Source organism: Haliotis cracherodii, unplaced genomic scaffold, assembly GCF_022045235.1.
Source record: "Haliotis cracherodii isolate W230 unplaced genomic scaffold, xgHalCrac1.p SCAF_18, whole genome shotgun sequence".
In the NCBI taxonomy this organism is placed as follows: domain Eukaryota; kingdom Metazoa; phylum Mollusca; class Gastropoda; order Lepetellida; family Haliotidae; genus Haliotis; species Haliotis cracherodii.
In genome coordinates this window covers 4281008-4353096 of record NW_027266273.1, presented here as the reverse complement: position 1 = coordinate 4353096, position 72089 = coordinate 4281008, and the positions used below count along the sequence as shown (strand labels likewise).

At 40.2% G+C, this 72089-nt stretch overlaps 2 protein-coding genes across 3 annotated transcripts; one reads left to right on the top strand and one right to left on the bottom strand.

The window, feature by feature from the left end:
* The first annotated feature begins 142 nt into the window (after positions 1–142).
* Positions 143–6155, top strand: LOC139466122 (uncharacterized). Its single transcript, XM_071248145.1, has 5 exons — positions 143–315; positions 1240–1452; positions 3598–3768; positions 4056–4218; positions 5954–6155. The coding sequence occupies exons 1-5, from the start codon at positions 218–220 to the stop codon at positions 6062–6064; spliced, it is 756 nt and encodes a 251-aa protein (XP_071104246.1). The 5' UTR covers positions 143–217; the 3' UTR covers positions 6065–6155.
* Positions 6156–15287: 9132 nt separating this feature from the next.
* On the bottom strand, positions 15288–53623 carry LOC139465686 (Krueppel-like factor 6). 2 transcript variants are annotated; one of them, XM_071247467.1, is made up of 3 exons: positions 53389–53623; positions 18431–19130; positions 15288–17926 (listed from the first exon to the last, which is right to left on the bottom strand). In XM_071247467.1, the coding sequence occupies exons 1-3, from the start codon at positions 53488–53490 to the stop codon at positions 17739–17741; spliced, it is 990 nt and encodes a 329-aa protein (XP_071103568.1). In that variant the 5' UTR covers positions 53491–53623; the 3' UTR covers positions 15288–17738. The 2 variants fall into 2 exon arrangements, with proteins under 2 accessions (XP_071103568.1, XP_071103569.1); XM_071247468.1 differs by lacking the exon at positions 53389–53623 and adding an exon at positions 19657–19744.
* Positions 53624–72089: the final 18466 nt, after the last annotated feature.

The following is a 72089-nucleotide window of genomic DNA, read 5'->3' as shown; positions in this document are numbered from 1 at the left end:
TCAGGCATTGAATGCCTGACGTTTTCACCATTGTGTTGTTTGGAGTAAACACAATGTGATAGCACCTACATATATATATATTCTTTTTGTGGATCTGGAATTTGTTGTACAGCTGGCGTGACAATGATGTTTGAGTAAATGAGTCGTTAAGGTTTTTTTCCAAATCTACTGGAGTGCTGTGGAGTTTTATGTGATATAGATGTGAGGTATTGTGACAATGTCTGTCACACACATTCAGGCGACCTTGCCTCCGACTGTTATGGAACCTGTGTTGGCCACAGAACCTGCCTATAGAGGACATGTGCTGAAATCACTGTAGGTTTTATCATCATAAATGTCACTATGCTGCATTTGTTGGACAAACTATGATTAATACTTTAAGACAACACCCTGACTTCTTGTGTAGATTTTAACGTATGGTTAAATGTGATAATTAGAATCTGTATATGTTAATAACATGATAATGACAGCTTCCTTTGGGGCATACTTATTTGATTTTATGTTTCACAGATTTATTCCAGCACACAAGGTCGGTTGAAATAAGAAAAAACATAAATACCTATGTCAGTCATTTATTTTATATATGGAAGTCATTCTGCCATGGAGTAAAAATTGCAGCTGGCTTCTTGAATCACTTATAGTAATGTAGACATGGAATTAATATATAACATTTTATTGTGTAAGATGGTCTATATTTCTAGCAGGAGACATAATAAAATGAGGATAGCAGTGGTATATATTTCTAAGTGCTGTTGGTACATGTGTGACAATCTGTAGGTATTGACTCACACTCGTTTGTGATCAGCTTTTATTATACAGATTGATCCACGCCTACTGTTGTTGTTTTTTCCAAGACCAAGACAGAAATGGTGCTATAGTATATATTATATAAAACTAACTTAAAGAAAATACCAGCCTGCCTTCTTGCTCAAAGTAGATACTGTATTCCCATGATTAAATGCCGGGCCACGAATAGATGACAGGGTGTCGATGGAACGCTGGTTTGTTTTAATGCACTGAATTTTCCCCAATATCTTTGTGATTAAGTTCTAGGGTAAAGAGTGAAAGATATGCCTGGGCATTTAATCGAGGAAATACGATACTAAAAATGGTTTGGTATTAACTACCCATGCTGAGTAACACATACATACATGCTTGCTCCCTCCCTCACTCACTCACTCACTCACTCACTCTCTCTCACTCTCTCACTCACTCACTCACTCACTCACTCTTTTCCAGACATAGCAAGCCAAGAAGTTTGGTAGATGGTCAGACCCCTGCAGTTGCGTCCAGCGTGGACATCGAAGAGATCAACTCCAAACCTTCTGTTCCATACCGTCTTCCTCGGATTTCCCCCGGTGTGACGCCTCGTCTGTGTTGCAGTGAGGAGGAGAGCGAAGATGAGGTGTCGGAGAAGATGTGGGGGAGGTTTGGTTATGAGGAAATAATCAGGTAAAGTTCTTTTGGGCCACAATCAATTAATATATTTTCATACCCTTTGCCTCACAACAAATCACGCTGCTTCACGTTATGATATTGTTACAATAGAAGCAGATGAAAGAAATAGCTTCATTTATTCCCTTCTTTGTTTACTGGATGAAATACACCCTATGTATTCTCCTACAAATAGCCAAGTTGGGTAGCCTAGTGGTTAAAGCGTTCGCTCGTCACGCCGAAGACTCGGGTTCGATTCCCGACATGGGTACAATGTGTGAAGCCCATTTCTGGTGTCCCCCGCCGTGATATTGCTGGAATATTGCTAAAAGCGGCGTAAAACCATACTCACTCACTCACTCCTACAAATAGTTGGGTCACAGGTGGCCCAGTCCTCTAAGGCACCGCAGTCTGATATGCAGAGTTGCCTCCTTGGACACGCCAGAAAGCTATGGTTCTCATTTGCGATAATCAGTTCTTGGAAACTGTTTTGAATCATGTAAAGTATATAACCCCTCTTCTTCACCTCATCTGGGCACGAGGGGACAAGTTGTTTAAGGCAAGGTGCGTCCATTAGGCGTGCCTGAAACCGATAACAGGTTCAAATCCTGGTCCACCATGATTGTTTCAAGATTTATCAGTACCATATGTGGGTTTCACCAAAGTGGTACTGAGACCTGCATCACTGCAGGCTTTCCTCCCACATTAAGCTGACACACTGTGATATAACTGGATTACTGTACAAATTGGCGTAAAACCTAACTCCGTCACTCACTTACTCCTACCAAATATACATCCTTTGTGTTAATTGCATCCATCAAGAGTTAAGGTATACAGCTTTCAATAGTTTGTTTGTGAAAGATGTATATAAAGAAAATAATGCCTTGCACCTCACAATTTGAATTTAGAACTTAATGAATGACTAATAATTAATTTTATTACTTGCCCGTGAAGAGATCACCCGTTTAATAAACATACAGCTGTATTACACATTGTGTAATACCAAAACGCGTGCTTATGTACTCTCGGAACATGTTTCACGAACAAATTTTGAAAACTCTCAACATCCCTTGGCTTATTCAACGACATTGCGTGTGGAGATGATAGATCACTGAGAGGAGCTTATGCACACTCGATGACCCCAGCAACCTTGTTGCTAGGCTGACGTCACATGGCATTGTTTCGCCGAAGGATCTTGCAACAAAATTCCACAAATTACGTCATCGGGTATTGTGACGTGATTGTAAACTTTGAGGTGCAAGGCCCCGTTCCACAAGGCGATCGTAAAGTAGCGCAACGACACTCGTTGGTCTAAGTTAAAGTATGTGAGTTGCGATAGTCTTAACACTACGATAATTTTGTGGAACGGACGCCTGAATTCTAAAGGTGGACTGTTGTCTGGTATTAAATTCATACGTTTCAACTTTTGACGTGTTTGAAGTATTACTGTGTTAATCTCAATTGGATTATGCCTGGACCGTGTAGGTGTCAGCCTATTCACACTCAACAGTATAATTCTAAAAACGTTATAAATGGCCAGTAATAAATAAAATACTAAACTCGCTCCCGTGTAAAACCAAATTTATGAAACTCGTGAATAGTTGTAGTATCTGACTCGCTTTCGCTCGTCAGATACCAGAACTATTCACTCGTTTCATAAAATTGGTATTACACGGGAACTCGTTTAGTATTCTATATTTATTAGTCATTCATTGTTTTGTTTTATTATTTTAAAGATTATCTTAACACTAACTATGATTTTTTAAAAATAATGATGTTTTGAAAGTTGATTCTTGAATTCACCAGGGCAGCATTGATCCCCAGCTCACCCCAGGCTTGAGTGACGATTGTGTGGCTAATGTGTAGTCTAGCTAATAAAAACATCATTCTCTTAATCAGCAGTTTACTGGCGACCCTGACACAGATGTCATACATGGACTGTCTTTAAACATTTACTCTTTCGGCATTACATGTAGTCAGGCTCGCTGACTTGGCTGATGCATGTCATCATATCCCATTGATGTCAATCACTGGATTTTCTGGTCCAGACTTGATTATTTACAGACCGACATCATTTTGCTGAAATATTGCTGAGTGTGACATTGAACAACAAACAAATAAACAAGATGCTTATGTCATGTAACATGATTATATTGTTGCTAGAATCCCCGCCTTGACGCCTAATATCAACAGGGTGACAATTGTGAATAACCCACGGATGTCTAATTCCCTAAACACTTCTTTCGGCACTGCCGTTCCCCGATTCCGAACTGCTGCCATTACACCAACTAAGTCTCTCTCGAAGATTAAAGACGAGATAGAGGCATATAAAAGGTAAGGTTGAAACCTAGAATCAGTTCTCTTGACAAAGTTATCACCTGCGAGATAAACTATTAAGTGCCTCAAAATTCAATTTAAATCAAAACGTCTAATAATGAGGCGTCATGTCTAAAATAAAAATTGCTGAAATTGAGTGTCTGTAACTAGAATGAGACTTTGGCAAACAAATAACTGTCAATCTTTGGTTATGAGAGCTGCACACAACTAAGCTGAAAACTTTGTTTACATAGCAAGTCTACTGTTTGACATGCTTGTTTATGACAAATTTCATTCTTTTCCAGCCTATTGGAGAAGGCCAACATGGGAGACAACTCTGACACTGCTGCCTACCCCGACCCTGCCCCCTCCCCAGTCAGCCGCAGTGCCTCCCCCACCAAATCGGTCAAGAGCATTCACTGGACCCTGGGCAGCAGTGCCAACAAACAACTCATGTTCGATAAGAGGGTGAGAAGGAAATGTACTTCACTTTGTGGGGTAGACTAGTGGGTGAAGCCCTCGCTTGTCAAGTTGAAGGTCTGATTCCCACCATGGGTACACTGTTTGACACCCATTTCCACTCCCTTTCGTTACCACATTGTGCTGGTCAGAGCTTTGTATCCCAGACCATTTTGGGCAGTTGGGGTAGTCTAGGTGTTAAAGTGTTTGCACATCATGCTAAAGGCCCGGGTTTGATTCCCAGCATGGGTACAATGTGTGAAGCCAATTTCTGGTGGCCCCTGCAGTAATGTTGCTGGAATATTGCTAAAAGCGATGTACAACCATACTCACTCACTCACTCACTCACTCCCCATACAATTCACTGTGCTGGGTTGGGTACAAAGTAGCCGTGGCATTATCCACTTGTTGTTGAATCAAATCTCAGATTTCCACAGATGTATGTTCTTGTTCTATCATGTATAGTATCTGTCAGTATCATGGTAAAGTCTGCCACCAAGTGGTAAATATAGAGCTGAACCCAACCAAGTTGCTTAAGATCATGACTTGCAATATTTTCTTAGAATTCACATGATCTGTAATTCTGAGGGATGATTATTCAGTTTTTGTGTATGTGAGAGCAGGAAGAATGGTGGATGAAAATATAGTCCCAAAATGAAGTTATGTATAAGCTTACATACAAATAATGCTTTCAAGGAACCCCCGAGTATTAAGAAACCCTCAAGTCTCTTAATTTCTAGAGCTGGAAAGGGGATGAGTAAGGGCTGCTGGAGCTGAGAGGGGATGAGTATAGGCTGCTGGATCTGAGAGGGGATGAGTATAGTCTGCTAAAGCAGAGAGGGGATGAGTTTAGGCTGCTGGAGCTGAGAGGGGATGAGTATAGGCTGCTAAAGCCAAGAGGGGATGAGTTTAGGCTGCTGGAGCTGAGAGGGGATGAGTACAGGCTGCTGGAGCTGATAGGGGATGAGTATAGTCTGCTAAAGCAGAGAGGGGATGAGTTTAGGCTGCTGGAGCTGAGAGGGGATGAGTATAGGCTGCTAAAGCCAAGAGGGGATGAGTTTAGGCTGCTGGAGCTGAGACGGGATGAGTACAGGCTGCTGGAGCTGATAGGGGATTAGTTTAGGCTGCCAAAGCAGAGAGGGGATGAGTTTAGGCTGCTGGAGCTGAGAGGGGATGAGTATAGGCTGCTGGAGCTGAGAGGGGATGAGTATAGGCTACTGGAGCTGAGAGGGGATGAGTACAGGCTGCTGGAGCTGATAGGGGATGAGTACAGGCTGCTGGAGCTGAGAGGGGATGAGTATAGGCTGCTGGAGCTGAGAGGGGATGAGTATAGACTACTGGAGCTGAGAGGGGATGGGTATAGGCTACTGGAGCTGAGAGGGGATGAGTATAGGCTACTGGAGCTGAGAGAGATTGGGTGTAGGCTGCTAGAACTGTGGAGGGATGGGTGTAGGCTGCTAGAGCTGATGAGGGGATGAATATAGTCAACTAGAGCAGAGTGGATGAGTTTTGGCTGCTAGAGCTGAGGTGGGGATGATTAGGGAGGGGGTAATTAAATATATGTCTCCGGGGTCTGTCAGACAGGAAGAATGGATGATGTTATATGTAGCTATATACAACTGGATGCTGATCTGACGTGCAAAGTGTGACAGACAAACACAGCTGCGGGAAGTGTTATACTGTGTGAGAGCAACATGCATACCATTGTGGTGGGGATCTAATGAGGACACTTTTCTTTCTACAGGGTAGAGGAAGAGCACAGGGACCCTTCTCCCGTGAGTTCACAGTCACATGTTTTGCTCCACAGAACTGGCTGAGGTTAAAGCTGGGACGATCGAAGACCATGTATCACTAGCAATGGAGGAATTAAAATTACAAACAAAACATCGCCTTCAAAATGCTGGTGTTATACAGTGACATTTAGAGGTATGCTTGGCTCTGCCAGTGTGGTCTGAGAATCATGACTGACTTCTGTTGTGTAACGGTCTATTAACTTAAGTTTTATTGTGAAGTTTAAGGTTATATAGCCTTTGTTTACTGTCATGATAAAATACATTCAGGGAACTACACAAGTATTACATTGGTGTTGTCGTCAATTATTCAAGTCTTAATAATTTGTTGTCATGGATAGGGACTCCAGCAGGCCCTGGTGATCCAGTGTCCTGTGCTGCAAGTTGCTGTGATGAGTTGCTTCCCTTAGGCATGCCAGAAACCTATGATTATAGGTTCAAATCCTGGTTCACCCTGATTATTTTTCTAGGTTTGCAAGCACCATACCTGTGCTCATGGGATTTGCCAAAGTGGTAAGCATCTTGGACCTGCTTCACTTTGGGCTTTCCTCTGACGTCTTGCTGATATACTGTGATATGACGAATAATGTTCAAATCAGTATTATCCAACTCTCTCACTCACAACAGCTAGACCTGCACTCCGTTCTTTTGGGATGTTTGTTTCAAACAAGTGCTGTCGTGTATTTGGTTTTAGCTTTTATTTCAAAAACTGTGAGGAAAATGAAAATTGTTACCTAAATGGTATCCAGAAGTCTTCAAACAGTAAATTCATTGTTTATTATCAATTGTTTTTGTTGTCTTGGATGCACTTGTAATACTAGAACTGAAAACAGGTTGATGAATGTTTCCCTCATCAGAATTGTGTGTTTGATCCATGCATGATCGAGGGATAATACTTTGTGGGTGAACTAACGGGATCGGGTGGTCTGACTCGCTGACTTGGTTAATGCATGTCATCGATCCCAATTGTGTGGATCGATGCTCATGACATCCACCACTGGATTGTCTGTCCCAGACTCGTTTATATACAGACTGCCGTCATATAGCTGGAATATTGGTGAATGTGGCGCTAAACAACAAACAAACAAACAAAACTTTGTGGGTGAATCTTTTTCATGTTTATGTATTATATATATCTATTCATGTTGTTAGTAAAACAAATTCATATTTGTTCAGATGTACAAACACTTGTAAAGAACTTGCTGGAGCCCTCTGTCATGGTGCACTACATTTTGTGTTCTTTATGATGTTCAGTTTATTGAGATTTCATGCTGAATGTTTAACATTTCAAAGTAATAAATGAAAAGTGCTTCCCAAAACAATCCAGATATTGGACATATTGAAAACAGGCAACTAGCCACAACATAATTTTACCCATGATAGAACACCCTTTTGGGTGTAAAAGCTGTAATCAACAGCATACATAAAATATCCATAAAAGTATCATAGCATCCCTTTTTTATGCATTTGGAACTCCCCAATTATATTTATTTTAAAGATGTACAGAAATCAGATATGTTTGTCTTGTTGTTTTTATCTCTTGTAGAGAGACTTTAGAAGCCTTTGCTAATTAGAAAGCTCACCTATTGCTGCCATCTGTGGCAAATCTTTATGCAGAGAGGTGTTATATCTGAGTAAAAGATCTGATCTTAAAGAGATTGGTGTATACCATGTATGCCATGACACCACAGCCTAACACCCTTCCCATCAGTGAGCAGCATCAGACTCTGACTTACTGGTGAAAGTTTCAGGGTTTTACTTCTGATCCTTAGGCCACATTTTTTATTTCATCCAAACCAGTAAGCTTACATCAGTCGATGTAAGTAAAGCTTTATGTAGCTCAAAATGTTTTTTAATTTTTCCATCAAGTTGTTTGGATGGGTCACTTATGAGGGAAAAGCATACGTTTTTATTCTGTTGGGATGTTACCAGTAATATGTGTGAATCTGTTTCTGTCAGAGGTCTTGTTCCCTGTATGAGGTGTTAAGAGATTATACATTCCAGATGAACATTTACAATGAAAGAAAGGTCGGGTGTATAATAAAAGTATCTGTAGCTATCAGCTATCATAAAGCATATTTGTTCTTTTTTTCATATGTGGAATCACTCATTGAATTATAAATTTTACAATTCCTATGAAAAAAAAGTGTCAAATTTGAAGCATTCATAAAATATATCATAATCATTTATTGTGTAGAGGCCATTATTCAATTACAGATGCAAAATGTATAGCACCTATCTTTATTTGTGTCTTACTCTGGTATTGCCTGATGTGACTGTCGTTTATATAGCATTTATAAACAGGTACATTTAGAAAATAAAACATAAAATTGTTTTCAAAGGGAAACAACTCTTGCAGGCATAATTACATCAACGGGGCAGTAAACCTGTGCAATTGTCATAGAAGTACGTCTGTAAGAGGACAAATTACTTGATCAGTATAGTAATTGGAAAACGTGATAAGCCAAAATAACTCGGTTCCAAGTTGTATACATGCATGATTGATATACACAGTATAACTTTATTAAACAGTACACTCTCTGGGCTTGGGTAAAATAGAGCTGACACAAGGGCAGTGTTATATGATCTTCGGGGTTCGTGTGGTCAAGTCGTCTAAGGTGCTGAAATTCTCTGTGCAGAGCTGTGTCATTTGGGCAACCCAGAAATCTATAATTGTGGGTTCGAATCCTGGTTTTTGCTTCCAGGATTGTCTGCACCATCCCTGTGCTTGTGGGTTTCACCAAAGTAGTATATGTCTGAGGTCTGCAACACTTAGGGCTGTCCCCCTACATTACTCCATGATATGACTAGAATACTGTTCAAAGAGGCATTAAACCCAACTCGCTCACTTATACGACTTGTCTCCTATTGAATGTCTGTTAACAGATTCTTTAAACAAAACCACAATTATCAGTTAAATCTGTAACTTGCAATGAATGTCTATCTGGAAATTCTAATGCACACAACTGATACCTTGAGAAATGAGTTTATTTCTAACACTCTTCATTTCTTCATTCTTCAACCCTATGTGGAAACGTGCTTGATAAAGAGTTTCCAGCTTCTTAAAACAATGCACCCAAACACATCCCAGCATCACCATGGTCATGCACCCAAGCACTTGGTAATGCACTTAATATTGTGCAGGTGCAGTCTTGATGCATTCTGTTCCGAATGTAAACACCTTTTGGGTGCAGAATTTCTTGTCTGCTTAAGCAAGTGTCATTTGCCGTCACTCAAAATCTTGAGATTCTGATAAAGAAAGAAATCTAAAGCTTCATTTCCACCTATTTCTCCAAGAAGACGACCAGCGAAGCTTCTGCCACTGTCCCTGTCGCTGTTCCTACTGATCCTCTTTGCCTGTGCCTGTGGCTGCAGACGTGTCTCCGACATTTTTTTAACGGACAATGCTGCTACTAAGACTGGGACTTCTTCTACACCAACAATGCTGGTGTCCTCAGATATTTGCACCTCTTAGGCTTGAATGGCTGGGATCCTCACTCTTGCTCTCATGGTGGTTGCCCAGGATTGGTTGCTCACTCTCGGGATCAGAGTTCCCACATTAAAAAGCACCTTTATGACCACAAGTGGACGGCTTTTGAGGCTTAATGTAATGCTCATGACATTTCCACTCCCACTGCTGCCTCACCACAACAGATCGCCAATTTTTTTCATCACCCCTGATCTTTGCGGAAGCTCAAGGAAACTCCCCTGGCCACATATCCTGCTTCGATCAACTCTGTCATTGCCACTACCACGGGATTGAAGGTTTCTACCATTGCTGAACTCTCACCTTCGGTCCTACAAGTTCAAGGAACAGTCATCCCAGGTTTGGCCGCCAGTTTTGGATCTTAACATCATTCTTTGCCATTTGACTTTGGCTCATTACGAACCGCTTGATGACAAAGTGATAGAGTTGATCACTTCAAGACTGTATTTTTACTAGCCCTTGCAACTGCTGCATATATTAGCAATATCCATATTCTGAATGTCAGCCATGTCTAGGTCGAACGGTCTGAGAATGGGAAGGTTTTTATGGTCCCCATCTTTGGTCCATACAACCTAGAAAATCTCTTCTTACCGGTATATCTAGTGAGATTGCTCCATCTTTACTTAGCGGCTGAAAGTCCATGTCAGCGCTAGTGCTTGGTTGCCTCCACCTGCTGCATCCAATCCAGAATAACATCAGGCTGTCACCTCAACCATGGCCTTACACAGCAGTTGCACCCTTGCCGCCATCATGGAAGGGTGCCTCTTGAAGACGGACACGGTCTTTGCCTCCCACCATCCCCATGACATGTCACTGACATCCAGGGCTTACACAGGTTCAGTCCACTAGTCCTGGTGCAGCAGCTGTCCATGGCTCGTCAACGCAGACGACTGACGTGTGTACCCATTCCTGCTCTTGTAATACATTCATGTATATTACTTATAAAATCTTGAAACCTTTAACACCCGTGTTATTGCTTTTTTATTGTTGGGGATTCCAAGACCTAGTTCCTGATTGGAGGGTGGATTTGCTCGTCGACTTTGGTCTTCCACAATGAAGTCATCCCAAGATGAGATAGTTGCACATGGGTGCCCCGAACATTTATTCCACATTCACCTCTCTGGGTGTGTGATGCAGTTGTTGAATGCGAGACCATGGTGATGCTGGGATGTGTTTGGGTGAATGCTTTTAGAAGCTGGAAACTTTGTTCAAGCACATTTCCACATAGGATTGAAGAAGAAAGAAGAAATGCATAGTGGGACATAGGTTAAGTATATAAATATACAATTAATTGGAAAATTCCAATATTTGTATTTTTACATACCAAGTGTGTGTATTCAGATGAATATTGCAGGTATTCATGGATACAGTTATGCAGTTACAAGTTGGGAACTAAAACTTGGTACTCTTATGAGACGTTATATGTAAACTTAGGATTGGATTTGATTGTTTTCTTGAAATAAATAATATATTATAATGAATATCTACAATAAATGTGTTTCACATGGCTAAGATGTATCTGTTAAGAAGTGCATTGGTGTTCAGCATTGTTCTTTGGTGTAAAACATCTCCACAGATATTTCTCTATTACAGTGTGCAGACAGTAAATAGAATAATAGTGCTATTGACTTGAATAGACAAATGTTTCAGAAAGGTGAAATTCATAGCAGAATTACACTAGATATGCACACAGGATTTTAGGGTCATACATCCATAAATGCCAAAATATATTGTAATCAATTCTTAAAAGTAGGGGGCACGGGTGGCCCAGTTATCCCTTGGGCAAGCCAGAAACCTATGATTGTGGGTTCGAATCCCAGTTTGCCCCGATTATGTTTCTAGGTTTGTCAGCACCATTCTCATGCTCATGGGTTTCACCCAAGTGGTAAACGTCTGAGACCTGCATCACTTGGGTCTTTCCTCCCACATTAAGCTGACACGCCGTGATATAACTGGAATACTGTTAAAAGCTGCATTAAACCCAACTCACTCACTCACTCACTTAAAAGTAACATCAACAATAATAACTTCAAACTGCTTTTTTAATCTTTAACACAGAAAACTGTCAGGCAGTGCAGTAATGCAACACCAGCCCCGCCCACTGTATAATCAGACCCACCCACTATATTCAGCCAATTAGGAAATGGTCTGGTTCCCTGGCGCTACACTGCTGGCACTACACTGTCAGTGCAGCATACCCAGGGAACCAGGCTGATTAGGAAACGGTAGTCCGTTAATGGGCGTGGTCAATTTTGTTCGTAGTTTATGGAATCATATACCCAATATAATTGCTTGTTTTGTCAATCATATGGCATGGAATCACTTTCAATTTATTTGTAAGTAATTGATAAGTAACTTGCAATATTTGTTTTTTAGACTGTACTTTTGTAACTTGTGTTTATGCTATTTACATATTTGTGGCTTTTATCATGTTTGTTTACATGAGTATTTGTAAAGTATTTTAAGATTTTGACCTCAGAATTAATTTCTGTACTGAAGCAAAAACATAAGGGATCATGAAATATTTTTATATACCATGCACATTTAAAAAAATTCAGTCTTCACTAAAAAAAAATGTTCGAAAAAATATTCGAAAAAATATTCATGATCCCTACCAATTTTGTTCAGTATACAATGACTGAAGTACAACAGACATTTTACTTCTTTATGATGTCTGTTACAAATATTGTCATGCAGAGTGGATGAATATACACTTTTATTTTTCTTAACATTTTTTAAGACATTTGAACATTATTAAACATTTAAACATATTTAAAGTTTTAAACATTATTAAACGTAAAAATGATTTAAACAACTATCTGAATAAAATGGCCCAATCTGTTCTTAAATGTGCTTTCTTTTTGCTCATCCAGTAATTCATTGAAGTAAGCAATATTTGTCTTGTGTATAAATTTGTTTTTGTGTTGTTTATTTACAGAGTGGTAGCATTTGCTGTGAATAAATAAATTATTCTGTACTTCTGCTTTTATTTGTTCATGTAATTATTTCACAACAGCCATTCATTGTGATGTATCTGAAATATTATTGTCACCTTCATGATGTATACTTACTGCACATATACCAATTTGGTATTCGTCTAAAGAAAGAGTATTTAATGTGCATTTGGCCCATTTCATTTGGCCATTGTCCCTTGAATGAGAGATAGGATATCAGGGTCAGCTTCTGTGCCACTGGAGCACTTGTTGCTATGGGATTTCGGGATTCCGGGATTCTGGGTAAGAACTGGTCCATTGGGTGCTGGTGCCCTAGTAATGCTGTTTGATCGAAACCCCTGTCATCAACTATCCCCCTTCCCTCACTGCAACTCAACTTCCCCCTTCCCTCACCCCAACTCAACTTCCCCCTTCCCACGATCCCAGTCAACTTTCCCCTTCCCCCCAACTCACCTACCCCCTTCCCTTCCCCCAGTCAACTACCCCCCAACTCACTACCCCCCAACTCACTACCCCCTTCCCCCTTCCCCCACCCCAAACCAACTACCCCCCAACTCAACTATCCCCCTTCCCTCACCCAACACAACTACTCCCCAACTCAACTATCCCCCTTCCCTCACCCAACTCAACTACCCCCCCAACTCAACTATCCCCCTTCCCTCAACCCAACTCAACTATCCCCCCCCCCCCCCCCCCCCCCCCCCAACTCAACTATCCCCCTTCCCTCACCCCAACTCAACTTCCACCACCATCTCCCACCCCAAACCCCAACAATCAACTCTCATCCTTGGTAACCAACTCACACTGAGCCAAAAATAAACCCATCCCACACCTCAGCCACAAACCCCCTTCCCAAACACACCCACCCCAACCCAGCAACAACCCCCTTTCTGTCCCACGCTTCAACAATGAACTTTCCCATCCCACACCTCAAGCTTTGATACCCCAAACCCATGACCTACGGCCTCCATAAATTGTACAGGCTTATGGGAAAATCCCAACCTTGTTTTCTGTTGTTGCTCAAAATTTAGTAAATATTCAATACCTGTAATTTATACTTGCATAATAGTTGTTTTCCTTAGAAAGTCAAATATTTAAATAGATTTGAAATATATTTGGAATAATTGATCAAGTAGTCTTTCAAATGATAATTTGTTTTTGATCATGATTTGTTACTGACTGACTGATTTATCCATTGCCTGGTTTTATCTTCCCTCTGCGTTGCCATAACAAATACTTGTTTACGTGCCACAGAAAATATGTTGAGTCTGTGCACATATAACAACAGCTATTTCTTTCCCTGACAGATTTTTTAATGGCGGCCATTGATACCAATCAGGGTTTTTAGCGGAGATGACTTGACATATTTCCGCCTGTTGCTTTCAGCAAGTTCTCAGTGAGGTAATGTGAGTGTTGTATCTGCTGGTGTGCATGGATGGCACACAACCCTTGACACGTGCCTCTTGGTGATAAAGGAAAGTGTACTTGTACTTGTCGTGCATTGATATTTTTGGCCCTCTATCAGAATATGCAGCTTTTTGTATTCACACGAGATCAGGTTAAAACTTGCACTGAATGAAACAAGCAGAGTAAATGGCAGCCTGTTCAGGAGAGGGACACCAGTTGTCTAGGCCCTTGTGCACGTAGGCCAGAAACCTGGGATCATGACTTAAAATTCCTGTCCTATTATTTCAAACCTGAAACTCGTTCAGCAACATGCACAATGGAGTATCACCAGGACTGACAAGATTTTAGGTGTACAGTTAAGTACGTTTATAACGAACACGCTTATAACGAACTGACCGATATAACGAACCTATTTTTAGTCCCGGTCATTTGTTGTATATATGCTGTACATGCCTATAACGAACTATGGTTATTACGAACTAAAATTAGTGGTCCCTTTGAGTTCGTTATAACCGTAGTTTACTGTATATCCTGTCGTTCTTCAAGTTAAGGGGACATGGGTTACCCAGTCATCTAAGGCGCTGCAATTTGCTGTGCAGAGTTGTGTCCTTTGGACACACCAAAACCTATGATTGTGGGTTCGCCCTGATTATGTGCTTTCCTCCCACATTAAGCTGACATGCCATCATATAATTGGAATACTGTGTAAAGCGGTGTTAAACCCAACTCCCTCACTGTAGAGGTTGAGTGTTATGAAGGATGAAGAAGAATTGTTGGCATGATGTATATGTACTATATATTAACATATTTCACCGGTTTGAAGGACTGAAATCAAATCATGTCCTCTCTTCATTACAAAAAAAGAACTTGATAAATAATGTGTATGTATCATTTACCACAAATTAATTTTAAATACTATTTGTATGTTTCTGGAGATTGAATGTGCCTGTTGAGTAATTAGGAATAAAGACATTGTTCGTCTAATCAGTCATTTGACTGAATGTGATTCAAAATAATATTTTTGACACACCATTGATGTTTTCTGCTAGTGCTATAGTGGCCAAGAGATTTTTAAATCTGTGACTGAAATCTGCATGTTGAAATATATGTTGTTTAAGAACCAAATATCTAGTTCGTTCAGCGATTTTGTTTGACTATGTATAGACTCGTTAGTCCAGCCAAAATGTAACTCGCGAATTCCAGCCTAGCTCGCCAAGGGTGTAAACAGGACTTTTTTAGTTAGCTAACTCCCTTGCCTCGGGAAGATGGCTGTTTGTGGATTGAATCAGATTCTGTCCCTCCACACTCCTTGCAGCTCCATCCCTTTCACAAGTCACAGGCAGATAGCTCAAAGGGAGGTAGCATTTTGCAATATTTTGGCTGAAACATTTTCTGACTAATGAAACAAAACAGGAAGCTTTTTATTACATACATATATTTATTCTTTGATTATATACACCAAGTTCACATGAGGGAACTTGCAAACCTAGCAACAGAATGCAAATGTCACATGACATCACTGCTTTCTCCCATGATCCTTCACTGAGTTACATGTTACCAAAATATACATCAAAGTATAAAAAAACAAGCGAACAATTAACAATCATTAACAATTAACATGTCCTTACTATTGTTTTCCTGGGAATTGATGCATTTCTAATGTTACTGGAAGTCATGAATGCTGAAAATGGAAACTCAAATGTATTTTGGTTCAATTTTTCCAAATACATTAGTTGAGTAAAAGTGGAGAATTAGAAAAATGGAGGTCTCAACAAGGATATCTAATATCTCGTATTTTACACAAGCGATTTAATTCTTAATGGCCTTGACAGAATATCACCAGTTTCCAAACATGCGATATTTCTGTCAAGTAGAAAATACTTGTACAGGACTGAATGCCTATGTTACAAAGGGTAACAGCTTTGTGTGGCATTTGTTCAGAATATTCTGCCAAATAAATTAGCTATAAAAATATTTAAAACCACTTCCTAAACTTACAAAATTGCACAATCCCAAGAGTCAGAAAATTGTCATGTGGGTTTTATATATATATGTACTAAAAACATTTTTTGCACTGAATTATCAAGGGAGAGAGGTCACTGATCCTAGATATTTCCCCACTATTTTTTCTTCAGTGAGTGTTATGGTATTAGCACTTATCACATAGTTACTACACACATGAATAAGATGACATATATAAATATGAGCAATACTAAAATCTCATTGTTATTCATGTACAAAACAAACTAATCACAGCCACTCAGACACATTACATTGGGAGAAGGCAGATCTGAGACGGAGAATCTGATTGGTCCAACTGCAGGATGCATAAATAGCTGCTGCCACTTGTGTTGTTGAGATCACAGCTGTCCGAATTTCCTGTGCAAATGGCTTAAACAAAAAGGATGTTTGCATATATCCACTGAGGCCAATGTTTCAATGTCTGATTCAAAACAATTAAATATACTGTAACATTAATAGCACTTTGGGTGAAATTGGTTTGTTCATCTGGACATTTGTTAGTTAAAATTTGTTTGCATATTGCAGTGTAAACTTGAGATAAACATGCTAAAAGGAAATGGAAAAAAATACCCATAAAGAATGATAACAGATTGAGCAGTGAAAAGAGGAACCAAGATGTCCGCTTTCAAGCAAAACAAAATCAGAATGTGACTTTTCATGGAACCTGGGCGTTGGAATATAAGAGAGATGACGACAATAAAAATTGAGATATAAGTAACAGAAGAACAAAGGTAACAGATCTTCAAGAACAAATGTAAAACCCAACAACAGGAAACGCCAATTAAACAATATCGATACAACAGAAACGCCCTGTCGTTAAAATCAAACAAATACCAGCAGATTGGAATTGATCAAGTTTGTAAGCAAATAATTAACTGACAAAAAAACAATATTGAGATACGTGGCTAAGTTATCTCTATTCTGAAAATAAAATCGCAGAAGAAATTATTTTTGCATACTGGTAATTTAGATTAATTCCTAACCCTCTTTCCTCAAACCTCTGTATGTGTGACAGAGATACCGTATTTCCTCGATTAAAGGGTGGGATATTTTATGAACATAATTCTCCCAATTACGATCTTTGTGATTAAACACAGAAATATATGGCGGGGTGTTTAATCGAGGAAATACAGTAAGCAAGAAAGTGTAAACTGATATCAAAAACACACTACATCCTTCTTTTCTTGAAACGATTCGAAAACAAGAAGGACATAAACATGTTGGACTGCAATCTTTCCTTAACCTTATCATGTTAGTGAGATTTCTATGTAGCTACGTTCTATTCAAGCACTAGGCAAGATATGTAATGATATCACAGTGAAGTGGTACAAAGTTAATATCATAAGTTCAATGTCATGACCTTCAGAGGTCACTAATGGCTGAATCCACAGCCAGTTCAAACATTCCTTTCTCTCACACTTCCTTAACAATGTTCCAGATCTTTTGTCCATGTCTTCAGAGTACTGGTATATGGAAATGCACGACTACGTTCAACAAGTCCAGTGTCTCTTACAAATTCTCCTCTGGAGTAACAATTCCTGAGAGCCACTCATTGTCTTTTCTGATTAGTGCACTAACATGAATGTGAAGTCTTCTTGGCACAACTGCGAGTCCTATCACTGGCCAGTCATGGTGTAATTTCAATGTGCTTTCAAAATGGCTCAGACGACCACTAGTCATGCACTTTTGTTCAAACATTATTCTGTCATGTGACCATTCATTCAAATGAGGAAATTCTCCCCTTTCAAATGACATAACACTATGATTTTAGATTCAATGTTTGGTATCACGTGTGCTTGTTTGTTCTTATCACAGAGTTGTAGGTCATGGTCAAATGGCGATGGTAAATGGGCGAGGACTTGAACGGTGTCAAAGATCCATGGTTGCATGACGTTTCATGTGTAGTGCCAGATGGTCCGATCGGGAGAAACATCTCTCACAATACCTGCATTGGAAGGGTTTTGCCCCGGTATGTTTTCGGTAGTGGCGTGTAAGTTCATCACTTCGGGCAAATCGCCATTCACAACCTTCCCATGTACATTTGTAGGGTTTCTCACCTGAAGAAGAAAAACACAGCATTTAGAATGGGTCTACATAAACGTGTCAATAAACTCATGAAACATAATGGTAATTAGGCTCATCTTAGAGCACTAGAACATCCCATGTGTTGGTTAGCCCGTGCCCCAGGTTGAAATAACAAGCATTATACATATTCACCACTAAACAATATAGTGCTAAAGGGGAGGGAGACAACTCTACCATAATAACTACCTGTGAAGATTTGGGTCAGAATTCGGGTCTTCAGCAACCCATGCTTGCAGTAAAAAGCGACTAAGCTTGTTGTAAGAGGCGACTAAAGGGATCGGGTGGTCAGGCTAGGTGACTTGGTTGATGCATGTCATCATATCCCAATTGCATGGATCGATGCTCATGATGTCAATCACTGGATTGTCTAGTCCAGACTCGATTATTTACAGCCCACCATCATATAGATGGAATATTGCTAAGTGTGGTGTTAAAGAACAAACAAACACACGCACACACTATAATAACTGTCTTACCTGTATGCGTTCGTAGATGAGCCTTAAGGTGTGAACTTTTGGTGTAGACCTTTTTACATCCCGAGTATGGACAGTGGTGAACCCGTTTCCTGGTGTCGAGACTAACTTCTATACGGGTTCCAGAAGGAGGGTGTGATACACACTGCTGAGACTGGCTATGATGGTGGGCAGTTTGTGGCCGTTTATGTGATGACCCAGCTGCCACAATAATTTTTTGATGTCTATGAACCAACTCCGCTGAAATTGGACGCAGTGCAACTGTTTCTGTCCTGCCAGGCCTCTGTGCAACTAATTTCAAAGCAAAAGGGTCATTAGATTTCGGTCGTATTGGTGACAAAGGAGGGTCACTTATGTTACTATCCCATGACACACCACTAGATGCTGAACTGAAGCTGTTTAAACTGAGGGTATCCGATGCCCGATCATTCAAATTGAGCTGTGCAAATTCATTCAGTTTGTCATCGGCTTCAACTTCATCACCACTATCGCACACATCATCATCGTCATCTTCATCATCAGGAATGTTATCTACATCATCAGACTCGGGGTAATCTGCTTCTCCCTCTGCTTCTGAAGCTTCACAGGCCTCAGCCCGACGCTTCATCGACACCCCTCCTGATGCGGCATCCTCGGAATTGAGTTTCTTGAAAGACGTGAGCTTAGGTTCATCTTTGAGGTAGCGTTCCATTTCAAGGCAGTTCTGAAAAGAAAAACAAGATAATGTTGAGCAAAATAGTCATTGATTTTCTCAAATGAAGAATGATAATGCTTAGTTCCATTACAAATAACATAAATGTGACAAAATATCATATCATTTAATCATTTTCATTATCATTCCATAGATTTGGTATTGTTGTCATCCAAATATACAGAACAGCAAATAAGTGTGAAGCCTTATCCTCATTATGGAAAGTTTGAATAGAAACTTAAAGTAATTAGTTCTTGTCAGATCTTCTATACTATATATAAGTTTTAATTCACATATAATCTGACATAGACTGCCTGAACATTGAGTGTTCTTTTTACCACGACAGATAATTAGTTTCAATTGTTCCAAAATCCCTACTATTTTGCCTTGCAGAGGATTGCATCCATCAGAGGATACTATCCATTCTTTTGATACTGCCCCTAACTAATCCCTAGCATTACTATGACACACATACAGATACTACATATGATGAACATTCAATCTCGAGTGAGAGTAATTCAGAAAACTACTTGTGCACCTGGTCAAGGAGTTACTAGTTGGCCTACGTAGATCCATCACAATGCGGACATACACAATCTGAAGAGCAAATATCAAGTACTCATCCAAACTTGTCACACCGCCCCGTTTTGGGGAGAGGTACAGCAATTTCATATTCTATTCATTCTCATCATAGTGCTCTGGCTTTGACAGTGGCTCATTCTCTGTTGTAAATTAACCCTTGTGATTAACCTGCAGGTGAAGCTCTAATGCGACCCTACGACAGCGATGGGTTGTCAATGTGCTCTTACTTTAGGATCATTCAAGCTGCCTATCTAAACTGATCAAAAATAGTTATGGATCATGAATATTTTTGGCGATATTTTTTGTAGTGAAGACTGGGCATACAAATTCATCAAAATATTCCCCAAAATATTCATCAACCCTAACTTTTTTGGTTCAAGTAATTAGGATCATTCAGGCTGTCAATAGACAAGTTTGGTTAGAGTACATCTTTCACAGTAGGTAAATGATGGATTGAGCAGGATATGGGTTAACCACGAACCCATCTGTAAGCAAACACAGGAACACCCACATCCCACCTCGGCCGGCATTCCTGGTTACGGATGCCTGCACTCTTACTCATCTTGGGGAACCCACCTCTGACCCACCTGTGTCACTAGCCAGGAGAATAGATACACAGTATCACTTCAATCACTTGCTTGTCAAGGAAGAATGCATTTTTTATGTACATTTTTGATTCAACTGATGTTTTTGTATTTAGAATGCAGTTTTGCCACAGAAAAAACAGTCCCTAGGGCAGTTTGATGGAGGCATGAATTATTAAATCAAATTTTCAAAATCCAACAACTTTCGGCAGTTTTTCAAATATATATTGGCAAAGTACTATAATATTTCTTGTTTAATATCACTAACATGTAAAGAAATGATCAAGCTTGAGAATGAATATCTTGTATACTAACCCCTCTCAACAAATACAGCTTATCTGACATCCATTGTCAACAAAAACAATAGAATTCCTTCTTCAGCAAAGATGTAAGTCAATTGAATTTGACACTGAGGTAGAAACCACCTATGGCGAGACAACTTTGATATCATCCCTAAATAAGCTATTGTTATACTAGGATGCTGATTGTATAGCTCTCCACAAAATGAGTGTATGTTAGGCTTTGTTTTCAATTCTTGGCAGTTGTGACTTCTCACACTTGATAAGAAGAGAATAAGGTATGATAAGAATGCATACAAACTGCCTGTCCAAATGTATTGGCTGTTTGGAATGCTGACTGAACAGTCTACGCTACACATACATGGATAAATGGCATTATGCATACATACTTCACTTTGTCTGAACAGTATTCATGGCTAATTAAGAATGCACTTATGCATGCAATGTTTACCATATATGGCAAGAAGTTGAGTCAACCACATGGGTTTAAACCATCAAAGGAAAGTTTAAACCCAAATAAATTCTATAATAGCGTTATGCAAAGAATTTGACAGGATGACTTTATCAATGGGACCTGTTGGAATATTAGTTTGTGATGACGTAGGTACCCATATAACACCACAGGGACAAGTGATCTTTACCTATCTATCACTGCGCTATTATACAAGATTTCATGTGGAGGAATGTGTGGACGCGTCCTCTATTGACAATCTATAAATACTACCTTCACCCAACTATTGTTGCTTGGAGGGGGTGCACAAAGAGTGTCGGGGGGTATTCGTTCTCACATTCATTCTGCAGCGTGTGTTTATTCTGAAATCTTTTCATCATGTTCACAAGGGTGTGGGAAATGTGAGTTGGGTCATGTACGAATGGCTGTCATGATTCATTCTGCACAAAAGACATTTACAAGACAGATACATTCTAAAGCTTTAAAAAAAAGTCTCTTGTTGGACCTACTATTATGACAGAATCTTCACATGTTTAAGATTAGACATACATTAAGCAGCCTACATGGTATGAGAGCTACATGTAAAGCATGGCTATTTTCTGTAACAACAAAAACAAAAGAAAAAAGAAGAAAAAAACCCCAAAGAAATACATAGTATGGCACTATGGTATAGTGTTTATTTTGCTGTAACGCTGCATGAGTTGGTGTCGTCATCATTAATATACTAGTCAAAAGAAGTTGAAGATCACCTGATCAACTGATAGATATAGTGAATGTGTCATGTCAAAACAATATGAAATAATCAGGTGTTCTAAAACTTCTTTTGAGGAATATATAGGAAACTAAACTGGTATGTAAGAATTTTGTATAACGAGTATGAAACCTTTTTCTCCATAACATGATTCAGAACTGGCTGATCATATTACATGTCTTCATATTGTGGCAAGAGGGGCCCAGCTGTTTCAGGTGCTGCTATTTGCTGTGCAGAGTTGCTTCCCTGGGCATGCAAGAAACATTTGATCATAGGTTCGAATTTTGTTTCGAGGTTTGTCAGCACCATGCCCATGTTTGTGGGTTTCACCAAAGTGGTAACATCTTTGACCTGAATCACTTCGGAATTCCTTCCAGTGACACACCATGATATAACTGGATTACTGTTCAAAGTGGTGTTAAACCCAACTCACTCACTCACTCACACACATTGTGGTGAAGATACTGAACCTTACACCCAACATGAAGTACGAAATGTCTTTTTCTAGCATGGTATCCGCCCTTCCCCTCCCTGTACTCCAGAATATTAACCAGCTTTGATTAACATTTAAGAAACATTGTCAGCACTAATACTGGTAAGATTCATATTTAGTGTTATGGAAATGCCCTTGAAAGACATTGATTTTTAGATGCGACTGAAGCTAACGACTTGAGACATCTCCCTGATCAGATAACGGACAAGAGGGATAGCTTGCCCACCAGAAATCTTTAGCCCACTGGGTGTGGCTGTTTGGTTAGGGACGGTGGAAAATAAGACCTATCCGATGACAGATATTGACAAGTTTTTCCTACTGGCTTGTCTAGAGGTCAAGCAACCTTGCTGTCATCACGGCCAGTGTAGATATTCTGCTGTGTGAATTTACACCAACATAATGGTACACTGTTCTAAAAGTAACAGGAAAATTGGTGTATTTGCTATTTATGATGTCTGTATATAAGTGTCTGCTGATATTTTCTTGTGTATTTGTATATGTATGTATAAATATATATATATACATAATTTCTGACTGACTGAGATTTGGCACAATTGTTCCTTGTGAAACAGCAAGATATACAAAACAAGCAAGCACTCTCCGGATGTCCCCCCCCCCCCCCAAAATAAAGTACGAGAATCTGTATTTTACTAAGTGTGTGAGCAATATCACGGTGGGGAACACCAGAAATGGGCTTCACACGGTACCCATGTCAGGAATCGAACTGGGGTCTTCCGCATGATGAGCGAACGCTTTAACCACTAGGCTACCCAACCGCCCTGTACTTTACTAAGAAAGTGTTATTCCAAATATAACATTTGTTGGCATTATGTATTCAAAGCATTCTCTATTCTGATATAGTGCCCCTCATTGCTCATGTCCATGCCCCTTGAAGTGAAGCTTGTTGCCAACTACAGTGGCCTCCTTGGGACCAGTGCCGGCTTTACTTCGTTAATGCCTGCAATGCCACTGCTGTTGTTGCGTGACTTAGTGTAAGGCCGGAGGATGCCAAGGATACAGTCTACTCTCATATGTAACAGGACCTTTCTAGGTTTACTTCAAAAGCCTGTGATAATGAAACTTTCAGTGAATGTACCAATTGCTGGAGGATGAGGAAAGAGATGACAGAAGCACTGAAGATGGAATCTTCACAATTAAATAGCATAATTGTTCTTCCTATATTTTCCTTTGTCATGTATAATAAACATAGTTTGTTGAGTGTCAACAATTTGATGCGTATCAATCGGTAACCCCTAGTCTGTTTCCCAGATCCTAGAGAATAAAGTATACCATATTCGACGTAATAAGCGCCCAGGGCGCTCTCAAAACTAGAAATAGGGGGCTCTTATTAGAATATTATTTTGGTGAACAAAGTTGAAAGATAAATTTCATGGTTTATGCTGACAGCCTGAAATGTTTATGTACGACAGATATATTTTTCCAGAATTTAATTGCCAATAATAAAGGGTGCATATATCACACTAGTGCGTATTATATGGTAATAGGGGTCGGAAGGGGTACCAATTGGGATTGTTCACTAGCCAATATATTAGCAAATCCCACGGTGGGCGCTTATTAGAGCGGGGAGCTTATTACGTCGAATACAGTAATTGAATCCAACTCAAGTCTAGAATGATTTGGCAAGTCTAGATTGCCTAAGCTCCAGAAATCTAAGATAGCTTTATTTCTGGACTAAATGTTAGTCTAGCACATCCTCGAAAGGAAGGTGATGATCATAGATAATGGACAATCCCAAAATAATCACCTCAGAATGAACTGATGAAGCCGTGATTTTCTTATCAGCATCAGTGAATGGAATCGGTCCTAACACAGCAGGCCCTTAGACTGGAGACCAATGCTCCTGAAGTCAGATCCCTTCCAACCCACCCTTAACTGACCGGTGGGCTTGCTTGGATCAAAATGACCAGTCAGAAAATGACCAACATGCTCCCTCTGACCTCAGACAAACAATTCCTGAATAGGATGTGCAGCTTGTTTGGGGAGACGAGTTAATGAGCGATCTCTTGATGAAAGCATTGAATCAACCCTTGAAGATATGTGAATCCTAGAATGTGGTTTTTTTCTAGATTGTTGAAGTAAGCAGACAAAGCTTTCAGTTTCGATTTGCGGTCAAGCAAATATGCCAACACCAAGCTGACTCGTCATTAATGTTCCTGACAAGAGCTGACGCAGCCCCGGCCCGGATTATTTGATAAAGGGGTTACTGGCAGAAGGTAGTCAATCTAGATTCCTCAACTTGCCAAACACAAAAGTAAATTAGTGGATTAGTTTATGTTAACTTGAACACAATTGTACATTCATGGAATTTGGTTCATGATATTGACTGAGGCGCCATTACCATCAGAATTCTTGTATCCCGATAACATAAGCTTTCAGGAATGTCGATTGATCACAGCAGGTATAATAGAGATAGCAAACCCTGACAAATTGAAGACTACGCACTTGACCGTTGACTCAGACTGAAAAACATTTTTGTTACTTTTGTGAATGAAACTTTTCATGATGCAGCAAGCAATTCATTTGGAACTGCACCATAATCTCTCAAATAGAGACAGACTTGATAATTACGGCAATCCTACAACTAATAAAGTATATTTACACAAGTAATTCTTATAATGCAACTGCCTAACTTAGGCACCAAGTGTTGCTGCTTAACTGTGCACTGTGCAGACAGGTTCATGTCTGCCTATGTTGGCAGAACTTAGTTGAGGCACTAATCTTAATCTCCCTCAGTGCACTCAATGTCAGATCGACCAGCTGAAACTTACTACATGATCGGCAAGACAATTCCCCATTCACTGAATAGCTGTAAAAATACTGGCAATTTTAATGGCAACCTGCCTTCCCAATCACACACATGTATGTTCCACACAGTTGAAGGCTGCGAGTCTGTATTAGCTCGGTACACAAATTCCTGTCAGATTCCCCTGACTGTTTAATGAGTCATGATGACAAACTGGATCCAGGGAGGTGTAGGTTGCATACATAACACAGTGTAGGGGATATAAACTTGACAGGAACATATGCATAACAGGGGGAGAGAAAGCCCAGGGAAGGCACGTGTGCTTGGAGCTTACACAGACCAGGCTCCATACAGTGGAGTGTGATCAAGGGCTTCACAGATCTATCAATGATGGGGGTCCATCTCAGGTCTATTACCAACCACCCTGTTAAGATAATAAAGATGCTGGAAGGAAAAGCAACAAAATTATAATTTAGTTCATCGCATTAGAGTCCTAGTTAGAATTAATTTTGACATCAACATCACTATGACTTTGAAACTGGCCTTGACTAACAAAACACTGGTTGATGATCTCCGTAGCAAGTGCAGCAATCGACACTGTAACCAGCCAATGCCTATTCTAGTTGACTCGAGGGTGTCTGCTCTAGTATCCCAAAGGGCAGAACAGAAATGGAGAGGGGCAATGGGAATTCTGTGGCTGAATGGAGAATCCATTCAACAAGGAAGAGGGTGTTAAAACATTTATCAAATTCATACATTTCACATGTTTTCACATGTCGGCAAATATACAAGAAAGTTATTGTATGTGTAGCCCATGCAAAGCAAACAATTGTTGTCAAGTAGCACAGCTACAGATGAGCTGCATATTTGTGTAAAGTACCACCCAAAAATATTCAAAATCCAATTACTTTCAATTACCTTGCATACAGAAACACATGCATTAAATGAAAAACTCAAATGTATCAAAACAGCATGCATAAATACCCAATGAAGCTTTTTCAGCATGCGTACAAAAGAGCTAATTTCCGAAACACAATTACAAGCTAATTTACTTTCTGAGTCAAGCCTATAGTTAGGACCGTTACATACATCTTAAACATTATTAAATTTTTTTTAAATCTCAAAATGTCAGCTCAATATTTTGGAAAAAACCAATAGAGTGATGAATAGATAGGTGAAAAAATATTGGTTACCCAATGAAAAGTGTAATAACCCAATTAAAATAGAAACCTTCGATTAAAAACTCAATTGCTCATAGATTTATCTGGAGCTCTGAAGTAGGTAAGTCAGGAAGATATAAACAGTCTGACAGTTTTGTGGTGCTAGCACACTGAGATACCAGGCCGCAGCACAACATGGATACCCTTCTCAGTCACAGTGTACTGACACCGAGCCAATTCGGGTATCAAGAACCATCTTTTGATGTTTTTGGATAGGCCACTGCCGGGTATCGAACCACCGACTTTCCACTCTCTCTTCTCGGCCACATGCAGCAGTCTGTTCATGAGCGACACTAGGAAGTAATCTGTTTTCTTTGCCAAGATAAATGCAATTAGTTGTCGCTTGACACAAGTAGTCATTAGCTTCCAAAAGATTTCTGAAATTTATCTTCAGCAGTTGTGCAACCAGTGTAATATGTCAGCATCTTTGACGTCAAGTGATTCACCTGGCATAGCAATTTTTCAAAGGAACGTCTTCCTGGTTGCAAGAAATAACTATTAACAGCAAAGTAAGCTGTTTATGTTTCATAGTGCTTCCCCATCAAGAGCTAAACGAGTCAACATTTCAAACCACCATCACAGCTATGTGCCCCAGGTACAAGAACCCTTGCTGCATAAGCAAACAACCATTTTTGTGCGCAAGTGTTTAGTTGAAGCACAAATTTCCCGTTACCATGCTACTTATCTGCTGATGATAATGATGATGGTAGCTTGTGGGTACTGCAAACATATTTGTGAATGATCCAAACTTCGTAACTCAGATGACAAATATGTGTCTGCTTCATGCCAAGTAAGGCAATTTCCTATCACACTTATTAGACCTTCAGTCAGGGTCTGAGTTTGCATGAATACTGTCTGGAGTTTGGACTATAGGTCTGGATTCTTTTGACTCATGTGAGTAGTGCAGCCATAGATCCCATATGAGGTTGGTTGGTTGTTTGTTGTTTAATGCCGCACTCAGCAATATTCCAGCTATATGACAGAGGTCAGTAAATAATTGGGTCTGGACCAGACAATCCAGTGATGGACATCATGAGTATCGATCCAAGCAATTGGGATCGATGAAATGCATCAACAAAGTCAGCGAGCCATCCCATGTGAGGAATCAAACCCGGATCTTTAATGTAAGAAGCATGCGCCTCAACCACCTAGCTATCCCAATCTGCAGTCAACTTCAAAATGTCACCGCCAGAGGACAACCAGTCTCCATCATCATGTGAACAGATTCCACATTTCTCAAAAGACAAATAGATCCCCAAAAGCAGTGAAGACACTAGGTGTTTACAAAAAGGGGAAGCAAGCCCCATAGCACAACTAGAATAAAAAAATGTTTGTTTGTTGCCTGATGTCGCACAGCAAGTACTCCTGCCACAAAACAGGACCGCCTCGGTGGTCTAATGGTAGAGCGTCCATCCAGAGAGCAGAAGGTCCGGGGTTCGATCCCGGCTGTGTCATACCAAAAGACGTTAAAAGATGGTACTTGGTGTTACCCTGCCTGGCGCTCAGCATTAAGGGGCTAAAACAAGGACTGGTCGGCTCGGAGTCAGTATACTGTGTCTGATTGGGGTATTCATGTTAAACTGCACTATAAATCGGCATCAGTCCGGACTAGTACAAGCAGCCACACAAACACATACACATAAATGCATGTCCCTATATAAGACGCAACGTTAAACCCCATTTTACCACTATCACCAAAAACAACAGCCTGTTCAGAGAGTTTATCATTTGTCTGTCTTTCAATATTGATTGATCATACATGAGGCTGAGAAATATTTGTCAATGTCATCCAACTACTATGAATCAATCACACATTCTTTGAACTTTTCAAACTTTTCATATAAAAGAAAATCTTCAATGAAAAAAGATTCATAAAGTTCTGGCAGCCGTCAAAAAAGGAAATCCCAGGAATTTGATATGTCAGAAAAAATAATAGCCGCTTATCATTCCTCTTGAGTGACGGAGTACAACATCTCAATGTGACGGACAGTTTAGATACTAGAACAAGAGGCTGGTATATTAATAATGTCATAAATCACATGTAAAGGACAACCGGTAACCATTACATGGTGACACTTCCTGAATAGTGTTACATATGATCTATCCTATACATGTTTACCAGTCAAGTCACTGTCCTAGTACGCATGTTAGGTAGCATGTGGTTATTGAAAATATAGTGCAAAGTGTATTGCACAGACCACGTGATCAGACTCGGGATGACATATAACGAGTGCCACTCACTGAATTGGGCTTCTGAATTTTTGGTTATTGAGACCAATCTAAGTACATAAAGTACATGTGCATGTTTGAGTGCGTGAGTGGGCAAGTTCGGATGTGAAAGTGAGAGTCTTATCCAGGCAAACCAGTGGTTGAGAGCATGAGCAACGACCCATATCTTTCAGAAGATGACAAACATTGTAACCACCATTTTTGTCAAGAAGCATAAAAAACTGATAACCTTTTCTATCCCAGAATCTCCTTGGGGAGTGAAAGGGTCAGTGTGAAACTGTCCAAATACATTACCAATAATTATTATTGACACTATGAAATCATGTTTCAATCATGTTGTTGGTCATGTCATACAAATGACCCTATTTTTACCAAATTGTCATCATATATTCTTCATTGCCATAAACACACATTCCTGTTCCAAACCTCCTTGTGTACTATCCACATGTTTGAAATGGCAAGCGACAGAATGCCAATGATAAAGTGCCAGGTCTATCAAGGAATCAACTTGACTGACCGGCAGGGCCAACAAGCAGCGTGTTATCACATTCTAGATATGCGCTCTGTGGGAGCCAATGGGTGGGGATCAAGGCTTGGTTAGATTGAAATTCTGTGTCAGCAGGTATATAGTGCGTAAGCATAGCAAACAAATCATTTGTCAACATCGCTTTGAAAATGGGAACCCCACCCAACAAAAGCAAACAGTATTATATAGCAATTACTTGTAAAGGTATGATATTGAGTATGTTCCCGAATAAACAGCTTGAAATGTCCCATTGCTAGTCTTACTCACATATGCTACAAAGTCCCAAGAAAAGTAATAAAGCCAGACTGTTGATCACAAGCCCTTATTACAGTGTGTATATTGCATATAGCATATACATCCATCTATTAACACATGCTAATAACAAGCAATGCTACAATCACTGGCTCCAATATTAACTTGTAGCCACACGTTCTGATGGATGACAGTCCAGTCCTATATTCTGCAGAACTATATCAGAGGCAGATTTGGGTCAGATGATGATGTCAATTAATATATAGACGTACATTGCAGCACCTCGTTCCTTTTCCAGATGAGCTGTCAAAGGTGACGAGTTGTCACATTGCAGTGATAAATGTGCTTGTTTACTTTTGCAGTTATTTGTATGATAAATCTCCGAAGACTATAAAGGTAAGTCTGCAGTCTGAAACGTCATGTACAATGAACATTATTGATGTAAGTGATGAATGTACCAATCTCACTAAAATCAGACTTAAGTTCTCGCTGCCGCTTAACAAAAATCTGAGGACATCCCATTATGGGTCATGTCAGAACGACCTTTCACGAACCTTGACCTCCCACTGATTCGACTGACAAGAAGTCGACATCAGCCAATTAGAAAGCAGCTTTCTCGAGCTTTATGGCACTTGATTCAACCTAACGACTTCCACTACAGACTACGCATGAAAAATATGTAGACACAGTTCTCGATTAAAATTTTGAAAACTGAAAAAAACAAACATTACGGAATGTCTTATATATCATTGCGATCATTGTATGGCAATGCTTCCGACGTACTGTGCAATGCCTCCTCCATTCAAATGTTTATCCCATGCAAATGAGAGATAGACGATAATTGTAACGGAATCAGTCGTACGGACCGTAATTGTCGTTCGGAATAGCCCGTGTTAAGGTATTCGAGGTCGCATGATTAGAAAACACATTCTGACTGTCACTTTCATGATCTGGTATAGGTGCTTTGATTGGTTGGATGAAAGGTCGTTCTGACGTGACCCGTAATGGGATGTCCTCAGATCTTTGTTTAGCGATAGCGAGAACTAAGATCTGATTTTAATGAGATTGTGAATGTACCTAATTGCAATCATAATTGTTTCATTTTCAGTGTACAATCTTGTTTAAATGACACAGGCAGATGATTTTTGATTGAAGCAATACTACATACATTGATTATAATAAAGATGTGAATCGTGATGCTATAAAAAACATTCTCATATGTCAAGGTAGATATCAGTAACATTATACAGTGAATCTTGTCAACTACAACTCTATGATAATAAACAATATTTAACTAGACTCTCTGGAGCCCTGGAATAATCGGTAACATATGGTGTAACACTGACGCTATGCTTGTCCATGTTGACTTGATTGGCTGGTTGGTTTGTTGTTTGACGCCACACTCAGCAATATTCCAGCTATATGACGGCAATCTTTAAATATTTGAATCTGGACCAGACAATCCAGTTATTGATATCATGAGTATCGATCCACGCAAGTGGGATCGATGACATGCATCAACCAAGTCAGGAGCCTAACCACCTGATCCCGTTAGTCGCCTCTTATGACAACCATAGTCGCCTTTTATGGCAAGCATGGGTTGCTGAAGACCTATTCTACCCCGGATCTTCACGGGTCTTGAACTTGTAGACCTACAGATAACTAGATCAATCTGCCAATGTCTCCTGGACTCCATCTAAAAATGCTTTCCTCTTTTTTAAAAACAAATCAAAATTATTAAACACATTACCTGCACATACAGACATGGTACACAATATACATGTCGCTCTGGTTCAATGAATATTCTTGGATTGCCACAAAATTCGAGACACTGTGACTAATGTCCGATAACAAATGTCAGTATTAACTATTACGAGGAAATGTCCAACAGGCTGACTATCAAGTCAATCTTTTGTTGTTTGAAGTTGTTTCCTTGTCTTTTCCTTAAAGCAGACATATTATTAAACATTTATTCATGTTATTGTTTCATGAAACCACTTCATATTCATTCCATTCTCCGATTCAAATGAAATTACCATAAAAATATAATTAGTTGCAATGGTTTCTAAAGCAAGTATGTTAATTCGCACTAATAACTGGATTCATGCTCAGGGCTTGGGTATTACATCATATATTACCAATAAAAAATATAATGCATGAATACTTGTCAGACCATCCAATAAGTCTCAATCAAAACAAAATTGCTTCCAAAATCATAAAAATCATACTTAAAGAGGACACACATAATCCAGACACTGTATCACATCCTAATTACTCTTACATAATTCTGGAATTTCCTTAGCATTTCAATAAACAGTTATCTTCCCAGAGAAAAATCAACATTTATGGTAACGACCATCACCCCCATACCGCCTCCCAATTATCTCAGAGCAATGTGCAATCAGTGATCTATTGACAATGAAACTGATGAAGGCTGACAAGCTGTCAGTCATCAGCCTTGAGGGACTGAAATCAACATCAAACAATTTCCATGCATTATCTAAACATGCACACAATCCAGCCAAGGGTAGATAACTCCAAAGATTCATTCCACAAAGCCTCTGCCTGGGGACATGTTGATCAAATTGATATAAATGTGGTTAGAGTAAGCTGTGTAGTTTTATCTTAAAACAGGTTGTAAGGAAGTGTGAAAAAGCTTTTAATGGTACATATTGAAAGAGGATGTACAATTAATCAACTCCACTACAATCAACATTGTGAAGCCCAGGGCCACTTGCACAAAGCGATCTTAGCGCTAAGATGATCGTAGCATAGGCTTACAATAGTCTTAGCGCTTAGATCATTTTGTGCAAGTGGGCCCAGTAGTCCGAACATTGTCACAATGAAAATCCTTTCAAAAATAATATAGCATATATGACCGCAGATAAGCCGACCCCGTAGATAAGCCGAGGTATTACTATTAACTTGACCATTGAAAATGATATGACACATAGATAAGCCGAACCAGGAAGTGAAAGGCAAAGCCACATCGCGAAGTCCGACTGCAAGACTGTGCGGGTACTTGCAGATATTCAATAATATAAGATGAAAAACGCAGTAATTCTATTGAAAAAGTCATTATAATTTAACAAACCAGTCATCCACCCCCCTAATTTTGGAAAGTCTATCCCGTAGATAAGCCAACACCTTTCTACAGAATCTTTTTTCTGGTTCTTAAAATTTGTCTTATCTGCGAACATATACGGTATGTAAAGCTGCGAATTGCATTTTTTTAAATAGTTACTCAAACTTGACTGATTATATCCTTACCATGATTATAAATATCACATATTCAGTTTTATTGGTAATTCTAAACTTGATACAATTGTTTCACACAAACAGGATAGATTTATATAGTCTTCAAAAGCCTCAAACTGAAAAAGATGATAATTTGTCACCATGTGAAGACAATAAAACAACCATCTTCCCGAGGCAAGGGAGTTAACTTCTTGTAAAAGCCCTTGCCGATGTGCATTAAATCAGGAGACACCTTGATTAAACACATGAAAAGATTTGGAAAATATCTGTATCTGCAAATCTGGCAATCGACTGAAATCTGCCAGGCAGTTTACAAACTGGATGTAGATTTCATTGTGTGATTTTGATTGGAATATGCTTAGACTCATTAGTCCAAACGAAATAGTACAACATAATTACAGCCTAGTTCGGCAAGGGTGGAAACTGGACTTTAACATTCAGTTAACTCCCCTGCCTCAGGAAGATGTAACTTGGTCGTTCGAATTGCCCTGATTCAGGTGGACTGCAAGCCAATACCGCATACATGTATGATGCTTACAAACATGCTTGTATTGAAGAATCAAAATAAGATCCGATTTTCTGTAGGATAAACCACTTGTGAGATTAAGTGCACTCCATCACTACTAAACACTGGCATTTGATCTGACATTGAGTAATTAGCAGATATTCGTGTGACACTTTTCACAGCTAGTGGTCTGTGGTATGAACATTCAAGAAGAGTAATAATAGGTTCCACACCACTGACTCAATCAATGATCTGGTAGACACATGGTAGACTGAAGGCAAACCTTTGGGAATAATAATACAAGCTTGTTCCTGTTAACTGTCCACATCTTTTGTTCAACACATTTAACATTAATAGATTCATAACTAGTTGTTATGAACACAACATCCTTTATTTGCTGATATGTTGATAAAAAAATACATGAAAATCTTTCAAACTGGATTGCAAAGTATTAGACATTGCATGCCCAAATTAACATAAATTTACAAAGATATTGAACTTGACAATGCAAACTGTTTGATTTTGATTTTTGATAAAAAAAATATATACAAATGTCAATAATTAGGCATTATAAGATGTGAAAGGTGAAAAAAAGAAGCCATAAAAAATATCCATTCATATGATTTTTTTTTCAACTGAATGGGAGCACACACCAAAGAGAAGCCTGACCAAACAGGGACCACACTGCCGCCATGACAATCAATAGCAACTCAAGATCGGCAATCTCAGTCATGATGTTACAACACGCAACATAAAGAGCAGTTGTTTGGCAAATACACTCACCAATCGATAACTATTGGTCACATCACCCAAACTGGCAATCATCTCTCTAAAACACAATACTGATTATTGACATTTTTCATGGCTTTTCTTCAGCATGATTTCTAACCCTGAAGCTTACCCGAAGTGATTACCCACAATTCACCTTGATTATACAGATGCGTGGAGATAGCAGAGAAATCATTTGATTGGTTAAGAGCTTATAAGTGTTTCCAGTGTTTGCGATTCAGGATCAATTATTTTCCCATGATTGATCTGGTGCTTGTTGATTGTTCAAGAATATTTCCTGAAAAAATCCTGGAGGAAATACACCAACATTCAGTATATGGCAAATTGTTCTGGAGAGTAAAGATAAGTTGAACAGCATAACAAAACGATAGCAAGCATATTGAAATTGATTATTGATATAACATTATATATAATTCATCAAGTCATTGCCAATGATTGATAGGTGATTTTATGATAAACACTCCACTGACATGATTCTGTCTGCAAATTTGTAAACAAATTTATAACTGAAGGTGTATAGGGATGTAGAATTGCATATATAGGGATTTATCGGAAATGAAATCCTGCATCATGTATGCTTAAAAAGTGAATTAAAAAAAACCTGGTAAATTCCTGATTATGAATAACAGTAATTATTATATTCTTTATGTGTGGTATTCAAGTGGTCGATAGCATGGGCACAAATCCAAGTCATCAAGGTACCATGGAGAATGGTTCCCTCCATCAAGTTGTGTGATTGAACTAACTGATCTAATATTTTTCGTAATAACTAACTCTCATCATAGTTATTAAACCTTTATCATGTTCCTCACTTCAAATTATCATCACAAAATGTATGATTCAGATTAGAAATAGCTGATGATGACGTGAAGTAATATTGACTCACTCAACACATAAGACAAAATCCCATCCAAAAACAAAGTGATGATCTATTCTATGCCTCAATGGATTTAAGTAGAAGAAATAACAAATACACCAATGTGGAGATAATCCCTTAATCTGAGATTAGGATTGGGTAAATCCCTTAATGATTCTACCTACATACAGGCACTAAGTACAAAGTTACTGAGTGTCACAGCTCAACAATATCATCTTACCATCATCAATAGCTGGCATATTATACCTCCTGCAAACACCTGTGCATACACCATGGCAGGTCTATGCCACACCTGTAATCAAGGTAATTGCACACCAGAACTCACCTACCTCTGTGGTACTTCTACCAAAGACTCCAAGATCCTTCACACCTGTATGTCATGTCTATATCAAACAGACCTTAACCAAGCTTTTGACAAGAAGTTGTTCAAACGACTCAAAGGAGGTCCTTTGCGTAACAAACCTCAACAAGACAAATCTATAAACTCACACAACTCGATGTAAACATCTATGCTTTGTAAATAGGAGCAGTGGCACTGTTATTTTTCATTTGATGTCAGTGTTTACATTTCTTTTGAAGGGAAAGTTTTTCGTAATTTGATCTGCTTGAGAATCGATTCAATGAGGCTCTTCAAACGCTGCTTAAAAAATCATGAAGAGTGAGTGAGCGATTTGGGTTTTGTTGCTCAGGAATCGATGGAATAAGGCTCATCAGAGGCTAAAGTGTTGGGTTTCAGGGATCCTCGGAACAGTATGACATGCATGTCAACTTAATGTAGGAGGAAAGCAGAGGATCATGCAAGTTATTGACATTTACAACTTTGATGAAACCCACAGGCAAGGGAATGGTGTTGATGATGAGCCTAGGATAATTATCAAGTGAATGAATGAGCTGGGTTCATCACCAGTATTCCCATCATATACTGTGGGACAAAAGCCTGAAGTGATGCAGGTCTCGGACATTACCACTTTGGTGAAACCACAGACTTGTATATAGGTCCATGGTAAAACCCACAAGCATGGGTAAAGTGCTGACAAACCTTGAAGCATAATCAGGGTGAACCAGGATTCAAACCCACAGTTTAAGGTTTCTGGCATTCTCAAGGGGTGCAATCCTGCACAGTGAACTGAGGCGCCGTAGACGCCTCGGCTACCTTTGACCCCGAATGAATCTGAAACAATGACATGACTAGCTAGCCTTGCAGGAGAGGGCTTCCACTCAGCACAGCAAGGAACAGATCATATGATGACTGAGGCAACCCAGATGAAGAAATGTTTATTCATTGTCTCTGCGCAATATATGGCTTATCATGAATTGTTTATTTGAATCAGTAATCATTTACATCATCAGCCATGTTAGCTTGACCTTTTGACCCACCTGAAGGTCAAGTGTATCCTTGTACAGTAGGGTACATCAGTAAGGCAAGTGTCACCAAAATATGTGACAGCTACTGTAACAGTGTTTGTGTCAGATGATGACACCAGGAAGTGATGTCAACTCACAAGTGTTAAACTGAACCAGTCTGCATGCTTAGCACATGCCACACACCAACATTTGTCGAAAATACACATACTGTTATACCACAACTAATCATACTAATTGACTGCATGACCTTGGTTGAAAAAATAAATTAAATAATCCACAAATCAAGAAATATCAATATCAGTGTCACTGAAACATGTTGCCCTTGCCACTTATTGATTATCAAGATCAAGATAAACATATCTGTCAATTCAGCAGTTTGTTAATGTTACTTCAAAAATAATTCATTGTAACATGTAGGAAAGATATTGACAAATGAAAGCTGTCAAAAACATTTGGATCTCAGCTGCCAAATTGGCTGTGTGCAAGATTTTATTCAGCCATTAAAATGATCAATACCATATGCACAAGGAGTTAGGGTTTCCTTCGTAGAACTGAGGGTGACTATTGATATTCTGCCTTTAATGTACATATGCACACCATTGATGACAATTAAAAAATATCTCTTAAACATATTCATCTTTAGAATAAACAAGATTAAGGTACATGTATTTCGGTGTTTAATGAGTGAGGCGGGATTATTGCCTCTTTGGACGGTAGTTGAGTTATGGAGTGTCCACTGTGAAAGGGGAGTGCAACATGATGTCATGGAGGAAACCTTCGAGCACGGAATAAACCAACAATAATAATCAAGGTGAATCTGGGATAGAACCCACAACCATATGATCCTGGTATACCTAAGGGATGCAACTCTTCCACCGGGGTTGAGCCACTGACCTTCCGATGCTGTATCCAATAGACTACGGAGACATTCTGAGAATTGATTGAGTGTTGACAAAACCAAGGTGTAGTTCACGGCTTAAAACCATGATCAGAGGTTCCAAGCAGAACCAGGATTTTAATGCAAAACTAATGAACTACAGTATAAATACGGTTATAACGAACTCAAAGGGACTACTAATTTTAGTTCGTTATAACCAAAGTTCGTTATAAGCATATATACAGCATAACTAGAGCAAATAGTCGGGACCAAAAAGTTTGTTATATCCGTCAGTTCGTTATAAGCGTGTTCGTTATAACCGTAGTTTACTGTACAACAAGACAATGGCCTCAAATCATTCTTTATGTTTTGAAACTAATCAATACGTTCATGACACTGGGAACAGGTAGACACTCATACAAAACATATTTCATTCATCAATATTTATTTTCAAAGTCAAGCTAACACATTGATTTTTTTTCAGCTGAAATCAAGTTCCACAAGTATCAGATCACAAACTGTATTTCTCAGTAAAATCAGAAGTTGCAGATTCAAAAGCAACCAGCTGATCCTTTCTGAACTCATAAATATATCATAACAAATTATCTTACATCGCACAATAATGAAACGAGTTGCAGCACTGTAACGACAGAACCTTTGATCCCAGTGGAGTCCATGCAAATACCATACAACGAAGCATTGTGCTTTATACAAGGAAATAAGCCCATTTCGAGTGTCCCCCGCAGTGATATTGCTGGAATATAGCTATATACTCACTCACTATTACTGAGAACCCAGAATATATATACAGAAATATACCATATATGTTTTCACACATTGACATTGAAAAATATCACTATTGCAACCAGTATTAGATCTGTTCCCACGTGGGAATATACCCTTATCAGGACAACACGTTATGCATAAATGCTTGTTCTCATCTGCCTTGACTTTAATGCAGTGACCTTTGTGACCTCTGATATTTAGTGTGAGTGACACAGCGTTGGGTTGTCATATTCGCGTGTTCTTGTTGTATATAGCTTTAGGCTAGGACTAGTCAGAAAACTTAACATGCATATCTTGCCTACAAAAGGTATTTGCACGTCAAGTGAAGTTTATGAGATCACCTTGTGAGATTTCTTATATTCTATTACGCAGATGTTAAATAGAGCAGAAACAACACGACATATGTATTGAAACATTCCTTTAAAATACCTTAAAATGTAGGTCCATTTAAAAAAGGTCTGCAGCAAAACAAAGAAATGTATATATTTGGCTTAGTGGTTGGGTATCCATTTTTATGAGTGAAAGAAGTAGTTCAACTTCAAGAAAGACAAGAAAGGAACATTTCAACATTAAAAATAACATTATCACTAAATCTAATGCTGATCAATATCTACAGGGTACATGTCTTATCTATATTTAACCAGGAATCAATGGTAGTCCAAAAATTATTCAGCTGAAATTTATTGTGACGATACCAAATTGACAACTAGCAAAAACGAAAAAAGAATATCCAACAATAAGTGTGTCATATATCCTTTCTACGACCTTATCCCCCTCCCCCCCCCCCATCCTTTACCCAATCCTCCCCTTCCTTCCTTTATCAACCCTTATATACCCTTCCCCAATCCACACGTCTCATCTACCCCTCCCCTGTCCACCCCCCCACCCCCCCCACCCCCCCCCCCCCCCCCCCCCACCTCTCCTAACATCCGCCACTGTCAGTCTACGTATTACATTCAAAGCGTGTGATGTCACCTGGTACCTAAAGTAATCTTGTAATCCCAGCTTCTTTGTACCACACCTGTAATTAACTTGAGCTACCTGTAATTAACTGGGCTAGTTACCTGTCATCATCTCAGGTGGTCACCACTCCAGTTACCAGTAACCATAACTGTCTGTGATTAGCTCCTACCAGTTGCATAAGTAGGGACAATTTACTTACATATACCTGCACAGATACCTGTAATTAAGGACAAAGTTGTCTATTAATCTTCCAAAGTATACGACACTGTGTAGAAAATGTATACTATCATCAGATGATTAATTTTATTCTTATGTTCAAAATTCTTCCAAAATTCTTTGCAAGATTCAGCCATTATATCAATTTTTTAAATGCAATGATCTAATTACATGTCTTAAAATGAAAGGTAACTTCAGAATATTTATCATAGGTAGCATATTTAAACAAAGGAGCAAAAGGTTTTCAAACAACATATCAATCTAGATAGCAAAAGCAAAAACCAGTTACATAAACATTTATCTTCTAACTTACAAACCATACACAACCCATCATATTATTTTTTACACAGAATAAGAACATATAGAAGTCAAAAGCACTTTGTCAAATGTCAGAAAAAGGCTTTATTGTAATAATGCTACAAGATGCGACTTTCCTCAGAAAGCAAATCATTTTCCATCTGTTTCCTGTAGAAGCTACAACAACACCATCAGAATCAATATGTCACTTCCTGATGAGCAGTGGGATATTGTTTATATCTTCCAGTAACACAGCCTTTTACCGGTACTTATATGACATCTTAGTCTGCATGCTATCTTTCTCGTGATCTTCAATACTGAATGTGATGCTGTCTTCATTAGCAACATGCTTTTATTGTGTTTATCAATGATGATCCATGGTAGTCCTGATCCGCCAGGACCGTCCTTTATTTCATTAAGGTATCAGATTTTGTTCACATGGATAAAGACACTTCCTAAAATGTCTAATTACACCCGATAACACCTGATCTTGTCAAAATGGTGGCAAGCTGTTTGATCTGTTTACATGTATTCGCCTAATGGTAAACTGACACCACAACCATTATCACTACTCACAGAAGAGTACAAAAATCTAATTATTACTGAGGCAAAATGAGGATACTGTTCCGTTTTATGAATGTGCATAAGTACATAAGAAAAGTTGACAAAATGCTAAATATCCGTGTCCTTTTTTTCCCAAATTATTAATGAGGCCAAATTAGAATATTGTTCTGTTTTATGAATCTGCATAAGAACAAAAGAAAAGTTGACAAAATGCTAAATATTTGTGTCTTTTTTTTTTCCAAAATATTATCCTGTCAGTGGACACCAGTAATGGGCTTCACACGTTGTACTCAGCGGGGAATCGAACCCGGGATTTGGTGTGAGGAGTGCTAGTTTCAACCACTAGGCTACACTACTTTACCTTGTAAAACATGGAAGAAAATAAGTTGAAATATGACATCGTAATTAGTAATGACATAGCTTCATTCAGTTACAGCAATGGTTGAATGAGTGAGTGAGTGAGTATGGTTTTACGCCGCTTTTAACAATATTTCAGCAATATCACGGCAGGGGACACCACAAATGGGCTTCACACATTGTACCCATGTCAGGAATTGAACTTGGGTCTTCGAGGTGATGAGCAAACGCTTTAACCACTAGGCTACCCGACTGCCCCCAGCAATGGTTGAACATGCATCTCTAGTCATGTAGTTCTAAACCAAAAGAGTATATCTGGCAGGGCTGAACGTCTGAGATTATGTATACCTCTGAAATATATAGACAATAATAACATGTTCAACAACCAGACAGATAGGAAACAAATACTGTTAAGAGTTAAACAGATATACAGTTGTATTAAAATTCATCTTTCAAATTCAAGATGAATATTATCAGAAAATTATCTATCCAAAAAGGAATTTCTTCAAGAGCCCATGACCTTGACCCTATGACTGGGCCATGATTGTGTCTTGCATAGCTTGCATGCTGTCATAGCTCATTTAGCCATTCCTTGAGCTCATTACGTGTGTGGAATGCTGTGCTACTATCAGAGCTCAGCCAAGCAAAAAGGACCCTGGTAATCACAAAAGGAACAAATATTTGCTACTGGTTATATAACACCAGTGAATCAGTGAGTGCACACAAACATGTTATCAATGACAGAAATTGATAAATTCCATTTTAGATGCAAAATTCCCTAAATTTTCCAAATATTTTCACTGTGTTGTTATTCCATCTTAATCTCAATCTCACTGTAATGACGATTAGAGATTCATATTATCATAAATAGTTTTGAAACTTAAACTGACAAGAATTATCAAACATGATAAACTCAGATCCAGTGGCCAGTGTTATTCAAAATAAAGTTTTCAGATCAATGCGTAAAACAAAAAGCTCATTTATATCTTGAAACATAATACCTGTTTTATCTTATCACAAAAATATAAGCTGGTGCACTTAGAGTTTATGAATATGAATTTCAGAGTGAGTGAGTGAGTTGGGTTTAACGCCACTTTTAACAGTATTCCAGTTATATCGCGGTGTGTCAGCTTAATGTGGGAGGAAAGCCCGAAGTGATGCAGGTCTCAGACGTTTACCACTTCGGTGAAACCCACGAGCACGGGTATGGTGCTGACAAACCTAGAAACATAATCGGGGCGAACCGGGATTCGAACCCACAATCATAGGTTTCTGGCGTGCCCAAGGGACGCAACTCTGCACAGCGAATCTTGGCGCCTTAGACGACTGGGCCACCCGTGCCCCCATGAATTTCAGAGGATAGGTTTGTTGAGTATGGGCAGCGATATTTCCCTGTCCCCCAATTGACAATCCTGCATCCCGAAACATTTGGGGTTTGTTATAACATGTATGTATCAATGTACATACCTTAGATGGCATATATTTATGGGATATGCAATTGAAACATGCTATGATCAAAGTTGTTCAAGTTTTATTTTCTATGTTTGAAATCATGAAATTTTCTTTTTATTCTCATCCCCAACTGACAAGCCTCTGAGTGAATCAAATACATCTGTTATTCACCAGTAGGCTAAGCATTCCAGGTGTAGCTCTATTGAAATGGCGATTACTCTTCTGGGTATTGTAACACTTTGTCCCGGCTTATCCTTGCTTGAAATCAACACTCCTTTGACACTGAAATGACTAGATGATGATGATGATGAGTATTCTTTGGTAGTTATATTGAGAGGCTACATTATTCAGCTTACAGTAGTGATAGAAGTTCTGAAAAGAGTTTCTTTGAAAGACACTGAAAGTAACTTTTATTACGCTCCAGAACCTCAGCACAAACTCCTGTTTTGGACTTGTGACAAGTCTTACTATTGACAAGTTTGCACAAGATACTTGACCTGCGAGACCTGGAACAGCCCCGAGCCTATCCCACAAACTGACTGATATATACAAGATATGTCAAGCGTACATCTTACACAAGTGTGATTGGCAGTTGATTGACACTGACACATTGCTACATGGTCAACCCTAATGTACTTTAGGTGTACTTCTGTCCATCATGGTCACCTCTCCATGCACCTGTGGAATCCAGGTTAGAATAGATCTTCAGTAACCCATGCTCACTGTAAAAGGCAACTATGTATGTCATAAGAAGCGACTAATGGGATCTGATGGTCAGGCTTGCTGACTTGGTTGACGCATGTCATTGTATCCCAATTATGTGGATCATTAAGCTCATGATGTCAGTCACTGGATTGTCTGGTCCAGACTCAATTACTTACAGACTGCAATCATGTAGCTTGAATATGGCTGAGTGCGGTGTTAAACAACTAACAAACAAGTGGGAGTAAAACTCTTTCAGCCTACACACTGAAGTCTTGTTAATCTGAATGGTAACCCAAAATCGTAATTGTGAGACAGATTAATGCCCTGTGTATAATGCATCCAACGTCCAGATTAACAGTGTCCTGAATAACAAGGTTTCACTTTATCTCATTCTGTTCACATCAGGTGATGTTTGTACATTGCCCCAATTTCACAATTTCCACTGTCACAGGAATCACAATCAACTTCCTAATATAACTATCACCACTTAATACACCCAACGTAAATTCATGATAAATACTGATTATTAAAAGAAACATTACCATGGTTACAGGAACCAAAACAAAAAAGTGTAAGTCCATCCATGTTTCTCCAACAAGAAAACCAAAATAAATGTAAAACAATGCATACCTTACAATATCTTAATCAATATTCATATCTAATTACTCCAGATACTTTGTAAGACTGTTCAAACATAAAAGTACATTACAACAATATTTACATAACACTTTGGCAAAACATAAACACAGTAATTACAGCCTGGGGTAATACTGTAAAAGTTGCTACTGTAGAGTAAACACTATAATCTGCCCACAAACAATGAACTGCTCAGGAACTGGAGAGTTCCCAGAAGGCAAAGTACACATGGAGGTTTTTCTACATGATGCTCAGACCACAATTTGTGCCCACTTTTAGAGACTGTTATCTATGACATCCATCATTTGAATACTCTGGGGAATTGCTTTATGACTCCTAATCATGCTTTATGAGACCAAGCTGATTAATTTGCATTAGCTAAAAAGATCAAGGCAAATTAAGGCCATTTGGGGATGAGTGTTAAGTTTGAGAGTAATTGGAAAAACTTGTTTGTCATTATGAAGACATTAAAAACCTTTAAAGCTGGATCCTTAAGGCTGAAGTTTATTCCAGAAATCATTGAAACAATAATAAAAACTTTCATACAATTATCAAATTGCTCATGAATGAAAAAGCTTTCATGTGTGTGTGTTTGGGGGTGGGGTAGGGGTGTGTGTGTGTGTGTGTGGGGGGGGTCTTTGGGTTGTATATAGGCAAACAAACAAAAATACAAAACTGCTAATGGTTTATTAATAAAAAGACAAACCTTGCTAATTTGAATCCTGCTAAGCTGGAAACTGTTTTGTTGTTGTTTAATACTGCACTCAGCAATATTCCATCTATATGACGGCGATCTGTAAATAATTGAGTCTGGGCCACACAATCCAGTGATTAATATCATGAGCATCGATCCACGCCATGGGATATGATGACATGCACCAACCAAGTCAGCAAGCCTGACCACCAGATCCAAGTTATCATCTCTTACCATGCTTACAACAAGCATAGTCCCTTTACGTCAAGCATGGGTTGCTGGAGACCTATTCTAACCCGGATCTTCACAGGTCATGCTCATGACCTTAGACACATGCATATATACCCATGTACATGACTTACATATGTATAAAGGAACATAACTTGTACCCATCATTTGTTAATACGGATGAGTTTATGGGAAAACACCACCGTCAGTATTAATAACATTTGACTGGAAACAGAACAGAACAATCTGGACCTCCTGTAGCCCTAACCACTACTGTAGGAAACAGCCTCATATAATAAAAGGGACAATGTGTTCTTGTTATGTTATGTTCAAATGGCCTGTGGCCTTGCAATTATGAATAAATCTTTGAAAAAATAGTGCCACTGTAGCTCACATGGATATGTAGTCAACAGACAGGCCATGACATGGCTCACTTTTATCATACACTGTTATCCAGATTCATTTGGAATAGTAAGCGTCAGTGAGTATGGTTTAAGCAATATTCCCGCAATATCACGGCAGGGGAAACCAGAAGTGGGCTTCACACACTGTACCCATGTCGGGAATCGAACCCAGGTCTTCGGCGTGACGAGCAAACGCTTTAACCACTAGGCTACCCGACCGCCCCTGGAATAGTAAGCTCAACAGTATCAGTGTATTGGTTTCATGATGAATGTGTGTATGTATGTTTGTGTCTACGTTACACAATTCATGCTGAAAGTCGTGTATAGCTTTGTTTCCCATGGTAGCTTTTCCTTAAAACTTTCATTACAGGTTTGAGAAGCATGTCAACCACCGTTCCCCAAGGATCCATCTAGTGAACAATAGAGGATCCATATTCATGGATCAAACATAAACACCTGAGCATGCATAGTCATTTTCAACCTTGTGACACTTGGGGAATATGAACACCAACAGGAAAATCACATGAGTATCAACTTGACGTTTATTCATATCAAGGGCCTCTAACAGTAATACTGGCCACAAGAACATGAATAATAAATGCGTTGCAACTGCAGGGGTCATTGAACATCGATCAGTAGTCACAACAGGCCCTTGGGAATTCATGCCTGACTGACCACAGTTGTTGACAAGCAGCCTTAAAGTGACCACAGTATGATACACATCAGTCTCAATACAATGGGCCATTTATCCCCTTTCTATACACTGTGCAGTGCCTCATTGACATCTCCATTTTGGTGGGTTCATTTATCTGTATATCAATAGGATTAGAATATAATACGTACAAATTATTCTGATGATGTGAAAGGTTGGCGTGAAGGAACCATTAGTCCTACTGATTGAACAGGATATCATACAACAACATTTTAATTGTCAATCACTGGATTGTCTGGTCCAGACTCAATTATTTACAGACTGCTGTCATATAGCTGGAATATTTCTGAGTGTGGCGTTAAACAACAAACAAACAACCAAACAAACAAACAAACAAACTTCTTTGAGAGGCATTTAGAAGTTGGAGTACTTAGTAAGGATAAGATATATGTAATGACCCCTCTATATAATAAAGAAGTTGTTCATCCATATATCTTATCCATACTTACAACATTATAGCACTGTTTGTTAGTTGTTTAACGCCGCACTCAGCAATATTCCAGCTGCATGACAGCAGTCTGTAAATAACCATGTCTCGACCAGACAATTCAGTGATTGACATCATGAGCAACAAGTTCCATCTTTTAACGTCTTTTGCTATGCATGTATGTATGTATGTATGTATGTATGTGGAAACCTATAAGGGTACTGATCTTTAAGTTTAAATTCAATTTAAACTGTATGAGAATCATGGTCCTTAAACCAATAATCAATACTTCATTTCACAATGCCTCTAAGAAACAGTTTACTTTTGAATCTTAAATAACAACCATGACAACAGCAGTCAAAGCTTCCCAAAAAGGTAACAGTAACTTATGTCCATGAAGCATGGAGACGGTGTTCACCTCTTATCCATGCAGAGAGTGTTGAGATAAGTCTACCACGGTGTATTGGCCTCTCATTGACCATGGTTCAGTGACCAGTCACACCTCATTGACTACAATGACCAGTGTCCTGTGATTCTGCTTGGTCAAGCAATCTGGTCAAACAGTGCAAGGCCAGATTGCCCATTCATTGCTTCAGGGAAACCAACTGCCCCATTGTATTATAGGTAATTACTTGTCTTAGTTTATTTCACTCCTGTCCGTTTGCAGGTCAAGGGGTCAGGTCATTCGGCTCAGAGAAACATGAGCGAAGATCAGAGGGGGTGATATTAGGCTTTTGTGACACTGGACAATCTAAATAACAAACTGTCCCCAACCCATAAACATGGTGCTTCAGGGTGACATGCAAGCTCTATGTATCACTGTCAAGATGTGAAATGGACAAGGTGTTATGTACATCTTCTCACAATGCTGAACAAGATCAAGGCAATTACTTGAGCATTAATTGTATGTTTTATTGGCCAGGTGATTGAAATGATGAGGCTATCACCATCACACAAGTCATCAGCTTCTGTAATGTTTTCAGCTGTTTGAAAGGAAATACTTTTATCTTTTGCATAATTGTTTCAAAGCCTAAATTCAATAGATTTCTCCTCATATCAACAAAATGGTGCTATCACTTCAAACAATGATCAAGTTGTTGCATGATGTACAGTCAGCACTATTCCAGCTATATCACGGCAAACTATGAATATACTACTCCAAAAAAGTTAAGCACCACCTGATTCTTTTATATTACTATATTTGATATGTCACGGACCACCCGATTCTTTCATACTACTATAGTTAGTGGCAGATCGGGAAAGAATCGGACAGTATCACAATCAACGTCCAAGAATCGTTTGATGACACATCATCACAGAACCTGACCAAACGATCCCCAATTGCACCATCTTCTTACAACCAACAAAGAAAACTAAGTTGGAATAATAAGCCCTTTCTTAGAAAGACATACTTTTATCTGAATCCAATTTATCAACCAACACGCACATCATGATATATAGCCGCCATAAATGACTTACACTGACAAGTTGTTATTGACATGTTACCACAACGAAATGTGTGCACATATGAAATGTACATCCTGTATCAGGAAGCAATTGAACTGATGACCTCAAATCAAACATACAATCATGTTCTCCTAACTTCAAGTTCAGCAGGTACGGCAGACCTCTTAATGCATGCTGGCAGTTCAAACGCAAATTGCGCATTCACTGTGCTCCTGTTTGCACACGCAGCCACCGCACATAGAAACTGGCATCTTATACCTATGCCCATATTGACATTTCTAATGCAGGATCAACGTCTTCTTTGCCCATGTTATTTACCTCTGTTCTTTGTGGGGGATACGATCAAGACATGCTCAAACACCGATCCCTCATGTACCCTTCACTCTGTACTTTCCTTTTTTACATTTGGTCATACCACCTCAAAACATTTGCTCGGAGTCTATGACATGGATGAATCTAAGAGCAAACTAATCAAAACAAATAAACATAAATAAAACGCTATAAATTTTTCAATCTGTTAATTTGTAATTTTGACTCCATAAACTACATAATTTAATACTAAAACAAATAAATTCATAAACTTTGACAATTTTCATCATTCTGAACTTCTATAACAAGTGAGATTTAACCGTTGCCTGTTGCAACTATAAGACAAAGTACAAAAAAAAAAAAAGCCTGGACCAGACAATCCAGTGAATGACATTATGAACATTGATCTACATAATTGGAATACAATGATGAGCATCAACCAAATCAGTGAGTCAGACCATCAACTTGGGTCTCTTATGACAAGTTTGGGTTGCTGAAGACCAATTCTAAGTTCTAACTAGGGCCTGCACTTGGAAGTGACATTTAGACCAAATTTAGGCATGACAAACTAAATGCTGTGACCTCTTTTAAAAGTTCTCGACAACCCTGAACCATTTAGGTCAAGGCATTTAATGATTCTCATTTTATCAATATTATTAATCCTTATTTGACAGGATCTTGGATTAAATTCAGTTGAGATAAATGTGATCACCATCATTCCACTACGACCTTCCAGTGAACTTTAAATCCACAAATTGCACATGCTCTCAATGTTCACTCAAACCTAATGATGCTGCTTGGTAATATGAAACAGATAAGTGCACCTAACAATATGACCCTATGTCCTTCGGACTCCTGACAACACTGAACATCACTAATGTTGTATTTGAATGGACAGGCAAAGACATGACACGTTACTATGGTAATTATCAAGCACATTTAAACATCCTTTCATAAAGACTTCCTCTCTGTACATTTGGAAACATAATTAGTCACTGTGGCAAATTAGTTTTATAATTATCATCATCATCAAGACTTGGCTGGCCTTTTACATAGATTATCCCTCAAGAAACCCCAATGTGTCACATTAATATCATATGGCTGAAATGAACAACAGTCACAATGAAATAGACATCTAGTACAACATAATAACAATGAAATAGACATCTTGTACAACATAATAACAATGAAGTAGATATCTTGTACAATGTTGTAACAATGAAATCGACATCTTGTATAATATTGTGACAATGAATAGACTATGTACAAGGACTAACAATGTCAAAACACAATGTATCAATTAACAACCTCAACACCCACATACATCTTTCAAACATGTAAAGGAGGAGCCACTGGGACAATGGTTAACATTGTAAGTTTTTCTATTAACATTGCGAAAATAGGATTGTCACCTGTTTGCTTGCGATAAATGATTATCAACAGGGATGATTATCAGCGCCCAAATCCCACTCTGCTGTCAGCATGGTCAGCATTGTTTGTTTAATCCCACAGACAGTGGTTGTTAATGGGTGCTGTTAATTATTCATCACTCCTTCATACTTATTGCATGAACAACAGAGGATTTAGGACAATCAGCTTCAGCTGTTTCACAGCTGGAAACATTACAGCTGTTTGTAGGCTGACTTCTTCACTGTTTAGGTTTCAACTAATTTTCCAATTTTAATACAATATTCATCGTAAGCATGGTAAGGATTTCATTATTTGTTTGTGACATTATATTCCTAAAAAATGAAGATGATTCTTCTAAAACACTGATTAAATTGAAATTCATCAGGGGAGGTAACTCTAAAACCAAGATGTACTGATCAGCTTGCAAATATAAAATGTCAGTTTTGTCATTTGGTTCACCCTTAACAAATTTAATGGAATAAATGACAGAACTCCTATGTTTTTATGTGAAGGTGTGAAAATGCTTTACGATATGTTTTCACAGTTATATTCTGTGAGAACAGCATTTTTCAAAGGCACTGGGTGCCGTTGTACAAAACAACCTCTATGTTAAGGTATGGGAGTTACGATCACCTTAGCGCTAAGATCGCTTTGTACAACGGCACCGAGGTCCTGTTTCCTACAACTAGTCAACCAAAAGATGCGTGCTGCTGTTAGGAAGTTCTACCATGCATATGGCAAAGCAACACTTTCACTCTGCTTATACCATTACCTTACTCCGAACATCAAATAATTCCTCACTTATGTTAACAAGATGCCTCCTCTCTACAACAATACACACAGTGGATAACCTTGTTTACCTACTAACACAACATACCACAGTGAGCAGTGCATTAATCACCTCCCAAACAAAGGTCTGATTAGATTTCACAATCCTGTAATCCAGGCTGCCTGGAATCCTGCCGTGACTTCTTCCCTACCTACACCTGCTGAACTGCTCCCGACAGAACCACGCAAATACACCTGTGCTCCCACCAGCATCCCTTGAAGGCAGCAAGGAGCAGGGAGACAGGTGTTAATTGGATCTAACGAGGGATGACCACTTTTGTTTTTCAGTCCAACTCAAAAAGGATATATTTATATGCAGCGTTAGAAATTGGCACTAGTCCTGTAGTCCTTACCACACTGCCCAATACTAAAGGTATCCTAAGGACTAGTAGAAATTAGCCCGTTTTAAGGGTTTTGCTATATGTTATCATAATAAGCACTAGTGGACAAAAACTGTCAGTTTCTAACCCTGATATGGTCAAGCAGGTTTGCAATACTAAAATCACACAGATTGGTTTCATGGAATCATTTGATTTGCGATCCGAATGAACCGTGGCACATAATGTAGACTGCAACATCTCATAATATGTTGAGACCTGTGAAGATCCGGGGTAGAATAGGTCTTCAGCAACCCATGCTTGCCGTAAATGGCAACTATGCATGTCGTAAGAGGGGACTAACGGGATCAGGTGGTCAGGCTCGCTCCCAATTGCGTGGATCGATGCTCATGTTGTCAACCACTGGATTGTCTGGTCCAGACTTGATTATTTACAGACCGCCGTCACATAGCTAGAATATTGCTGAGTGTGGCGTTAAACAACAAACAAACATAATATGGTTATGCCAACCAAATTTAACAGTGTGAGGCAGCAAGGGCCCAACTTATCTGTGGCACAGCATCCTTGCAGCTGGGACTGTGTGTGGTGGGCATATTGCACTATTTCAGACACCTTACACGCTAACTGTGCACTTGGCCAAGTTACATCATGGCTTGGGAATACTGTGCATCTCTTTTTTGAAAAAGGTTCCCAGCAACCTGTGCATGTCATAAGAGGAGACTACAGGGATAGGGCATTCAGGCCTGGTTGATACCATGTCATCGGTCCCCAAACTGGATCGATGCTCATGACGTCCATCTTCCTGAGGCAAGGGAGTTAACTGCGAGTTAAAAGTCCAGTTTCCTACACTGGAATTTTGTGGCCCGATTGTAATGCCACCTGTGGCTATTACAAGTTATGTCCCTTCTATGTTAGTCCTATTGACTAATCAGATTCCACATACCATAGTACTTGCATTGGCTTCAAACAAAATGGCTGTACCAAGTCAAAGCGATCTGATCGATAATCAAGATCAATATTGTGATAAAACGGGTTTTCACTTTCAAAGTGCATCAAATTACTGGAGCACCTTGATTAAAGATATGAAAAGATTTGAAAATATATGTTGATGCTGAGATGATGGTACACATGCTTTGCAAATCCTGAAATTACCGAAATCTGCATGGCAGTTTATAAACCAGATGTCGATTTTGATTCGAGTATTCATAGACTCGTTGTCGAGACAAAATATAACTCTGATATTCCAGCCTAGTTCGGCAAATGAGGAAACTGGACTTTTATCATCAGTTAACTCCCTTGCTTTGGGAAGATGACAATGTCAGTCCCTGGATTGTTTTGTCCAGAGCCAATTATTTACAGACTGATGTCATATAGCTTGAACATTATTGAGTGCGGCATTAAACAAAAAAACAAAAACAACCCACACCAACATTACCTTTGAGCATGATGAGTCCCCCACCCCCTTCCCACCATCCCCCACCCCCCTTCCCACCACCTCCCACCCCCCTTCCCACTGTACTCATCACTCTCACAAACTACTACCAAAATCATGCACTCCAAATTCACTTGTACACCACATACCATCACCCCTATCTGCCAATTTACATCCCTACTGGCTCAAGGCTAATCCCCCTCCTCCCCCCCCCCCCCCCTCCAGAGGATGGGGAGGAATGTACGCTGTTGTGAAGGATGCACACTCCAGTCTGCATGGGGCACTTGCTATACAGGATCATACAGACCTACGCTGAAACGTTCCTTGCAGTTAGGAGTTACTTGCACCATTGAGCCATGCATTCCACGGCAATAGTTCCGTTGTATGTAGCAGCATGGCATGGGCTGCTGGAAAGATGTTATGCACATGGTATGCTCTGCAGGGCATGAGGCATGCTATGCACAATAAACAGCTCCGTGGTAATATGGGACGTTATTACCAGACAGGGTCTGTCTGTGTGAAGATGACCCTGACATCTATAGTATATTAACCTTTGACCTTGGCAGGTCATGAATGGTTTGATCTTTCATTATAGATACTACTCTGGAATATTTTGATAGCTTTGACGTGCTTTGACATTCATTTGCAGTGTGGTGTGATTCCGGCAGTCTAGATAGATGATTTACTGTATACAATTCATGTCAGTTATATGAAAACGAAATTCCATTTTGGTATTTTCCTAAATATGATAATATTTGTAAATAAAGTTTGTAAATAATAAAATTATAAGAATTCCCATCTGAATTATTATCACATTATTAAACATTCCAATTTCCCTTTTGTCATCAAATTATCAAAATTGTATATCTCATCATACACATAACAGGATCAAATTAGGAAAATTCTAGGATACAAAGACCTTTCATGAAATACTAACAGTTCACAACACTGTTCAACAATTTCTCAATAATGTCAAATTTGTCAACTACAGTCCTACTAAGTTACAACTGTACAATATATATTGTAGACTGTGTTTATAAACACTGAAGTTAGCATCACCCTCTCAGCAAGAGAAATGAACATACAAGTGCTTATACTACTGTCAGCAGTCATATTCCCAGCTGTCACTGCCTTGCATGTGGTATGTATATCATGTATATTGCCATGAGTCATGCTTCTCGTTATTCAGCTGGCCCTATGAAAGATGTCACTTAAAGAGAATTGCCACTTTATTTCTGTCATAAAACCTGAATGTAGAAGGAAGGATAGGAAGGAAATTCCAGTGTCACTGACCTCATCATTATTACAAATTCAGTTCGAAACAAATGACTCAAATGACAAGATCTACACATGACTATTCTTTGACTTATTAACTTTGACTTATTATATATATATATATATATATCATCATCATCATCATCATCATCATCATCATCATCATCATCATTATTAGCTTTAAAAATCAAAAACATAATGAAATGGTTGTTATGATTGTGATGTCACTTTTATGATTAAAAGGGTGTATTGCTTTCCATAAAATTGTGACTGTCCAAACAAACAAATCACTACCAGACAAGCCTCCTGGTTGGCATAAATATATAGCAACTATTAGAGAAATCAAAAACACATAGCCCCTTAATCTGAAATTAACGCATGTTTTTGTTGAGGCTGTTGGGGTGTACACGGAAATCAGTCAATCACTGTCAGATATTGACACCACTTCCTACTTGTTGATAACACCAGTGAGTACAATACACGTGATGTATGTATGTTTGTATAGTATATATGTCGTTTATACACCAACAACTACTGGTTGGGGAATATAGGAACTGGAAAAGCGTGCAATGAGTTATTCCCTTCCTGCATTCAGTAGCATTCAATATCATCTGCTTAATAAACATAACAGAGGAACGCTTATGCAATGATGCGTGGTTGGTTGATTTATCATGATGATATACAGTTTGAAAAATATGACACATATCATGACTGTTATACCCCCTTGACTAAATATGGCGTGATCTGTCAAAATGTAAGTCACGTCTGTCATACTAATTTCAACTTCAGGATGTATTTAACATTATGTTCCGGGTCGATATGAGATGTCATCTGGCTTATGACCTAAATATGCCATATGACCGTGTGTTATGACATATATCAAGCAGATAGCAAACGCGGAACGCACGAATTAAAGGTAACACACAAATATGAGTTTCAAGTCCCAACCTGTTGCCAAGTGTCTTCAAGCGATGGCTGAGAGCTAAAGTAACCGGTGTCGTGGACAACTTGCAGCTCCCGGAAAATATTCCCACTTGGTAATACATCCATTTTTGCCCTATGGCTGAAACAGTAGCAACCGGCAAGTTTCGTCACCTCGACTCAGACATGAAGCAACAAGGATCAACACAACTCGCTGTCAACGCAGACTTACAGACTATACACTCTATCGTTAAACACTCGCCATTGCATACACGGTTGTGTGAACGTAGGAAACCAGCCAATGGAAAGCCCGTTTACAGATGAAAGGAATCTGAGGAATGTTCATTGACCAATAAGATAAATCGTCGCTTGTGGGAATCCTCGGCGCTGATTGGATGAGTATCGGTATTATTTTCCTTACATGGGATATATTATGATAATAGATTAATGTTACTATTTATAGACCACTATAACAGCCCGTGAGTTGATCCTGGTGACAGTCGCGCGAGGTGAGTCAGACTGAGAACGTCGGCTTGAGCGCAGTGGGAGCCTCACAGGCCTCTTGGCGAGAATTTCGCAATTTCTGATTCATAGGCTTATATTTCAAAACATTTTGGTCACGATTTTCTTGACTGATCGATGACATAAAACTGTTTATACGTGATCCCGTTACAGTGGTCAGGGCTTGTTGATTGGTGTCAATTTCAACAACACGTGCTATTTAGATGTAATGTTTATATCTGCCGATGTCAACACGGTCGAATCTGACAATATAATCACTCTGTAGGAAGTTAATTTGAATAATCCAATGGTTTCATTGATATAAATTATTCTCATCATGGTATATAATGTATGTATTCAAAGGATATTTAATTTCACAATCGACATGGTCTAAGGAATCATAGTAAAGCCTATCAATATTTATTATGGCTTCTATCATTATAATGTATTGTAAACAATGCGAAAACGATTTATCAACACGGAATAATGTAAATATACAGACTGGTGATAGATGCAATATCGTTGATGATACGTGTATCCAGAATTAAAATTCGTCTTAGTGTAGATAGTCAAATGTACACTTTAAACACGTGTTGTCAAATGGTCGTCACGTGAATTTTCATATAAATATCTGTTTACATTTTAGTTAGTTTAAATGGTCAAGACCGATACCGATACACTCGTGAAGATCCGGGTCAGAATAGACCTTCAGCAACCCATGCTTGCCGGAAAAGAGGACTATGCTTACCGTAAGAGGCGATTAAAGGGACGGGTGGTCAGGCTCGCTGTCCTGGTTGATGCATGTCATCGTATCCCAATTGCGTGGATCGATGCTCATGATGTCAATCACTGGACTGTCTGGTCAAGACTCGATTATTTACAGACCGCCGTCATATATCTGGAAAATTGCCGAGAAGCGGCGTAAACAACAAACAAACAACATGCATGTTACCGATATAACTAAATCTCAGGGAGCTTGTTTTGTGTGATTTCTTTGATGGGCATTACTTATAAGTTGACGGATGACAAAGTGGACACAATTTATGGAAAACCACTTCTTTAATACTGTGAATGGGACGTCTCGGTATAGATCGTTATTCCGTTGTCCTTGCTTGGCAACGGTATAAGGATCTGTACCGACACGCCCCCTTCACAGTATTAAAGAAGTTGTTGTCCATAAATTGTTTTTTGTGTTTGTATACAAAGTGGTATGTAAGCAAACCTTCACAGTAGGAAATAAGCATACTCAATAAAACCGAGGATCATAGAGGAAGTGAATGCTGTTTTGAGACGAAGTCAACAATATTCCAGACGTTACAGTGCGGTGACCATAGCCTTGCTCCAAGGCTGTACTGAATGCATGGTAAGTCCATGGGTGAACAATCGTTATAATAGGCAGGTCTAAATAAGCGCTCAGTACGGACGTCAGTCCGTCAGTCTTTTGTATAGGGACAACTTGTTCTCATCATTTATATAATCTAGAAAGTATTGTTCAAACTGATAATGATTGCCCTAGAGACTTCTGCAAGTCTACGCTGATCCGTAAAAAGCCCAATCTGAGCAAGATAAAGCAGAGGTTGATATTTTGTTAAATTATATAAAGTTATGTCCCACTAACTATAAATTTCCATAATAAAAAGTCCCCTTTAGTAATGGTGTATTCATGTATTTTTTACATGTTTATAAATTTATTTTTCTTAGCAGTAGGGGTGTCACGATAAATCGAAATATCGATATATTGCTATTGGTAAGCACTTAAAGTCAATAAATCGATTGTTAAATCAATAGTATCGATTTCAGTTAGGAATGTCGATGGTTTCGATTGTATTTACCATATCAGTAATATACATGCAATGCTGTTTAAATTTGTTTTTCTTTTGATCATGAGTGGTAGTAATTTACACATGGTAATGTGGAAGTTTCTTTTTCTTAAATTATTAGGGTAATGAAAAAACAAATCAGCCATATCTCAAACTTTCCTTTTCATTTGTTGTTATGGTTATCACATTCATAGGAAACTTCAGTTCCAAGGTTTAACTCAACTCTAAAATCCATCTAAAATGATACACTGATACGCTTGCAATATCAGTAGTTATCGTAATAGTTTCTTTCAATATCAATAGTTATCGCAATAGTTTCTTTCAATATCAATAGTTATCGCAATAGTGATCTATAATAATAGTATGCATGCTTTGTAACTGCTCGATGTCAAAGTGACCGCCTCCGTGGTCTGGTGGTAGAGCGTCCCCGGCCGCGTCATACCAAAAGACGTTAAAAGATGGTACTTGTTGTTACCCTGTCTGGCGCTCGGCATTAAAGGGGCACTGATCTAACGCAATTCCCCGGACTGGTTGCTGCCTTTGTTATTGTTTTTCCCCCGTGAGTACCCGGATGATACGCAACGCAACTCAGCGTGACCAGAGACTGGGCTACCGTCTGCAAGGACAGCTAAATGAACTTGAAGGCTGGAGGCAATATTTGTTTTACGCATTTTTGCATAAACACTGATTGGTTAACTGTGATCTATAAAGATTTCGACAAAGGGCGCATGTTAATTAATTTCTTCGGCCTAAACAAACAGACAAAAAGAACGGCGGAGCTCATCGGATGTCGTCATTTGGAAATACCCCAGATGGTTATAGTTTAATACTAAAAAAAGTATCCATGCAGTGAAAGAATTTTCGGGTTTTGGATTGCGTCGATTATACGATTACTACTCCCTTGTTGTCATCCACGTTTTCTCGTCTAACCCTACACTTGTGTATTTGTCGTCATTCCCTTGATGCTCAGTTAATGAATTTATTACAGGTACAATTAGTGGTAGCACCACTTAGATTACCTGACAAAGGTTCCCATTTGGCATTTATTGTGTCTGGGGTAATTATTCAATCTAAATCCAGGTTGGAAGTGAGGTGAAATGTGTGTTATGTAATATGCACGTGGCAGCCAAGCAAGAGATGAATGATCAGTTGATTTACTTTTTTTTGTATATCAACGGATCGTTCCTGGTCATCAAAGGATTAAAAGAAAATACGTTGATTGATTAATCACTGTTATCTTGCACAGTGGATATGTCAAAAATGAGTGTTTACATGTCTAGGTTTACTAAAACAAAGGGAATACACTCATATCATGGCGTGAAGTGCCGATGTTAAAACAACATACTTTGTTCAAAGGGATAACTGATAATTTCGTTGATTGATTGATCATTGTTATCTGTCACTCAATGGAACCGTGGACGTTATGAAAATAGTTGTCACGTGGGCTTTCTCAGCCGACTCTTGAAGACTTGACACCTATGTGAAACACCTGAAACAATCCAAGTGATCAGTTGAGAAACGAACACGGGTTATAATATCCCGAAACGATATATATTTTTTAAAATATTTGATTGTTACAGAGACACGTGACATCGAATAAGTTTCTTTGTACAGCTGCAGACGAGTGGGATATTGTTCCTTTGTGTGGATATTCACGGATACATTCCTCGAACAAGGAAGCTGCCTAAAATTTATACACATAAATTTGGTGGGTTGTAATTATGGTATTTGGATTTTGTTTTCCTTCATTTGAACCGATTCGTTCTTGTTTCTCTATGTCTTGGTTGGGAAATTCTTCAATGCGCGATAGACGTTGTTTTCTCCGGTCTTTTCCTTTGTAAGCGTGTATATATTACCGTCAATTTGTAAAATTTGATTCTCTCTGGCAATTTATAAAATGTGTAAATATTTCAGCCATTTTGACTAAGAAATCTGTCCAGATTGATTAAGACGGACAAAAGGGCCTACAAACATCACAACAGATTGTTATGTAGGATTAGAAGCCAAACAACATAGACATGTACTTTTCAACGAAATTTTTTTCAGTCACTTTGTAAAATATTTAGACGTTTAATAAATATGTTACACATTTTGACAGTAAAAAAATATACACACTATAAAAAAGCAATGCTTAGGTGAAATATTTACTTCGTGTTGCAAGTAAAAATAGTGTAAACGAAAATCGCAAAATTACCAAGCAAGTGACTTATCAAAACTTCGTCACCATTACCGATGCTACCCCCAAAGATACCTACATTTCCTTATTATCTCGAAAACTGTATTTCATTTTGTTGATCAATGTGACCATACGCCCTTATTACTACCGGTATCCATAAACGTGACTAATGCGCTTACGAAAGGCGCAGCAGAGGTCGCGAACTAGTCTAGATTTCTGCTATACATCCGGGTACTCACTGGGAAGAAACAATAACAAAGGCAACAACCAGTCCCGGGGAATTGCGTTCGATCAGTGCCCCTTTAAGGCAAACAGAAGGACTGGTCGGCTCGGAATCAGTGTACTGTGTCTGAGTGGGGTATTCATGTTAAACTGCGGCATGGTATCTCAGTGGGCTAGCACTATAAATCGGCATCAGTCCGGACTAGTACAAGCAGCCATACAAACATACACACGTACATGCACGTCGCTATAAGTGCAATAATCCTGGACGCGACGTTAAACCCTTTTTCACCTCACCTCACCTTAACCATCGTGGACGTTAATGACGTCAGTAACTGTATCTGTGATATTGATATGAACAGCACACTCAGCAGTATTCCAACTATATGTAAAATCGAGTGTGAACTAGACAAACTGGTGATTGATATGATGAGCATAAGTATCAGGCCGTCGAGGGACGATGCCGCGCAATCAGCTAAGTCAAGAACCCGACCATGGAATCCACTTGGTCACCCCGTATGACAAAGCACAGATAGCTGGGGTCCTATTCTACAGGGAATCCCCACGAGAGAACAGACGAAGTAACCTCCATACTCCCTGTTGAAATACATCACGAGCGCTATATTGCTGGTTCGGTAAACGCAACACCGGCGGGTCCATGGGGCGGATAGCCACCACCTTTTTTCATATCTGATGACATTTTGTGGGCACAATACCTGAAATGAAAACAGGTCACACACACACACACTCACTCTGAACCTCGACGCACACGTACTCTCTCTCGCTCTCTCTCTCTCTCTCTCTCTCTCTCTCTCTCTCTCTCTCTCTCTCTCTCTCTCACACACACACACACACACTGACACACAAGCCGAAGGCCTAACTGGACCCCCTGGTTTTTTCCCTGAGCATCGCTAATTCAAACTGCAATGCTGACAATATCACACTACCTAAAAAACACTTCAAAGTGGCGTTTTCCAGTCGTCACAAATGAAACGGTTCATTTATTATGAAGCTGATAAAAATGTTATGGGTACCAACTGAAAAGGGTACGATGGCACGCTATCCCACAGCCTGGCCCCCCGATCCACTTAGTCGCCTCGTCTGACAAAGCAGGGGTTGCTGGGGACCTATTCAGCCGGAATTCCGACGGGGGTGGAGCTGTGATTAATCACGACACATGAACCGACATTTCGATAATTCCAAGTATTTGCAAGGGTAAGACAATTACATTACATCTTCTCCGTTGTGTAAAAAATGCATGTCAATAAAATGTATGTATCACGGGGCGGTGGTCCCCAGTAACCTAGACATTCTGGTAAAAAAAGGCGACTTAATCGATCGGGTGGTCAGACTCACGCATTTTGTATGGAAATTAGATATTTTTTCAGCAACAGCTGCAAAACCAGATATTTGTGTACAAAAGCTATGAGCCTGAACTAGAAACGATGTATTTTTGTGGCAGACATTTTTAAAAAAATAGTCTGAAGCACAATTGTTCTCTTCCAAAATTTTTGTGGGGACAATGTTTTTTTTAATATTTAATCCCAAAACTGTACCAGTAACACCAGTGGTTGGTGGCATGAACCATCACATCCTCGATTATCCAGAGTATAAAGTCTCCATTTATCATATCAGAATTGAGACATAATAACTGGATAATCGAGGTCAGGACACGACGGGGTAGCACAGAACAGAAATGGGCTTTACACATCGTACCCATGTCGGGAATCCAACCCGGGTCTTCGGCGTGACGAGCAAACGCTTTAACCACTAGGCTACCCGACCGCCCCAGTCGGCATTTAGACAAGCAGTGGGTACAAGGGGCGTATTCTGATCCAGAATCTCCATGGTCGGTTTATGTTAAAGAGCTGAGGAATTACCCTTACGTTATAGCAGCTAGCGACAGCAGGAACTGGTCTTGAAAATAGTACGGAAAGATCTAAAAGAGAAAGTGTTTAGTTATGTCTCGTATGTTTCTCCCACGCGCAAGGGACGCAACTCAGCACCAAGAATTGCGGCGCCTTAAGAGTGTGGGGCCCGTGCACGTAATTAAATGTGGTGATAATATTATTAACAGTAGAAACATTTCTTCAAAGTCACACAAACACTTCCTGAAAAGTCACTTGACATGTCACAACACATTCAAAGGTCACCCAAGGGGAAGAGACTATTCCGCATCAGATAGCCCTGCACTAGCCCTGGGCACAGCGATAGCTATAGCCACTGCAACAGGAGTGCAGGATATCCCCATCCAATCGGATATCTACCTTTCACACACTTGACATGACGTAAGTCGATTATGCTGCTACGTCATCAACCGAACAATACAGCTAATATTGGTACACAACTAAGCAATCGCAATTCTAAGTAATATAGCAATATATCCGAAATATCCAAAAACTCCCAAGCAAATCTAATATACTTCGCAAGTCTAGATTTCTTCAGTTTCAAAACGTATCGTCCTTAATCAAGGCGACCCGTGACAATCGTATACTGTACACCGTGCCCGATTTGGGCGTACACTGTACACCGTGCCTGATTGGGGCGTATACTCTACACCGTGCCTGATTGGGATGTATACCCTACACCGTGCCTGATTGTGGCGTATACTCTACACCGTGCCTGATTGGGGCGTAAACTCTACACCGTGCCTGATTGGGACGTATACTCTACACCGTGCCTGATTGGGGCGTATACTCTACACCGTGCCTGATTGGGGCGTATACTCTACACCGTGCCTGATTGGGACGTATACTCTACGCCGTTCCTGATTGGGGCGTATACTCTACCCCGTGCCAGATTGGGGCGTATACTCTACGCCGTTCCTGATTGGGGCGTATACTGTACACCGTGCCTGATTGGGGCGTATACTCTACACCGTGCCAGATTGGGGCGTATACTCTACAGCGTGCCTGATTGGGGCGTATACTCTACACCGTGCCTGATTGGGGCGTATACTGTACACCGTGCCTGATTGGGGCGTATACTCTACACCGTGCCTGATTGGGGCGTATACTGTACGCCGTTTCTGATTGGGGCGTATACTGTACACCGTTCCTGATTGGGGCGTATACTCTACACCGTGCCTGATTGGGACGTATACTGTACGCCGTTCCTGATTGGGGCGTATACTGTACGCTGTTCCTGATTGGGGTGTATACTGTACGCTGTTCCTGATTGGGGCGTATACTCTACACCGTGCCTGATTGGGGCGTATACTGTACGCCGTTCCTGATTGGGACGTATACTGTACACCGTTCCTGATTGGGGCGTATACTCTACACCGTGCCTGATTGGGGCGTATACTGTACGCTGTTCCTGATTGGGGCGTATACTCCACACCGTGCCTGATTGGGGCCTATTATGCAGACCGCGTGACTTTGACATTATGTAATCTTATCAATTATTTTGCAATCGTTACTAATTACATGAATGAGTTTGCATTCTTTTATGTACGCGACTGGCTGCAACGAATGAGTATTTTTGCTTCCAGTTCCTATCAAGCCAGTGTGAATCGGTCAAGCATTTGCAATATTCGCCGGGAATCGAACTCACACACTAAAAAGTCCCGTTTAGTTATGACAAGCAATTATCATCACAATAAAGATGACAATAATCGTCTGTATACGGCATTCTCCTTACTTTAAAAACCTGATAAACAACGTTTCAAATTTATGGATGTGTCATTTTAAACAGAGCAGACATTTACATGCGCCCCCCCCCCCCCCCCCCCCCCCCCCCCTCTCTCTCAGTCCATCGTAAAAACGTCACAAGCGACAAACTAAAAGCGTTAGTTGTCAAATTCGCCGCGGCCATTGCTTTCGTCCTTGTGTGGCAAAATCTCTTTTCCGGAATTCCCAGCATGTTTCAACCAAATGTCCCCATTTATTTACTTCAAAGAATCGGAAATAAACTGTAGACAACGACATTCCGTCATCTATACGTTCGTTACGTTTAGAAGCTGGCCTTTCATAGTCAGGATGAGGTCACAGCACTAGATGTATTTTCAAAGCGGTCGGCGAGCGGAATTTCAATAACACAATGACACCGATGAAATATTATATTTTTGTCGGAAAATAAAATCTGCTTCTTATATTTTGAGAGTGTATACTATATGAGTACCATGTTTCTTTCTATGTCTCACGTTATTCACGTTTTAACGTCGTGACTAAAATTTAGTTTAGTGATCAAAAACTCACGAGAAAGGATGTGCATAATGTTGGTTAATGAGAGAGTAAGTATGACATTTGTTGCAATATTCCATCAGCGGGGAGGAATTGAGTATGGTTTTACGCCGCTTTTAGCAATATTCCAGCAATATCACGGCGGGGGACACCAGAAATGGGCTTCACACATTGTACCCATGTCGGGAATAGAACCCGGGTCTTCGGCGTGACGAGCGAACGCTTTAACCACTAGGCTACCCGACCGCCCCTCCATCAGCGGGGAACATTAGAAAGATCATGTTACTATAACAAACAACTGAAAGTAAAACACACAATAGTACCTTGTTTATTTATAAAAGAAGATTTTTGTAACGATTTATAAGTTTATTTTGTGCCACGCGGTAGCTACGCCAAATCTGTCGCGAGAGATCATATCGTGGCTTACATGCTTTGTAGCTACAACAATAGCGAGACCACTTACGGATAGAAATTTACACCACTTTTAGGAATAAATTTGACATCTTTAATGAGTAAATTTTGACTTCGTTTTTGGCAGTATTACAATATCAGGGCGGGGGCACCATCTTCGAACCCGGTTTTTTTCCATAATTATCTAACGATTTCATCACGATAACTAACCTATCGCCCCACAACGCGTCAATTGTTCCGAACAAAATCTCCGTAAGATTACACGGCATGCATGCATACAATTACATTTCCCTGATGCTCTTCTTATATACAGAACTGAAAAAGACGAAATGCGTTTCAATGTTGTTACTCATGCCCTCTTCTATGGAATATTAGAAGAATAGTTGGGTTTTATTCAAGAAATCCAGCGTATTAACATATCTCCTTTCCATAACGATATACCGACTCTGGCTCATACGCAACCAAAGCTTCCTTGCGGAAGTGACGTCACAATTCCCAAACCCCTGTATCGCTTACCAAGCGCAGAAAGTAAGAGCGAGCTCTCTATTATAGATTTCAAATACGATCCTACTGGGAATTTAACTTTTATCTGACAAAAGGTGTTTTCTTACGTATTACAACAGGGAGAGGTAGGTCCTCTTGTTACCAGGATTTCCTAATTGAATTTGAGGCGGTACATAATAACACAAGTCGAGTACTTGTGATATCGTCTCTTCCTGTGTACGGAGTGCTTGTAGCCAGTCTCGTATAATTTGATTGGATGGCTATTTTTAGTGTCGTGTCATTCGAATGGATTCAAACCGAAGCTCTGGTGTCAAGTGGCAGACTAATATTTAGTCCAAAAATGCATCTTATTTAAAATGTGTATCAACAAAATAAGAAAAAATCCAAATGGAGCATAGAAGAATGCTTATTTCAGACAATCAAGACTTGCATTCATTTTTAAATATTTACTCTCGGGTGTGGGCGACAGACCAGGTGCATGGGTCTAGGGTATTTGCTATAATGGCAATGGCCCCGTGAAGATCCGGGGTAGAATTGGTTTTCTGCAACCCATGCTTGTCGTAAGAGGCGACTAACGGGATTGGGTGATCAGGCTCGCTGACTTGGTTGATGCATGTCATCGTATCTCAATTGCGTAGTTTGATGCTCGTGATATCAATCACTTGATTGTGTGGTCAAGACTCCATTATTTACAGACCGCGGCCAGATAGCTGGCTATTGTGCTTTAACCACACCACCAACCAACTCCTAGCCCCTCACCCGCCTCATCCGGTTAATCCATAAAATATATATCATCTAGTGTTTCTTTTAATATATCCTTCGATTTAGTTTTTAAATAGTTTATGACCAGGTTGCGTTTGTAGCTGTGAGTATATCGAAACTATAGCTGAGAGACGTGTACGTACAGTGTCTATCTCAGATCTATTTCAAGAACTGCATTTTCTGAATAATCAATATTTGTTTTCCTTGTTGAGGGTGGGGTAATGTGAAATGGAGTTTAACGTCGCCTTAAAGAATATGGCACACTGATATAGCGACAGTGTGTGTATATGTTGGAGTGCGTGTCTGGGTCAATGGCGGTTTTATAGTGCTCTTCCACTGAGATACCATGCCGCAGTTTAACACTAATACCCCTCAGATATACAAACTCCGACATGGCCGGTCCTTGTTTTATCCCCCTAATGCCGAGCGCCAGACAGGGTAACAACAAGTACCATCTTATTAACATCTCTTGGTATGACTCGGCCTATGATCGAATCATCGAAGTTGATTTTCCTTTTTGAAAGTCAAAATGACATGACATGAAACCATGCTATGATGACTGAGACAGAAATAGGTTCATGACAAGCGCCTACTTCCGCCTTGATATGAACTGTTTCAATTACAACATAACGACCACAGTGACTGCCCATAATTGAATAGAGTGTGTTGGGTTTAACGCCGCTTTCAACAGTATTCCAGTTATGTCACAGCGTGTCAGTGGGAGAAAATCCCGAAGTGATGCAGGTCTCAGACGTTTACCTGTTTGGTGAAACCCAGGAGCATGGGTATGGTGCTTACAGACCTAGAAACATAATCGGGTCGAAATGGGATTCAAACCCACGATCATAGGTTTCTGTCCTGCCCAAAGGGACGTAACCATGCACAGCAAATTGCCGCGACTTAGACGACTGGGCCACCCATGCCCCCAAATTGAATACATAACAACAAAAAAAGTAACTGATCTACGAAAGAACATAACGCACCTGTAGTTTGCCAAACATTACTTTGAAGTGACTATTTATGACCGAAAGAATATGCGCGGCACAATCTCATTTAAATTAGATCTTAGTTCTCGCTATCGCTAAACAAAGATCTGAGGACATCCCATTACGGGTCACGCCAGAACGACCTTTCATCCAACCAATCAGTGCGTCGCTTAAAAGATGATGAAAGTGACAGTCGGAATGTGTTTTCTAATCATACAACCACGATATAATTAACACGGGGTATTCCGGACGACAGTTACGGGTTTTATGATTATATCCATACAATCCAGGACATCTATAAGCCATTCAAGAATGTTCTTCTTTTCAGTTTTAAATTTTTTAATCGAGAATACGTCAAAATATGTTTCGAAGCGTAGTCGCCAGTTTGAAACTTGTGTCGTAAAGCTCGAGAAAGCTGCCTTCTAATTGGCCAATGTCGGTTTCTTGTCAGTCATTTCATTGGTCGATCAAAATTCGCGAAAGGTCGCTCTGACGTGACCCGTAATGGGCCGTCCTCATCTTTGGTTAGCGGAAGCGAAAACTAAGATCTGATTATAATGAGATTGATGCACGGCATTGCGTTATTTCATTGAACAGTTACAAAACACCACGTGCACCTTGCGAGCATGCCATGCACTGAGCGATGTCAATGTCTCTCGTTTGATGACGTCGTGTATCGTGATGGACGGATGCCGCGCAGGTTGTAGACGGGTAAGTCTCCTGACATCAGAAACGGAAATCTGTCATTACTGGAAAAAACACATTCAATTTGTGTATTTAGTTACTCGTGAGACACCTCTCACCACACGTACCGATTCCCCTCAGTGGTTGAGTTCTCCATGCACTATTGGTACCTACAGAAACTACACAACGGCAACACACGGGGTGGTCGGGTAGTCTAGTGGTTAAAGCGTTCGCTCGTCACGCCTAAGACCCTGGTTCGATTCCCGACATGGGTACTATGTGTGAAGCCCGTTTTTGGTGTCCCCTGCCATGATATTGCTGGAATATTGCTAAAAGCGGCGTAAAACCATACTCTCTCACTCTGATGGCCCATATCGGCCACAACCACCCAAGTGTGTGGGTAAGAGCTGACAAAAATGAGATCAGGTGGTCACAATGACCGGGCTTATCGGGTGAGTGAGTGAGTTGGGTTTTAACTGTATTCCAGTTATATCACCGCGTGTCAGCGTAATTCAGAAAGCCGAATTAATACAAGTCTTAGTCGTTTGCCACTTTGGTCCTGGCTGATCGAGTGTCAGTGGATAAGTACTGCGTGGTTTGTTATCCATGCTTGCTAGCACTGGTTTACCTGGCTATGGTTATTAACACGAATCCATAACATAGCTGTTATCATTGCTGATATCGACGTACATCGTAGAACCTTCAATGACGCATGGAAATTGGAGGTTAAATTGGGTTTAACGTCGCGTCCAAGATTATTGCACTTATATATCGACGTGCATGCACGTGTGTGTGTGTGTGTGTGTGTGTGTGTGTGTGGCTGCTTGTACTAGTCCGGACTAATGCCGATTTATAGTGCTAGCTCACTGAGATACCATGCCGCAGTTTAACATGAATACCCCACTCAGACACAGTATCCTGACTCCGAGCCGACCAGTCTTTGTTTTAGCCCCTTAATGCCGAGCGGCAGACAGGGTAACAACAAGTACCATCTTTTCACGTCTTTTGGTATGAACCCCGATCTCTACAACAAGACCACGAAGGCAGTCATGGAAATTGCATGAACACGAGAGCCATAAGGTTTGTCTGTGATGTAAAAAATGCAGTATCCTCTTACCGACCTACAGTAGCAATATGTATTTGTCCAAAATGTACGTTTATTAAACACATATATCAAACAAGACAACGGAGCCATTCAATCATGTCCGTCATACCGAATTTCCAAGGCCTTGTCGGAAAGAAAATAGTTCTAAAATCTGTCCCAATCCTGACATCCATGTTACAACCGACTAGGGGCATTGTGGATATTAAGTGGTTTAAGTCACGTTCAGCACAACCAAGGACACTCGCATTGGGGACTAGTCATGTTATATGTCGATACACGACAGGTTTTCTATCCGTGTGTTTAGATCTGTAAGTAATCGAGTCTGGACCAGACAATTCAGGGATTGACATCATGATCATCGATCCGGGCAATGGGGATACGATGACATGCATTAACCAAGTCAGCGAGCCTGACCCAACCGATCCTGTTAGTTGCCTCTTACGACAAACATGGGTTGTTGAAGACCTATTGTACCCCGGATCTTCACTCGCTCTGCTCCCCGTACGCTTCACGTTACACCTCGCTCTGCTCCCCGTACACTTCACATTACACCTCGCTCTGCTCCCATACACTTCACGTTACACCTCGCTCTGCTCCCATGCACTTCACGTTACACCTCGCTCTGCACACCGTACTCTTCACGTTACACCTCGCTCTGCTCCCCGTACACTTCACGTTACACCTCGCTCTGCTCCCCGTACACTTCACATTACACCTCGCTCTGCTCCCATACACTTCACGTTACACCTCGCTCTGCCCCCATGCACTTCACGTTACACCTCGCTCTGCTCCCATACACTTCACGTTACACCTCGCTCTGCTCCCATACACTTCACGTTACACCTCGCTCTGCCCCCATACACTTCACGTTACACCTCGCTCTGCTCCCATACACTTCACGTTACACCTCGCTCTACTCCCATACACTTCACGTTACACCTCGCTCTGCTCCCATACACTTCACGTTACACCTCGCTCTACTCCCATACACTTGACGTTACACCTCGCTCCGCACACCGTACTCTTCACGTTACACCTCGCTCTGCTCCCATACACTTCACGTTACACCTCGCTCTGCTCCCCATACACTTCACGTTATACCTCGCTCTGCTCCCCATACACTTCACGTTATACCTCGCTCTGCTCCCCATACACTTCGCGTTACACCTCGCTCTACACCCCGTGCGCTTCACGATACACCTCGCTCTGCTCCCCGTACACTTCACAATAATTTTTTAATTTGACGTTTACACGATATGCGACTTTTCCATTGGACGAGAGGTCGGTCCCATGACTGTCTGTTTGACGCATCTTTAATCACCTTTCAATCATCGGTCAGTTGATCAATGATGACTAACACATGTAACCGCCACAGGTTCATTTACAACTTCGGAAATCTCTCCCGTTATGTTTATGGTGTCGGCCATTTTGACGTCTTGTACTTGATGTAAATGTATTACGATGCGCTGTCATTGTGACTGACTTACTGAGGTAGTTCATTACAGACCTTTCTCATCTAATGGGGATATTATATGAACACATGTGTTGCGTAAGATGTTTCTGAAGAGCAAGTTCTGCATCCATACGCTCATGTCACCTCTCTTTTTGGTGAACTATTTTATTCCGCTATATAGCTGGTTGTTGTTTGGCTGTCAGTGTAAACATGAAGTCACACGTACTAAATAATAAAATTGTGTTTAGATCTTGGCCTACATCCTTTGAGATAAGAAATTGTGATAAAAAATTATAAGAATTTAAGGTCAATTCTTAATTACACCCCGCTCCGCACACCGTACTCTTCACGTTACACCTCGCTCTGCTCTCCGTAAACTTCACGTTACACCTCGCTCTGCTCCCTGTAAACTTCACGTTACACCTCGCTCTGCTCTCCGTAAACTTCACGTTACACCTCGCTCTGCTCCCCGTAAACTTCACGTTACACCTCGCTCTGCTCTCCGTAAACTTCACGTTACACCTCGCTCTGCTCCCCGTAAACTTCACGTTACACCTCGCTCTGCTCTCCGTAAACTTCACGTTACACCTCGCTCTGCTCCCCATAAACTTCACATTACACCTCGCTCTGCTCCCCGTAAACTTCACGTTACACCCCGCTCCGCACACCGTACTCTTCACGTTACACCTCGCTCTGCTCCCCGTAAACTTCACGTTACACCTCGCTCTGCTCCCCGTACACTTAACATTAAAACCCGCTCTGCTCCCCGTACGCTTCACATTACACCTCGCTCCGGACACCGTACTCTTCACGTTACACCTCGCTCTGCTCTCCGTAAACTTCACGTTACACCTCGCTCTGCTCCCCATAAACTTCACATTACACCTCGCTCTGCTCCCCGTAAACTTCACGTTACACCTCGCTCTGCTCCCCGTACACTTAACATTAAAACCCGCTCTGTTCCCCGTACGCTTCACATTACACCTCGCTCCGGACACCGTACTCTTCACGTTACACCTCGCTCTGCTCCCCGTGCGCTTCACGTTACACCTCGCTCTGTTCCCCATACGCTTCACATTACACCTCGCTCCGGACACCGTACTCTTCACGTTACACCTCGCTCTGCTCCCCGTGCGCTTCACGTTACACCTCGCTCTGCTCCCCATACGCTTCACATTACACCTCGCTCCGCACACCGTACTCTTCACGTTACACCTCGCTCTGCTCCCCGTGCGCTTCACGTTACACCTCGCTCTGCTCCCCGTACACTTCACATTACACCTCGCTCTGCTCCCCATACACTTCACGTTACACCTCGCTCTGCTCCCCGTGCACTTCACGTTACACCTCGCTCTGATCCCATACACTTCACATTACACCTCGCTCTGCTCCCCGTACTCTTCACGTTACACCTCGCTCTGATCCCATACACTTCACATTACACCTCGCTCTGCTCCCCGTACTCTTCACATTACACCTCGCTCTGATCCCATACGCTTCACATTACACCTCGCTCTGCTCCCATACACTTGACGTTACACCTCGCTCTGCTCCCCATACACTTCACACTACACCTCGCTCAGCTCCCCATACGCTTCACGTTACACCTCGCTCTGCTCCCCGTGCGCTTCACGTTACACCTCGCTCTGCTCCCCATACGCTTCACGTTACACCTCGCTCTGCTCCCCATACACTTCACGTTACACCTCGCTCTGCTCCCCGTGCGCTTCACGTTACACCTCGCTCTGCTCCCCATACACTTCGCGTTACACCTCGCTCTGCTCCCCATACGCTTCACGTTACACCTCGCTCTGCTCCCCGTGCGCTTCACGTTACACCTCGCTCTGTTCCCCATACGCTTCACATTACACCTCGCTCTGCTCCCCATACGCTTCACGTTACACCTCGCTCTGCTCCCCGTGCGCTTCACGTTACACCTCGCTCTGTTCCCCATACGCTTCACATTACACCTCGCTCTGCTCCCCATACACTTCACGTTACACCTCGCTCTGCACACCGTACAAGTGATTGATATCATGAGCATCGACCCACACAACTGAGATACGATGACGTACATCAACCAAGTCAGCGAGCCTGACCATCCGATCCCGTTAGTCTCTTACGGCAAGCAAAGGTTGCTGAGAACCTCTTTAACCCGGATCTTTACTCTTCACATCTGTAGATGACCCGCACCATTTTTACATTCGATATGACCCAGTCGCTGCATCTCCGTCTCACCTGAAAGCTAGCAAGGCTAAAAGACAAAAACTAATAAAGATCAAACCAATGGTTAACAGTGAAGGGATATAGATGTAGCATATACATACTACAGAAGTTAAACCTAGTTCCTTTCAAAATTTACTTATAGTCCCCTCGTAAGTTGATCATATTGTATGACAACGCAATTCGACCAAACCTCCCTCATAGACATTTCTCAAGTTTCATGAATGAGACGGACAGAAAGCTGAAGCCGACGAAGCCCTCAGTATTCAGGCCAAGATAAAGCCTTCAGACGATCGTACTATAGGTACAGTGCGTAATGTATGTATTTAGTTCAATCTCAGTGTGACATCGCTGATACGAGGTCTTAATGTGTCTGGGTACATGCACAAGAACAAAACGTCCATGGTACCTGCTATCTTGCAGATACTCGGCTTCTATCGCCCGGAATCGGAAACCCGGCCAGTTGGCTATACCCTGTAAAGTTCCAGATTAACAATGACGTCTTGCTTCTTTTACATATGCGTGAAAACGTCGTTTAAAGCGGGGCTAGGTTCGGGGAAATTGGCTGTCCTTTGCTTTGCAAGTGGATTCAGGTCATTCAAAACCAACTGTTGAAAACTAAAATATTATTGTCCAGATCATTCCATCAACGAATGGCTCTCCGTTTCATGTATGCATTAACTACTTATGATGTATAGTTTTATAATTAAATAAATATGTAATTTTGAAAGAAGCAATCAACTACATTTTAATTGAAACGGAGCCCCTGTGAGAAGGGAGATTCAGAACCTGTCGAAAATCTAAACTTGCTTCATTCAGGGCAATACCAATACCGTTAGGGGTTGGTGGAAATGAAACCGTACGTTTCATGGACTGTCATATGGACTAGCTGTAGAGCACAGCTTCCTTTAAGGGATAGTGGTGGTCCCTATGGTGAATGAGTGAATTTGGATGAACATCGTTTTAATCAGATTCCGTTAGTTCCTTGTTACGACAAGCATAGTCGCCTGTTACGGCAAGAATTGATTGCTGAGGACCTATTCTACCCCGTGTCTTCACGGGTCGAAAGCCCAAGAGGATGTACGTTTACCAATTTGGTGAAACCCATGAGAACGGATATGATGCTGACAAGCCTAGAGCCATCATAAGGGTTAATTTGGGATTCGAACCCACAGTTATAGGCTACTGGCAGTACGCCACCCTTTCAATACTTTGCATAACGTGCAACAGTACAGGTATTAACCTAAGATAAGACCAGAATTTTGCGTAAATTTGATACATTTATGAAAATTACGATAACTAAAGTAACATTTCCTGTAATAGAGTCTTTTTCGTTTCATCCGAAGCTGAAGTCATATTATTTCAAACCTGAAACTCGTCAACAACATGCACGATTGAGTATCACGATGATTACAAGAAGAATTTAGGTATATATCCTGTTTATGTTCTTTAAGTAAATGGCGTGGGTTGCATTAATAGACGTTCGGAATGTAAGGTAGAGAGAGTGGGTGAGAATGTATGCATTTATTCATCGTCGAGGTGACAATACTCTGCCCACGTACAACAAAAAGACACGGACGGAGGCAATCTCCCTGCCGCGTCCCTATCTCTCTTCAGATGCCAGCATGGTGACTATCTATGTCCACTATCAACATAAGTGTCCGAGGCTCTTTGATGCTTTCGCTTTTACTTCGCCG

Coding starts and splice junctions, on each gene's coding strand:
- LOC139466122 (XM_071248145.1), top strand. CDS start 218: ATGTCTGTCACACACATTCAGGCGACCTTGCCTCCGACTGTTATGGAA. Junction 316..1,239: donor GGACATGTGCTGAAATCACT/GTAGGTTTTATC, acceptor ACTCTTTTCCAG/ACATAGCAAGCCAAGAAGTT. Junction 3,769..4,055: donor GAGATAGAGGCATATAAAAG/GTAAGGTTGAAA, acceptor ATTCTTTTCCAG/CCTATTGGAGAAGGCCAACA.
- LOC139465686 (XM_071247467.1), bottom strand. CDS start 53,490: ATGGATGTATTACCAAGTGGGAATATTTTCCGGGAGCTGCAAGTTGTC. Junction 19,131..53,388: donor TTGAAGACACTTGGCAACAG/GTTGGGACTTGA, acceptor TTTTCTTTTCAG/AACTGCCTTGAAATGGAACG. Junction 17,927..18,430: donor TCATCTACGAACGCATACAG/GTAAGACAGTTA, acceptor TTTCTTCTTCAG/GTGAGAAACCCTACAAATGT.